Source organism: Sciurus vulgaris (genome assembly GCF_902686455.1).
Source record: "Sciurus vulgaris genome assembly, chromosome: 9".
Lineage (NCBI taxonomy): Eukaryota > Metazoa > Chordata > Mammalia > Rodentia > Sciuridae > Sciurus > Sciurus vulgaris.
This window is the reverse complement of record NC_136469.1, coordinates 93,890,916-93,963,004: the sequence shown is the minus strand read 5'-3', so window position 1 is coordinate 93,963,004 and position 72,089 is coordinate 93,890,916.

Below are 72,089 nucleotides of genomic sequence, written 5' to 3'. Positions count from 1 at the left end.
CATGGATGAGCACATTTAAGCTTGAAAAATATATCCAATATGAGGTGGGCATGTGATGTGATTTTCCCTTTTGTTCAGATCAGGAAATTTACATTTATTAAAATTAAGTAATTTGATCAAGATCACAGAGTTGCACAAGGCTAGAATAGACAACAGAGTCAATTTGGTAATTCCTTCAGTATTTTTTTTTTATTTTCATAAACATCTATAAAAGTATATGGAGAAATTATCAAGTGTTTACTTTTCAATTCACTGTACACTTTTCTGTCCATGAACCCTGATATGATGGAAATTTGATCACTGTTATGAGGCACAACTTAAGAACAGATCGATCACCACTGAGAAGCCAAATTTGAGAGTCTTTATTAAGCCAGTCAGCTGACTGTCTCACACAATGCCCCAAAAAATGGCTATTGGGAGAACAGCCCCGACCACAGGGTTGTAGGGGTTCTTATACAAAAATTACATTAATCATAAGTGTCTGTTGCTATGATTTGAAATTACACATTAACATCATGAGATCATCAACAGAGGGGGAAGTGGGTCAAAATAACCCTTACCTAGGTACAAAAAAGAATGGTTACTAACAGCCACACAATCACCGTTCACATGGTACATTGTTTAAGAGCAATAGGAATCAAAAGAGAGCAATTTTTCTTTACATAGGAATTGTCATTCTGTTTGTTAAACATGTCACACTAAGTAACTGATAATGGGTACAGAGGTGGGGTGTTCCCATGGAAGAAGCTTTTTTCCTACATAACATGGAGTCTCGGAGCAAAATGGAGTCTGTTTAGTCTTTTACCTTAGTGTCTGGCCTTTAACATTCTCATGGAGTCAGATCTGTCAGCCCATCACATTCCCCACTGGTTTTTTGTACATAATCAAATCATTGATTCATTAGTAGTGCATAGGTGATTGTAGTGAATGGTGCAACACCATTAGCTTAACAGACTGGATTCTATCTCTAATATATTTAGTTGAACACTTTATCATGTATCACCCGATTAAAAGTCTCAACATAACTAGAATGAGAGGTCCTGCCATTGTGGTTATTAGAGTAGTTAGCCAGGGGGACAAAGAGGACAGATTTTGGTACCAATTTTTTCAGGTTTTTAGCTTTTTTTTTTTCACTTTTTTGAGTCTTTTTTTTTTAAATCAAAGATAAACTATCATGAATGACACCTGAGAGGTTAAAAACAATAGGTCTCCCCTAAGGACATACATAATTTTTTTATTTTAAAAACAACAAATTTAAACCTCTTTTGTTTTGTAAAACTACCTCAGCAGGTAAATCAAGGGAATTTTTAGGTGGCTTACAGTTTTTTTTTTTTTTTTTTTTTTTTTTTTTTTTTTTTTTTTTTTTTTTTTTTTTTTTAATTTACTTATGTTTAGGTCTATTTGTCTACTTTAAGGTTTTGAAATTTTGGTTTCCTGTGATGAGTGTAGTGGTCCCTATAGCTGTGGAACTGGCTATGCTTATTTCTACTAGGAGGGGAACTAAGACAGGGTCACTCATTTATTTCAATGTGTGAGTTCCATATGTTTCCTTTTTGCCTCCCCATCATAATAGTACACCTGGGGAAAGATGTGAACAGTAACACAGAATTCATCCCATTTAGTAATCTCAAAAAGTTGAAGGGCCAAGCATGGAGTTATTCCTGACATAGTCCAAGCAAGAGAAAAAACATGATTAAAATTTTTTTCAGTCTTAATTTTAGGTGGTGGTTGGGGTCTCTGAAGCCTCTCCATTTTTCTGTTGTCTTAACTCAGATGTGAGGAGTCCATGTTGTGAGTAAGGTCCCCTCCATTTCAGCCAGCATTAGTCCATTTTGGAACCATTTGAAATAGACATAGTCTGACTGAAATGGGTGTTGGAAATCAGTGGTCTCTTGGAGCTGGTTCTCTCAAAAGTTGAACCTGTTGGAGAGACTTAACAACAGGTTAGAATAGGAGCAGGTTCTTGGTAAGGGTGGAGGAAGGGCTCTGGAAGCATTAACATTTTAATCTCTCAAAGGTCATTTGCCTCCAACTTTCTGGACCCAAACTGGTGCTTATTTTTGTGATTTAACCCAATTTACCTACCTATATTGACTGTCTTTTAAAATTTTTATTATTACCCCTCTAATTTTAGGGACTTTTTATTGCTGTAAGGAAAAAGGGCAATGACCGCTCTTTCTGCTTCGAGCTGAGAGGGGGCGATGTGGGATGGGGCAAGTAAAAAGTTCCGTTTTAGAAATTGGATCTTTGTAGGGGTAAAAGTCTTGTTCTATGAAAGAAACAAAAAACCATGAGTACAAAATAAATAGCATCTGGAACATGTCAACAAATATCATGAAGCTGATAGAAATTAATAATCTCTTACCAGGAGGTGGAAGAACTGACACGTTGTTTACATAAACAGGCCTACCAAAGTCTAACAAGGCTGGAGAGGAAAAGATCTTAATTGTAAATCTTAACACTGTCAGAGTTATCAGGAATGTAAACACAACATTTAGTTAAGTTACTTATTGTCATCTGATTTTTGTGAAATATCTTTTTATTGGCATGATCGGTTTGTTTAGTAGAGATCCCTTTATTTTTGTTACTTAGGGTCAGAGAATCATACTAGCAAACATTGATTAAGTCTATCTGTATCAGAGGTTAGAAAGATCTGTAGGCCTTAAACTGACTAAAAACTTATAATTGTGACAGTTTCTTTTGATAATTATCACGCATTTTTGTCAAGGAATCTTTTGTCACCTTTAGTTTTACTTATTTTGGGGGGACTAACACAAGTGTACATCTCAAGTTACATTAAAATAACTATTGTTTAGTTTTTAAAATGTCCAGGAATGACTGTGTTTTAGTTTTAACTGTTTTTGCTAGATGTTTAAGATCAAGCTGGTCAAATTGACCTTGTTCCTATCTGCTGTCAAGAGTCAGCTGAGTTCCCACAGGGACCACTCTTGGGGACCTTGAAAGCAGCTTCTTATCTCCTTTAGTGCCATTTCCCTGGTAGGGTCTCCTTGATGAGGTGACTTCCTTTGGAAGCATTAGGATGGCTCCCTTTTCCAAGGAGTCTCCTCTGCAGCAGGTTCACGGATTGGCTTCACATCCTTTAGTGATCTCATCAACCTTCCTGATCAGAGGGTTGTGTGACCAAAAGTTGCAAAGCTCCTTAGAGAAGTTCTCTTGTTCCTTGGGTTTAGGCTGACTTTGAGTACAAGAGTCAAATATTGATTTTCTTGGTCCCTTTATTATAATCTCAATCTTTAAGTCTTGATCTTAAACATCCAGCAAGTCAGTTTCACCAGTCATACAGTAAGAGTATTGGGCTTTAACTTTAATGTCTATGACTTTATAGTTATTTACCAACTTTTATTAAACTAGGGTCTATATTATCTGTCCTATAGGTGAATGGCTTATTATCTCAAATTAATTTAGATTGTTCTTGAAGTAGTACCTCTTTAAAACATTAATCAGTCAACAGTTGCAGAGTTTACAAGGAAAATACAAAATGGAATTAACAACAGTAAAAACATATTTAGTTGTGTAATAGCTATCTTAAATTTTGGCTGAGCTATATTTTATATCCCCTGTTTGAGATCACATTATTTTATAACAAAAAATCAATCTTTTGAATATAATATAACTTTAAATGAGCTGAAGTCTGACTTATCTTGGAGCCATTGTAATATGTAGTAAGGTAAGAAGCAGAGCCTTATCTCAGGTAAGGCGGGGCTCTTCATAAATCTTAGGTAAAGCAGTCTATTTCTGAAGCTGATCTTTATCTTTTTTTTTAAATATCATTTTATAAAGTTTACATATATTGTTTCCTAAGTCTATATAAATGTTAATTAACACAGTACAATATTACACCTAAAACATGAATCAAAGAAAGTTGAGAGAGCTTTTAACTTTCCTTTTGTGTAGTAAGGTGGCAAAATGTTTTCCTGTTTCATGATATTAACCTTTAAACAGATCAGACTCTCATTATCTGTCAGAAATACATTTACATTTTTATCCCAGTGCAGAAGGCAACATAAGGTTCAGGGCTAGTAACAGAACACTTAATGATATAGATAAATCGCCAATAAAATTTCTTATTCTGAAAAGTTTAAAATTACCATTATAACTTTAGGTTAGAGAAACACCAGCTTGATAAAATGTTCTTTTAAACCTTTAAAGACTTGTATACCTGGAAGATATGAACACATTTAATATATAAAAAAGAGTAATAGAATTACAATTGCATTGATGTTTTTATATTAACCATGTTTAACTTTTAAAGAAAATTTAGACTTTGTAATATAGTACAATACTCTAAAATAACAGTTGCTGTTTAACCAGAATTGTACAAACCCCGGTATTTAAGATTAGTTGCTTTATAGAATAAAACTTAACAGATATAATGTTAAGAGTAAATTAATATTTTAAGAATTATTGGTCATTTTAGCATATAGACTGAAAATTGGTTTATATCAGTACATTAATATTTGACCCTAGGAAAAAACCTTGAATAGTTTTAACTGTTGTGTTACTTACATATACACGTAAACCTTTTAAAATTTATCCTTAATTAACACTTTTTAATCACTTAGACACTCTTCTTGTTTACTTAGATGTATTACAGCCCTATTTTATCACATAAAGACTTTTTTATCTAGAAACATTTTTATTAAATTTATTTTTATATCTAAAACCTTATAATGTTTTAATCTGTTGATCCCCTTTTTAAAATTTATATTCTGAAACAACCCTTATAAATTTCTGAATTCAGATAAATTACTCCATTTTAATCTGATGAAATACTTTGTTACTTATAGAACTCTATTTAAATACAGTTGAAACTTTCAGACCCTTTTTATAGAATAATACCTGTTAAGACTTTTAGTAATCATGTTTTAGTTATAACATAAAGTAAATTTAAACCATTTTTATTTACCAATTTATGAAAACACCAAAAATGTTTTAAGTTTTTTACCATGTGGAATTTAAGGAGTTAAGGGTACTTGATGTTATATTTAGCAGTTAGCATTTTAAATTTTTAAACCAGATGTCTCTAACAAACACATCCATGATCAATCCCATATATGTTAAATCTAATTTAGTTATTTTTTTAAAAAAAACAAGATGTCATGGAATTTTATTGAACTGTATCGGTCATTTTTTTCCTGTTGAAGAAAAACCTAGAAACAACGGATATAAGACATTTTATAAAATTAACATTTTATTTATTTTTGACCACCTGGAAACAAAACTGTGTTAATAACTTGAAAGCCATATTTTTGTTTACCTGATTTAAAAACTTTTAAATCATGTAAATCAAAAGCATTTGGATCCATTTTTTAAAATTTTAATTTATGAGCTCACATGTCAATTTTGGTACCAAATATATGTAGAGATGACAATACGCCAGTGTAAATAAACATAAAATAAACAGATGGATAAAGACCTTATAGCTTATTTTTTAAAACCCATTAGACTGAGAGTTAACCCTTGTAAATTGGCCTTTGAATGAAACAGCATTAAGAAAAGTTTATAGTTGGATAAAATAGGTCTGATCAAAAATTAACCTAGGTGCACCAGATCAAAATTATGAACTCAAAAAGATAGAGTTTTAAGTCATTTTGTCCTCTATCCTGATGTGGTCCCTCTCATCAGAGATGAAAAGAATTAAGAGAATGTAGACAAAGGTTATGCCCTTTCCCTTCCTGAAGGAGTTTCCTGAAGAGACAGCAAGGAAGCTGCTTCCATTGGTATCCTTGGGAAAGCCTCCTCAGGTTGTGGTCTTGTTCTAAACCAGTTTTCCTGGTCTCTTGGACAGCAGCCCTCAAAATTTTAGTCTGGCATTTTAGTAGACCAACTCCAATAGTTGGAAATTCCTATTGGCAGCAGTTTACATTTTAATGTAAGCTTTAGTGAACATGGCTAAAATCCTGTTTAACCATTTTTTTTACCCAAATTTGACTATAAAACATTTGATCAGGACTTTCAGATTGCCCAAAGACAATTTGGTGGTCCCCTGAGGAGGCCATCTGACCTCAAAAGTTGGTCATTCTCTCTCACAGAATTTAGAGAGAGAAAAGACATCGCAGCGGGTTCTGTAGTCACTGGTTCCCTTCTGGAATTCCTGGAAATTAGTTAACATGGATTGGAGGGAAATACATGACTGATGTGAGGGAGATTGACCTATGCTTACACTTAAGGGCAACCAAAAAAAAAAAAAAAAAAAAAAAAAAACAGAAAAGGACAGAACAGATAAAATACCAAAGACACGGACAATTGGCCACATCAGATTCCTGACCAGAGGGACTGAGCAACCTCTTGCCAGTCCCAGACTCAGGAAGTAATGCTGCATCCAGCCTTCCTCAGAATCCCCAGATGCCGAATCCACCAGAAACAGACTTACTGGTCTCCCAGGGGTGCAGAAACAGGTGACTCTCTCTCGGAGAATTTGGTTCAGTCCTGAGGCAGGACTCCACAGACCGTGCAGCCTGGGGCTGAGGAACATCTCTAAAAGGCCTTCCCCTAGGAGAAATGTTGTGGCCTCTCCCCTCTGCAGAAGTTTCCAGGTCAGCGGTGAGCAGTGGTTGCCCACCAGGCAGCAAGGATCTCTCTGGAGCCTCCAAATGTTATGAGGCACAACTTAAGAACAGACCGATCACCACTGAGAAGCCAAATTTGAGAGTCTTTATTAAGCCAGTCAGCTGACTGTCTCACACAATGCCCCAAAAAATGGCTATTGGGAGAACAGCCCCGACCACAGGGTTGTAGGGGTTCTTATGCCAAAAATTACATTAATCATAAGTGTCTGTTGCTATGATTCGAAATTACACCTTAACATCATGAGATCATCGTCAGAGGGGGAAGTGGGTCAAAATGATCCTTATCTAGGTACAAACTAAAGAATGGTTACTAACATCCACATAATCACTGTTGACATGGTACATTGTTTAGGAGCAATAGGAATCAAAAGAGAGCAATTTTTCTTTACATAGGAATTGTCATTCTGTATTGTTAAACACGTCACACTAAGTAACTGATGATGGGTACAGAGGTGGGGTGTTCCCATGGGAGAAGCTTGTTTCCTACGTAACATGGAGTCGCGGAGCTAAATGGAGTCTGTTCAGTCATTTCCCTTAAAGTCCGGCCTATAACATTCTCATGGAGCCAAATCTGTCAGCCCATCACAATCACCACATCTACTGTAAATTTTGAATACTCATCCAAGTCATTCTTCTATAATTCTTGGTAATGGGATATGTTGATTAAGATTTCAAACTGAGATAAACACTTCCTGGATTCAAATTCCAGCTCCCATACTTACAAGAGGTATTTTAAGCAAATTTGCTAAAATTTTCTGTATTTCAATGTCTTTAATCAATGGAAATGTATAGTACCTACCTTTAGATTTGAAACACTCATTTATTAAGACTATTAGTTACATAATGATCATTTTTAAAATGTTAGCCATTACAACTTTGTATAAGAAAGAACAAAGAATATGTATTAATATTTGCTTATATGTTCATAAAAATATTTGAACAATAAAAAGTTCTCACAATATCTACTTACATATTCTGAACATTCCTCTATCCTAATTTTTGTTTTTCCCCTTTATCATGATGCAGATAAAACTTTAACAGACATATAATTTTCCAATATATTGTACCATTCTCTGGGTTTCCTTTTTTAATTTGTTGATATTGCCTATTGGTGCACAGAAGTTTTAAATTTTTATAGATTCCTGTGGGTCATTTTTTGTTGTTGCTCTTGCCTGTGGCTTTGAGGTTATACCTCAAAGCTGTGTCATAAAGCATTTGTCTATTTTCTTCCAACATTTTTATAGTTTAAGATCCTATACTAGGGTCTGTGATACATTCTGAGTTTAATTTTTGTGTCTGGTTTTAGTTTAGCATCCTACTTTATTCTTTGCATGTGAATATCCAGCTTTCCTCACACCATTTCTTGAAGTACTGTTCTTTTCCTGTGGATGAACTTCTGGTTATATACATCCCCAAATTGAAAACAGGATCTCAAAGAAATATTTATACACCAACATTCATAGCATGGAAATATGGAAAAACAAATTCAGACAACAGATAACTGGACAAGGGAAATGTTGCATATACGTACTATTGAACATAATTTATTCCCCAAAAGGGACAAAATTCAGTCATACGGCAGTGTGGATGAAACTTGAGAACATTGCACTAAGTGAAATAAGCCAGTCACTAAAAGATAAATACTGTATGATCCCATGTGTGCAAGGTACTTAGAAGAGATAAAATCATAAAGGCCGAATATAGGACAATGGTTTCCAGGGACAGGAGGAGTGATCATAAGAAGTTACAACTTAATGGGTAAAGAGTTTTAGTGTTACAAGAAGAAAAGAGACATAGAGATAGATGGTGGTGATAACTGCACAGTATTATGAGGAGATTGGAATTGGGGTGGGGCTTTGGGGTATATATGTTGTAACTGGAGAGTGGAATCTCTCTCTCTGCTTCCTGATGATGCAAGCTGCTTCCCTCTGCCACACTCTTCCACCTCGCTTCCCTGTGATCTTCTGCCTCACCTCTAGCCCCAAGGAATGAAGCCAGCCTTCTATGGACTGACTTCTGAAACCATGAACCCTCAAATAAACCTTTCCTCCTTTAAAATTGTTCTGCTCAAAAATTTTTGCCACAGGACTGAAAAAAAGCTAACTAAAACATTGTGTTTTATCACAATAAAAATTTTGAAAAAGTTTACCTATGTAGAAAATAAACATGATTTTTTACAAGCTTTTGTATGTTTTTAAGTATTCATATTTATTGCAGTCCTCAATAGTTAAATTTCCCTGATGCCACTGGATCTAATGTTTCTTTTGTTGTGCCCAGATCACCAATCCCCAAAGACCACCAGGGAGCCGTCTCCATGCAAAAGCAAATGGGTCTTTACTGCATGCTCAATCTCGGACTCATACAGCATTCACTGATGCAGCAGGTGCTAGCCGAAAGCCCAGAGTCTGGATTCAGTGAGATTTTTATGAGCTCCACAGTAGAGCGGGAAATTTGAACAAAGCAGAGTACACAATTGGCTGATCTTTTAGCATATGTGGTTTGGCATGTTTCCATTGGCATAGGGTACCCAGGTCTTAACATTTTGATGTATATGGTTTGGAATGCTAGGCATTGGCTTGTTAGCTCCTGATTGGTTGTCTGCCAAAGGCCAGTCCTAATCTAGTAGCCTTCCTGGAATCGGCTGTCTAGGCCTGAAATCTTTCATGCCCTAAATGCAGCCTGTCATGGCCACAGTTTAGCTCCCTTCTCACTTTCAGATGCTATGTTATATTTTTTCTAATCTATATAAATGCTTATGTAACCTATTAAATTTTATGTAGAAATTATTGTAATAAAAGTGTTTAATAAAATGGTAAAATGGTGAAATTATGTGATACATATTGTTCTAAATAACAAAGAATAAAGAATAGGGGAAAAAAGTCAAAATAAGATGGAAAAAGATTTGAGATTTATATTTAATTAACAGTCCTGTAACACCTAGTGAAATTTTTTTCTACTAAGAGAAAAAAAATTATAAAATCAGAAGATATTAGAAAGGAAATTTACAAGTAGGTTTGGGTAAAATAAAGTTGCTATATTCTGCTTTTAAAGGATCAAGTCTACTTTAGTATTATAATGTTTGTTTAGACCTTCTCATGAGGTTGCTTTATTTAGAGACACTCTAGGAAATCTTCAAGGGCACTGAGGAATGGCAAACTTAGTTAAAGACCATCTAATTTTTTCCATGAAGTAAGATTTTTATTTTCATGAAAGCAAGAAATCTCAATTTAATGACTAAGTGATAAACAAATAAGAGCGATAAAAGGCAAATGTCACTGAATATGAAGTAGTAAAGAGTGAAGGGATAGCTAACACCAAGGTCTACCAACTTGTTGTGGGACCATGCTTTTATTTTTTTTATCCTTGCTAAATTGCTGAGGCTGGCCTCAAATTGCAATACCCTTGCTTCAGCCTGTAGAGTCCCTGTGATTACAGACTTCCGTGCCACCACACTCATTTTAGAACTGACATTGGTCTTGAAAATCAGGATCCGGCCCAGTTCCCCTGTGTCAAAGACTGAACACCCAAGAAATACCGAGAAAAGTGCAAAAAAGTTTTGTTTATGATTGATGTGATCCTACAATAAGTACAATCAGAAAAATGAAAATTACACTCCTTTTATGTATGATTCATCAAAATATATAAATGCATTCTACTGTTATGTACAACTAATTAGAACAAATTAAGAAAATTTTTTTAAAAATAAAATGAGCTCAAAAAAAAAAACAAAACAAAAAAAAACCAGAGAAAACTTCTACCCCAGGGGCCATAGGGGATGCAGAGCTGGTATCCATGGGAGGAGTTATATCTTATCCTCTTATAGTTTCCGGGTTTCTTTTTTCTCATGCCCCCTCTTCTCATCCTTCCCGTGTAGCCAAAAGGCTAAAAAGGAGCCTTCCAGGGGGTTCCTCTCTATGTCTTTCTTATATGCTCAGAAAGATAGGAAGGGAGCTGCCCAGGGGGAATTAATTAACAACACCTTCCAGGGAGGAACAATTCCCTGGAGTTGGTCACAGGTGAAGAGGAGGGTGGAAGTGTCCTGAAGGTATTAACATTCCGTTTCCTTTGAATCAGCTTCCATTTCCCTGGACTGGATCCCATCATCTATCCACACTAACTTCCTGTCCTTTGTTCTTATTTCAGAACTAGTTCTTAATTACTGATCTCATTTTAAGTTTTACCATAATTCCTCAACCACAAATAAAATCATGCTACCCAAATTCATGGAAATCCAATCATTCTCTATTCTTTAAATCTTGCTATTCTGAGGATGTCCTTCAATATCTGCTTTTCAGCATAATTGAGTATTGTTAAAGCTCAACTTCTCTATTTTGCATCATTGCCTTTCAGATACAGCCAAGTTTTATTTTGAATGGATAATATCTTAAGTATCTAAATTCTCAATAATACATTGTTTATCAAGAATTACCAAGACCTCAAATCATGTTATATAGATTTAAAGTACATAGTATCAGTTGAGTAAAAATACTTGTGTGAGTTACAATAAACATGTAAGTTTTGGCCCAGAGTAAAATTTAAAAATATAGTAATAAACCTCCCAAACACTCTCATAGACATAAAAATCATATGTAATTTTCTATTCTCATTCTCAACAAATCAGAATTCAGCACTGAAAGTCAGTGATCTGATCATATCTATAGTTTTCTTCCATTTCTGCTTTCTCTAACTCTGCTTACTAGTAACAATTACTGGCTAAAATCATATTGCTGTTAAAACTTTTTCAGAATTCCTACTGAACAATGAAGAATTTTTTTAAAAAATTTACCCATCTCCTCTAACCTCTTATTCTCTAAAATATATGTCAAAAGTTATACTTAAAATAAATATGCCATCAAAGTAACACAAAACCTGTTAGATATGTAGCATATAATGTGGACTTTCTTTTTGAAATGTTTGACATTCTAATTTTACTTTAGACTGAAGAACAAGAAACAGAAATCAAAAAACAAAGACAGTGATAACAAAAAAGTTTCATTACTTTGTCTCAAAGCCATAATATAATATTTTTTTCTCAATTTCTGATCACAAGGAAAACTGCATTCATGAAATGTTTGCTTGTCATGAGTGTTTTTGCCAATGGTGTCCAGTCTGTCTGCCATCCTGCCACATTTTGCAGCTCCAGGAGGTGCATTTCACATTGTATTCTAAGCCATGTAGTGCATATCCTGCTTGAAAGGATACATGATTAATTTTGATAGATAATTGATTTTATTCTAAATAGCATGCTTTTGTTGTACTGACAGCACCATATGTTCTCATTAGTCAAAATTCTCAACTGCCAACAATGTAAAGGCATTAAACTTTGAAAAGCAATGCTTGGAGAACTTTTAGCCAAATGACAAACTCAGGTGATGCACACAGTGCCCTTCTGTCATTACATGAAGAAGTGTCATTAAATTATAAAGCCTAAAAAATAAAAAGAGTAATTCAAAAGAAAGAATTAATGTGTTAAAAAACAAAGAAGACCAGAATTTAAGATGAGGGTGATTTTGTAGGTCTGTATGAAGAATTTGGGCTAAGATAGGCTTTGTGATTAGGGGTCTATGTGTTTAATGCTCTCCTTAAGAGATGAAATCCACTGTTGAAATCATATGATGTGCACATTCAAAATCCAAGAAAGTACTGCTTGCCTAACTCATATTCAAACAAGTATACCACTTTCTATCAGCATGAAAAATAGGAGGTTTGAGGTATAACTAGGACTTCCAATGAAAAGTGATCTTTAAGAAATCAAATATTGTCCCCATACATAGGTTTGTGTTCCTTACTTACATGGTGTGCATTGTGATGATGGTCTATGTAAGAAGGGTTTTGGTGAAATTTGAAGTTCATAGCTAGAAGAATAGTTAAATAAGGTTGGTAAATGTGGACCATGGATCACTAACTTAGAAAGCAAAACTAGTATGCACAGAGCAACATGGATGGACATTAAAATTAAAGTCAGGAAACAAAACAAGATTTATAGCACAGTGATTTATAATTAACAAAACTATACAACTCATGAGTCTCTGTCCCATGAGTGTAGTCCTTTGGAAGGAGGGAGCCCCCACCTCTTGGCTGCTCTGGCTTACTTAGTTTAACAACAGATAACAAGAGCAGGAAGAAAAAATGTTGACATTTACTGCTCTTCCAGGAATATAGCTCTCTGGCTGGCACCTACAGTAATGAGAACCTTGTCTTTTAGCTGCACCAGTCTTTTAGCTCCCATTCTCCTCAGCTGCAGAAGTGCAGGAAAGAGTAGAACTTAGTTAAAAGAACACGAACTCTCTTTCATTAATGAATTCTGTTATATTTTCTTTAATAGATGTTTCTTCATTATTTGTATACCCTTAGGAGCATTTTCAGAGGCTTTACGTGTGTAAAGATTAAAATGTTTTTCACAATTTAAACAATTATAATTACGATTTTTGAAAGAAATAAATGATAAAGTGTTTATTTTATGAGGATGAGTTTATAGAAATGGTATGAATCAAATCTACTAAATCAGGTGCTTATGGTAAGGAATAAAGGGGGTTTGGATGTGGAATGAAAGTGTGCAATAAATATAAATGGTTCCAAATTGAGTGAGGACTTTGTATAAACCGATTATGAGACCATGCTATGATGAAGGGCAGCAAGTAACTCAACTCTATTAAACTAGTGCCTGTTGAATAATGCAATGAAACAAAACATAGACCTACATAATTTATGGGACAAGAATAAATTATATGGCAATTATAAAATATACATAATTAAACAACTGCCTTAAACAAAATGCTACAGATTGAGTGGCTTACAAAACAGGAATCTATTCTCATAATTTTGAAATCTGTGGACTATTATTTTCTAAAAAAAACATTTAAATCAAATCAATAACTAATTAGTAGCTAATAAAACTCACTCAAAGATAAGAAAGTAAATTCAAGAGATTTTTAAATAAATGTCATTAGTTACATTGAGTTGCATTAGATAAATTGACATGAATTTTTTTATCCACGGAAAGTGTTTATAGACTACTAGTTGGATTGTAAATTGGTTCTTTTGATAGAAACTTGTCAATACATGGTAAAGTTTAACATGCATATATTCAAAACTGTAGCAATTCTACACATAGGTATAAAACTCAGAAAATTCCATCCATACATGAAAAGGTATTATGCAAATGACCATTCAATACAAGAACACTTGTAAAGCAACATAGTGGAAACTTTCCATATGTCTACCAAAAAGATAGTACTTCAACAACAGTGTAATCACACAATAATCACGTAATTACATGAATCAATTTTTTTAAAAGTTAAAATTCACTAGCTCAAATAAAAATAAGAATTTAGAGATGGAAATATATGTATGTATATATATTTTTCATATTGTGTGTATTTATATATTTATAATAAAAGCATAAAAACAAGTATGAGAATGAGAAGCAAATAATATAAGATAATGACTTCCTTGGTGTTAAATGGTGTAGAATAGTAAATGGGAAAGATGCTGAAGACTCTAACCATCTCTCAAGTATTTTATTACTTAGAAAACAAATTGAGAGGGGCTGGGATGTGGCTCAGTGGTAGAGTATCTACCTAAAATGCACAAGACCACAGGTTTGAGACCCAGCATCATCACCACCAAAATAAATAAGTAAATAAATAAAGATCTGGAGAAAAATAGTCAAAAATCTAGTGAAATTCTAAAGAAGAGAAATCAGAAAGCTGATCCTAGAAGTAATTTGATAAACAGTCCTTTACTTTTTTCTATTATGTCTAACTTTCACAATGAATTTACATTTTCACAAATGTTAAGGCAATGGCCTAAGAATGAGAAATGATACAGTTTCTCTACAGTCATTGCTTAACAGAATATATTTAATAAACAGAGGCTTAAATATGAATCTGTAACACTACTAATTAAAATGAATGAATTAAAATCAAGAAAAGATGACACTTTGCTCTTGTTTACTTTCTCAATCTGTACCACTCTTACATATCTGAATAAAAAAAATGTTTTTCTTTGGAAAAAAATGGTTTCTTTTATACTTCCAGAAATACTCCAACTTGCACTTATGACACTTCCCCAAAATGAAATCCTTCACTTTTAAGTTGAACCAATATAAAAATGTAGGATTTCTTTTTATATTAACCTGCTTCCAGCTAATTTTACTGCTCTTGGAGATAGTTGGATGTGTCTATTGACTTTGACATTGTCATTTTGAGTTGTAAATATTGACAGTAGCAGAGCTTTTGCAGATCAATAAATCTCAACAGCAATTTTAAAAATGCCAATTTTGTCTGAAGATTAAAAGTATATTTTGGATAATCCCTTGCAACTTCTTCATCGATGACTATGTTCTCTTCCAAGACTTTCTCATCTGGCATATTTCCTGGAGGATAGAACAGAAATCTGGAATCCACTAAAAGATTCAAAAATTAAGAACGAGTAGAATTCACAGTACTAACTGTCAGATGGCAGAGAATGAGGTGACCATGAACACAGCTCTCTAAAGTAGGATAAAAAACAGGGAATATTTTTCTCAGAATCTGAACTCCCAAGTAGGGCCTGGGTTTAGTTTAATGTATAAGAACACTAGGATTAATTAGAGCTTTGATAGGAAAGAATGAAAGGGAAGAAAATATGAGATGATAGAAGATCTCTTTTCATGATGGGTGTGATATTATTCCTAATAGGATTAATGCTCCTCTATCTGCTCAGAACAGATGTTGATCACTGAGAAAAAGTTTACTTATCTTCATTACATTTTCTTATATTTTGTTGCATTGCATTTAGTTAGTTTAGTTAACCCAGCAAAACTAATCATTCTGACATGCTATTGTTATTTTAGAAACACTTCTAGAGTGTTTTCCTTCATTTTTATGTGAGTTGTTTTCACTACATAATATTACCTATTTATTTTAGAGAAATATTTAATGAAATAGATTCTGAACTTTAACATAGTATCATTCTCATTTCAACATACTCAGTAATCTTGTTAAAAGAGATAAAAAGAATACCCCAGACTCTTCTTCGACATGTAGTAACTTCAAAGATATCTAGTATGTTAGCAGCTCAGACCTCATAGTCCAGTCTCCAAAATTAAAAATTAGAATGCTAATTCTAATAGTTTTACTATGAATATATGTATGTTTTAATTTTACAAAATTCTCAATTACCTGGTTACATTTTATTATTGTTATTTAAGAGGCAATTTGTATTGTGTGATAATTTTATGTTCTGTTTGCAGGCTAATAAACATGACATAAATATTTCTAGCAGTTCATTACAGCTTCCCATTACTCAGTTTGACAGACATTTAATATCTTTCTCCTACTATGGTTCTCAAAATATAGTTATTGTTATTGTAATTTTTCAAAGTTTTATTGCTATTGTTTTTCTGGATGTTTGTGGAATACATATTTGTTTTTTTTTTTGGAGGGGGTCGATTACCAGGGATTGAACTCAGGGGCATTTGACCATGGAGCCATATTCCCAGTCTTATTTTGTATTTTATTTAGAGACAGTGTCTCAGTGAGTTGCTTAGCACCTCACTTTTGCTGAGGCTGGCTTTGAACTCTAGATCCTCCTGCCTCAGCCTCCCAAACTATTGGGATTACAGGCATGTGTCACTGTGCCGGGCAATTCAAAAGAATGGGCAATTGCTTAAAAGACTTAAGTCAGCTTTCTCTTTAAATTTTGTATTGTTTTTGATGTTGTTCAATTATGGTGTTTTTCAGGTACATCAATAAAAAAAATCCAAGTTAGTTTATTTTTTTCCTTTTTTTAAGAAAATAGAATTTAAATAGAAAGGTTTTTGTTCCAGTGGATAGTTATATACTGAGAAATATCACAAAAATTATTACAAGTAAAACTAGCTGGTTGGAGGGCTGACAAAATGTCTCTTATCAAAGACCTGTGATTTTCTTCCCTTGTTACTCTGCTCCTGGGAGTTTTCCAATCCTCCTGTGTGTACTGTGGTTCATAGCCTATTAGGTCTTGTTGGATATCCCATCAAGTCTTGATGGTGGATATCTAGCCCCAATACACATGGCTCTCTTTTAGTTTTATAGGTAGTGCAGACTTTCCGTTTTGGGCTGTTTTCATTTTGGAGTTAAAATAAAAGTCTGATTCAAATATCAATTATGAAATAAAATAAACTCAACCGTTGAGCACTCTACAACTGTCTCTCCAAGTGAGTCAGATGATGTTTCTAATACAAAATCAGATAGGTCTCTTCCAGTTCTTATCAAAGTTAACACCTTAGTAGTAGGTAATAGTCTCTCCTCTCTCTCTCTCTCTCTCTGAAGTAGGGGACTTCATTATATTTTACTTTTGGGGATTTTCTCTTGTCTCTCTAGCACTATATTCTAATTTTTTTTACCTTTTTTCTTAATGTTGGCAATTGTAGCCACACCCATAACTTGATTTCTCATCTATATGATGCTTCTAAAACATATACATATATTAGCAATGTAAAATACATCCATATAGACAGCACAGATGGACTTTGTATTTCAAATTGCAAACCTTACGTATTTATAGAATATATCAAAATTCAACAGTTCCAAAACTGAACTAACTCATGTTCTTATCCTGTCCCTATCTTACTCCAAAAACCTGTTCCTCTCATGTCACTCTCTGACTCTGACAATTCATCACTACCTGTCAAAATAAGGAAATGAGGATCTAGTCAAATTTTTCTCTGCCTACTATGATCATACCTGACTCCAGGTCACCAAAATCTCTTGCTCTCCTGCTTCAAACATCATCGCATTTCTCTACATGTTCTTCCATCCTCCAGTTTTCACCTATCCAATATAATTTCCACCTATAATAGTGGCTCCTCTAAAATGAAAAGTGGATTTTTTTTCAAAGTTTTCAAGTATTCTTTTTTCCTCTTCTTCTTCTCCTTCTTTTTTTTCTTTTCTCTTTCTCCTTCTCCTCCTCCTCTTCCATCATCTTTTTGTATACTGTTTGAATAATTATAATTACCTGGGCCTTTCCTGACTCTGGCCTACATCTCCAGATGCACCTCTTGTCATTTCAACTCTCCATTTGAATCTCCACCACCAATCACATTGTAATGTTTTGCATTCAACTAATTATTCTAGAAATTTGTACATGCACTATCTTTACTTGGAATATTTTCTCGTTTCTCTTCTTGACCTAGATAGTTCTTAGACATTCTTCTGGAATAATTTAATCACTTCTAGGATGCTTTCTTGAACTCCCAAACTGGAGGAGGTCCTATTGTGCTACTATTCATGTTCTATATCTTGCATTTTCCAAGTCTTGGCATTTATACTTTGTAAATTATCTTTCTTCTCAACTGAATTTTAATCTCCAAACAGTGACTATTAATTATCTTATTTACCACTAAACATCTAGTACCTAAAACTTTTGTGATCCTTAGATGATGCTTAGAAATTATTTTACTTTTTAATGAGAAAATGCACATTTAACTAAAGGAATCTGACCAGAATTCTTAGTTCTATAAGACAGATTTTTCACAAATAAGACAAAGCATATTTATTACTTATAAATAGGCAAAAAGTGTAAAGAGAAGTTCACAGTCCTCCAGGGCTCAGAAAATGTACACAGAGTGGATGAAGACTTGTCTATATAAGCCAACACCACATTTAAGGGACTCCAACAGAACACCACTCTAGACTTCATACCCTGGGTGTCACTGGGCTCACTGAACTCAAGCACTGCAGAACATCATGTTCTGGAAAAAAAAAAAAAAAATAGGGATACAGCCTGAACTGTTCTGGGCATTTGCTTCTTATCTCAGAATGTTGAATTCTTGATGTAGTCTGCCTGAGGATTGTAAACAAGAAGGGGAAGAAATGAATCAGTCAAGGTCATTCAAAGATCTACCTTCCTGCAAATACATTTAGGTATGTGTTACTACATTGTTAGGCAATAGTGAAACATTTATTTAAAATATCGCAAATGTTCAAAACAATTGGTTATACACATTTATATTTTACCTTATTCATATATTTTCATATATTATTGACAGATAAAGAAAATATTTCTCCCTGAGGCACTCCATAACTTCCATTGCTGTTGTGTTAGTGAAGTTTATATCACTATGATGATATACCTGAAAAGAACACCTTAGAGGAGGAAAAGTTTATTTTAGGTTCACGGTTATGGAGTTCCAGCTTCATTGCTCTGGGTCAAAGGCAAACAGAACATCATGGCAGAAGGGAGTGGTGAATGAGTGCTGCTCTGTTGATGGTGGCCAAAAAGCAGAGACCAGAATGGAAGGTACCCCAGGAAGGTAAACCCTTCTAGGGCATGTCGCCACTGATGAACCCCATCCTGCCATTCCCTACCTTCTTATAGTTATCACACAGTCCATTCACACTTCGATGGGCTCATTAAGGTATACTTCTCAAAAACTAATCATTTCATCTCCTGCATTAACACAGGAGCTTTTGAGGGACAGTTCTTATCCAAAACATAATATTCCACCCCTGAAATTCAAAAGCTCATATCCATTTCACAATGCATAATGCTTTAGTCCATCTCCAAGGGTTTCCATACTCTTAAAAGTTTTAGCATTGCCCCCAAAAGCAATCCAACAAGGCAAACTCTTTTCCCTATAATTTGAGCCCCTATAATGAGCAAGTTACACATATCTAATGTGTATGGAAAAGCGTCAACATTTTTATTCCAAAATGGAGCTATATGGGCATAGAAAGAAGAGATAGGAGCAAAGTAAGACTAAAACTCATTCAGGCAAATATTAGGTCCTATAATTTACATCCAGCATTTGGAACACACGGCAGTAAGATGTTGACTTCAAAGGGCTTGTGCAGTCCAACCCGTTCAGTCTTGAAGGTCAAAGTGCTTATGGCCTCTTTCTTAGACTGGATTTCTTCTCAGCCAGTAGCTTTTCTTGGTGGACTGTTTCTGCTGCTGACATCTGTTAATTCATTCCTGTGGTCTTTATTTGAGTTTCAGCATTATATTTACAATTTCATTCATTGTCCTCTCAGTGGCAGCTTGCAGGAATTCTGCCCCTGCTGCACTTTAGCTAGCATTCCAGTTCTTTCTTTGAAATTTTGGTTGCAACCTCCATGATCTCTTAAATTCAGCATCTTGAATTCATATAGAATCAATGCATGGATGACGCTAAGGTCTTCCCCAGCTTAAGCAGTAGCTGGGTCCCCTTGAACTATGACTGCAGCATCTTCTGAATGTCTGGGCTCCTGATCAGTATGAAATAAATCTAGTAAAAAAGCTTTCTAGGCAGCTTTTCTAGTGCAAATAGTATGCTCCCAAGGACACTTAAAAGATTTTTCACTTCTATATACCTGACTTTGCAGTTGCTATAATCTTGTTGATTGCTGTGTTGTCCCAAAGGCATCTTTCCTACCGCTGCTGTGCAAAGCACTTTGCTTCTCTTTAGTGATAGTAATCTCTTCAACTATCATACCTTCCTTGACCCAATATCACAGAAGGGCTACTTCTGTAACTAAATTACAAATTTTTCAAACACATTCTCTCTGCATTTTTCCTCCAAATTTTCACAGTAAACCTAGCTAAAATCTGCCAGCAACACATACAACACTGTCTGAATGTTGTGCTGCCTGGAAATTTCCTCCACCAGATTAATTAGTTTATACTTTTAAATTCAGTTTCACAGAAAGTCTCAGAACACTGATAAAATGTAGACAAGTTCTTTGACAGATGTAAATAATGGCCTCTAGTCCAATTTCCAGTAGGGTCCCACTTCCCTTCTGACACTTCATGAGCACAGTCTTTGCTGTCTGCTTTCCTTCAGCATTCTGTTCTTTGAACTTGCACGAGAATCTCCCATTAAGCTCTACTTACAACATTCTAATGCATCTATATCCTGCATCTCCAAACTTTTCCATATACTTGTACACCAGATTCAAAGGTTTCATAACTACATGGCCATATTTGTCACAGTAATGACCGCACTTCTTGGTACCAATTTCTGTGTTAGTTTTTTTTCCTCTTGTGACCAAAATATATGACCAGTGCAGCTTAGAGAAGAAAAATTATTTTGTTTTACAATTTCAGATGTCTCAGTTCGTAGTCATCTGGCTCCATTGCTCTGGACTTGAGGTGAGGCAGAACATCATGGTGGAAAGATGTGACAAAGGAGGACTGCTTTGCTCATTGTGACCGGGAAGCAAAGGAGAGGGAGAGGGAGAAATGGAAATAGGGACTGGGGAGAGAAAGAGAATAAGAATACAGGAAAAATAAAGGCTTCTGGGGCACATCTCCAATCACACTCCATCCGCCTACAGATACCACTTAGTCCATTTATACTAGGATGGTTGTTTATGTTATACTCTAATAATCTAATCATTTCACCTTCTGCATTAACACAGAAGTTTTGGGAGGCATCTTATATTCAAACCATAACAGTTGCATTTTAAAGTATCTTTAGCACAAATTTCTACTTATTCTCTGCTAGTTAGTTACTGTGGGCTTTTGGCTTTCATTCTTTTTACTGTACTAAATAAATTATATAATATCATGATGCCAAATATTTGGTAGATACGACTTTACTATTTTCCCACCTCTTGATTGTCATCAAACCTAGAATTAAGAATCATGTTTCTATGAATTTATCTTTTAATATTTCTTTCTCTCTTATTTGTATTTTTGTTATGTTATTTGTTCATTTAGATTTTCTTTGGTAAACATGCAATAGTCTGAAGTTTAAAAACATATTTAGATAAAAAGGGGGAATAAAAAATAGGAGAAAAGTCAGTGAAATAGCAAAGGGGATTGAGAGGAGGGAGGAGGGATAGGATAAGGAAAGAACAGTGTAATGAAACTGACAACTTTCCTATGTATATATATGAATACAATGCAATGAATCTCACCATCAAGTATATCCACATGACATTAATTTTAAAAAACTGAGTATAAGTAGTATGGATTAAAGAATTCCATTTACTTATATTAAATACAACTATTAGAGAATTTTATCATCATTAATTATTGATGTCATTCAAGAAGTGGGAGAAGGAGGATGCTACGTACGTGCTAGCACGGATATCATGAAATTATTTAGTAGAGAAATGAAAATGAAAACCTAAAGATGGAGGTATACAGCATAGAAGAAGTAGAAACTTGGGCTAACACTGCTTTAAAATACTATTGTATAGCTATCACAAGTTATACACCCACATAATAGGGGATCATTAAACTAAAATAATTTATTATGGCAACAACTCCATTAAGTTTTAATTAGAAAAATTTGGGGATTCTTCTGAATCTGATATTTAAGAACTAAAAATAATATCATTACAAATTTTAGAATATGTTCTGCTTTTAAAAAGATGAACAGAAATATTTTACTAAATTTCTGTATAAAAGTTATTTAAATGATATTTGAATATCTTAGAATTCAGAAAGAGTATATATTTAATGAAGCATTTATCAGTTCCAAACAACTCCTATGGTATATTTATATTGTCATAAATATTTGATTGTTGATATTTTAATTTTAAAAAATCTGTTTTATTACTAATGGTTGCATGACTTCAGCTATTAAAAAGATATTCTTTTATGAAAACAGACACAACAGTTATAAAATTTCTTAAAATGAATCTTCTAATATTCTATGTAATTGTCTAATGCCTTGTAATTGAAAGTAATTATAGATTTTTAAGTATATGATTTGTACTTTTAGCTAAGAAGTTTAAACTTTTCCTAATTATCAGTATTTTACTGTAACTAAACTTTTTATGAGATATCATAAGTGGATAATGTCTTATCATATTTTTTCCTCAATAATCTACCAAGACCAAGCACATTGCCTGACAAATAATTTGTAATAATACAAGAATATTTGCAAGTGATTTCTCTCAGAATGTATATATGATGGGAAAAAAGGACAATTTTACTCACAGTGAATAGTATTGTTGAATTTTTTTAAAGAACACAACCATAACATCCTTGTTTTAGACATTGAAAATTTGGGACTGAAGGAGATTAATATAAATAATAAGGAAGGGCAGACAAAAGACTTGAGTTCTGATATTTTCTGTTCTCCAAGTAAAATATATTTCACAAAATAATTTTTGAAAATACTTCTGTATAAAGAAAATTTTTTACAAATAGCTAATTCTTCATAGTGAGTTGATTTATAAGCAATGAAGTCTGCTACCACAATATATCTATTTGTGTAATTATATATCACTTACATAGCAGTCCCTACCAAAATCCTCAAGAGACTTGTTTGAGCCCCAGAGGTGGAAACTGCTCAGTGATGTTTATTGAACTGGTTTTCAATTTAGTCACTCCACAAGGTGGCAGTGTAGTATTATTACAAATAATATCCCTTACGCATATTAAAATATATATGTATTTTTTTCACATACATTGAGGAATTGTTTTGCTTTTTTTAATATGAGATATCTTGAAGTTGAATAAATTCTTAGTGAATGCTAGATTTCATAAATGGTATAAATATAGCAAAATGAGCTTTTACTAGATGCTTGAATGATGCAGGTTATCCAAGATTTATATTAAAAATCATTTCAATATAATAAAGGGAAATCAAACTTTACAGAAATCAGAAAGAAATGTCCTATATACATGACAATTTCTTATTATCTTATCATCTTACAAAAATACAGTGCTGAAAGTAATGATTTATCTCTATCTAACTGGTGTAAATGAAGGTTGTGCTCTGAATTTAAAATTATAATTCCAGATTTGCTCATATATTTTTAAAATTATAAATAAGAATAGTCCCTTATATTGACTGAGATATGTTAATATTAATTTATTAATATAAGTTAATACTTTTGTTTTGAAGAATAATCTTTATATAAGGATCATTAGAATTTTACAAAATCAGTAAATGGAAGAGGTGATTTTTTTCAAATTTGTTTTATTTTCGAAGCATAATTTTTAGTTACAGGACTCAACCAGACTAAATTTTCAAATAAAATTCAATATGAGAAGCCAATCTACAAATATATCCAAAGTATATCTTGTCAGCAGTCTTGTGAACTGTAATAGTTCTCACAGAGTGACCGTGGTCATGCTTGAGAGCCCATGATACTCAGAAGATTCACCATTACATAAAAATGGGGATGTAGGTAGAAACAATCTGTTTTCAATAGAGAAAGCAGTAATTTTGTCAGAAAACTTACAACATTTTATTTTTTTCATCCTTGTTTTTGCTAAGTTGAAGTGGAAATCTGTTTTCAGTCATATATGCTATAGGCAAGAACATGTCTACAGATGAAAAACTTTGTATCTTTGCAGAGCAGTCTCTGGTATAATAAATATATAGACTAATAAGAACAATTATTTTAGGTATCTTTTTTGTTTTCCTTTTATTTCTAAGTTTTATTTTCTGCCTTGATTGTTTAATGCTTACTGAAAAGAAAGGACTTTTAAAAATATGAAATATTAAGTTCTCTTGAATTAGGGCCTACCTTCCCAGAACTTTTTTCAATTTTCTCTGGTAATGGATAGTCCTTCATTCTTTGAAAATTTTGCTTTTTGTCTACTCAAAACATAATTTGGAAGGACTTCCAATAATAATGCTATGATAATCTGGTTTTAGGTTGGGCCTATACCCAGACCATGTCAATCATATCTCCCTATACTTAGGGTCAAAAAAATTAATGTAAGAGTAGACTAGTGACCTAATCTAAGTCTATTATAATCCTTCTCTGGAAGGTGATAGATTAGGATTTGAACAGTGAGAGATCAAGTTTGACTACAGTAGGAAAGAATTTAGCTAAGTGGAGAAGAGAAGAGAAAGATTAGGGAGGCATAGAGAATCTCCATTCACTTAATCAGCAAGTCCAATTGCTGGAGTCCCTGAAGTTTTGATGATTCCTACCCATCTTCTGTAAATTCTTTGATGTGCCATAGGAACTTTCTACTAGTTGTCATTTTTTGCTTCAGTTAGAGTACTTGAATTTCTACCACACACAAAAAAAATAATTCTGACTGGAATGATGTTTTTAATGATACATTTTAACATCCAACATATTTTAAACATCTGAAAATGATAGTTTTAAAAAATAATTTCCTTGATCATCTACAGAAATACAGGTAGAAAAATTGCAACATGTAATAGATATTCTATAATACCTAATAATCATACTTTAGACCCTTTGTAGATACAAGATTCGGAAGAATTACAACTCTAAAAATAAAGTGTGGTATAAAATAAATGAATATGTTGAGATACAATTTTTAATATTTTAATTTAACAAAGAGTTTTTTTTTATTTACCAAATTTTTAATAACACATTTTCATTCCCCAGGTCTCATATCCATCCGTCCACGAAAAAAGGCAAATATAGGAACAACTAGAAATAATAAAGTAAAGTAAATATGGATTTGAGTATTGTAATTAGTATGTTCTTCTTTCACTAAAGCACATTTTGATATACCATTCTTCATACATACTTTTATTTTGTTGTGTTCTTTGTTCTGTTTTGTCCAAATTATTTTTCATTTTTGTTCTAAATTATTTTTAAGTGTCATATTGCATATGCTTGATTATATTTTAGCATTATCTTAAAGTGTGGCTAACTAAATCAGCAAGTGAATAATAGAAGAAAAAGCAAAATTTAGTTCTTGATTATTTTGTGGAACAAAGAAACTATACAGTTTCTTACATTTAAAATTCTGTTAGTGTTTAAAGTTAGTTTAAAGCAAACTGAATTTAAAAAGACAGCCAAAGTGATAAACTGGACATTTTGAATAATGGAGAGCAATGAAGGGTACTTGTATATTTTGAATTAGGAAGTTGGTGCTATTGATAAGAGCTACAAAACAAAATCAATGACTATGTTTTGGTTGTTGATTTTTCAAGAGAAACTTTGGTTCAGAAAAATGTCGGAGGAAAAGGACAAAAACTTTATCTAAGAGCAGCTTTGTACTATTGTTCAATTCTGTTTTTTCACGGCTTACTGCCAATTAAAAAAAGGTGAGATAAAAATTCCATCAAACTATGGGAGATAAATTTTGCCAGCTATGTAAAAAGCATATATTTTTATTCCATATTGATGGGCATTTATAATGAGGTAAAACAATATTTGACCATTTTTCTCCAATTTATTCTTTATATTTTCATTAAACAAACATACTGAGTTAGAAAACCTACCTGATTTCTGCCTGATATATGTACTACATAATGAATTTCTATTGTAATTGTTGAAGAAAAAACTTAACTGTGTATTAGCATACCTTTTTTACTTTCAATTTGAGCCAACATCAAGTTGCCCATTCTTTATATTGTCTTTATTGAATATCAATAATAATGTTTCCTGATTCTATAGCACATACATTGTTAATATTTAATCTGGGAAAGATAAAAACCAAGCCATTATTTTATTTTACCAAAGTGATAATTTTCCTAAATGAATATGGCATCATTTTCTGCCATTTAGACAGATAGATGATAGATAGATAGATAGATAGATAGATAGATAGATAGATAGATAGATAGAAAAGGTATCTAAATCCAATAGATCCAATTGATGTAGGGAGTCATTTAAATGAACTGGTCTAATTTAGATCTTGAATGTTCTCCCAAAACACGTGTGCTAAAAGCATGGTCCTCAAGATGGCACTGTTGGGAGGTGGTAGAACCTTGGGAAAGTAGGAGCTTCCTAGATCTTCAGGTCACTGGAAACATGCCCTTGGAGAAGATTGTGGAACCCCAAGTTCTTCCTTTTCCTCTCTTTGCTCCCTGGCTTGGGTGCTAGTGATCTTTGCTCTACTATACTCTGCTACCATGATGTGATGCTTCATCATGGACCCAAATCAAGGAGCCCAACTGATCACAAACTAGAAACTACAAAAATGATCTAACATAAACTCACTTTATAAGTTAATTTTCTCAGGTGTTTTATTATAGTGACGGAAAAATGATCAACACAGGGAAATAAAATTTTCAAATACTTATTTTATTTAATTTAGACTGATTGTATGTTCCTGTTCATTAAAATGAATCTAATTAAATGAAACTTTTAGAAAATTACCAATCTTCAGAATTGTTTTAAAATAAGTTTAAATCACTACAGTAATAACAGAAAACATTCATATTGGAGGCAATGAGATTTTTTTGTTAAAAAGATATTCATAATTTAAGGTTACTCAACAATATATAATCATTTGGGCAAATGTCATAAATATGGATGAATTTAGAGTATTTGCTACAAGCATTTTCTAAAGACACCAAATATTTTCTCTGCCAATTTTACATGACTTATTTGCTAAATACCTTAGCTTTATTCTTTTTATGGCACAAAGTTTAATACTAGGCTAGCATATGATTAAATTGGAAATATTAAAACATTTAGAAATATTAGGAAATATTAAAATTGGTGCTAATGAGATTTATTATATGTACCACATCAGAAGATCTCAAAAAGTACTAATAAAAAATTTCTTAAATTCTCTACCACCAAATTAGAAAATAACACATTTGTATATTGAGAAAAATATTCCTGTGAATTCTCTTTATACAAATTTTTAAAAATAGAGGTTCAGTATTTGAATACAGATATATTTGTTTATACTATATGCAATGAAGTTCATGCACTTCTAATAGAGTCATAAATGAATATGCTATTCAATATATATTTTCAAGTTCATGTGTTTAAAAAGACAGAATTTTATTTTAGCTATGTTTCTCAGTGAGAGTCATAGAGATCATTAGGTGCTTGAAGTGCTGAAGTTCTGACTGCTAAATGTTGTGTTGCAGGTTCAAGGTGATACTTCAAACAGTAACCAGAATAGATAATGTGTGTCTCATGGATGCTATGAATGAGGCAAAGAAGGTCTACCACACAGTTTGAGCCACCTTTTTTTGAGGAAATGATGATGAATTTCTTGTGATCATGCTCAAATGGCTTAGGAAATGACTGGGAGGTAGTTGATATTCCAAGATTCAAGCATCTGGTGTTTGAAAAAGCCCAATATAACTGTGTCCTAGTTCTACAAATTTGTTATCAAAACAATTTAGGCTAAGCAGTATAGTCATATACTTATTCCAGGGCACAACAGGCCACTAATCTAATTACCGAATGGGTTCTGAGAAGAAAGAAATTAAATTAAGAAAAACTGTTTTGCATAGAAGTGATTTATAGCCTCCTTTACTCCCCAAGCTAGTGAGAAGTGTGAAATCCGAGACTTTGAGAATATAATTTTAACAGTAAAATTGGAAAAAAAATTAATAGGTAGAAGAGAAGAAAAAAAAAGACTTATCAAATCCAAGGCAGAAGCTATAATCACCTATTTTTTCTTACACTAGTATTTGAATAATAATGTTTCTTATCCTAGTAAATGAGAATTCCATTATTTTTTAAGTATTGCAGACTATTTCTGTTTCCTCTGTCGTGGAGGATAATTGTAACTTTTAGCATATGCATGCTATTTGTATATTGATGATGTATTTTCTCCTTGTCTTTATTTCCAAGTCCTGGTTATTTAAACTCTTCTCAGCCTCCTACCCTGTGAAATTAGTCCTTGGTACTTGAATCAGAATAGAATGTTTTCTCATACATCTCACCTCAATTAGATTGGGTTATCTCATCATAACACTACATGCTAAGATATACCTATATTAAATTCATAAATCAAAAAATGATTAACTATAAATTGCAACATTTTCAGGCTTAAAGCATATTAGAGAGACTGCTGGAATTAAGAGTTCTACATACTTTACACTGAATGGATTTTAAATGAAAATGTCTCACAAAATATTGGCTCAATAAGATATTTCATAATGAAGTAATTAAATTTATTTGGAAAATTATTTTTCTCATTCCATTAGAATGCAAATTTAAATTCATTCCTTCTCTCTCTCCCTTCTTCCCTCCTTTTCTATCTTCCTTCTCTCCTCTCTCTCTCCCTACCTCTCGTTCTCCATCTTTGCCTCCTTCCCTTTTTTCCTTTTCAGTCTCCAGTTCCAATCTCTAGAAATCCAAATTTCTATAAAAGGGTCATAAGATCAATTGCCTCAATCAAGTACAACACTAATTCTTAAATATAGTTTTTGAAACAAGCTATCTCTGACAATCTCATGAAAACTATCCAGACTCATCACAAAACAATTCATATGAACATTCAATTTTTTCTTACAGTTTTAGAGAACTGAAATTTTGCTCCTCTAAGGCCAAACATGAATGCCATCTTTCAAAAATTTTTTTTAAAAATGTGAGGTTGCTTATATTATTTTGAATAATTTATAGTGAACTAAAATTCTCCAGGAAAAAATGGCCTCATTATATAATAAATAAGGTGGTAGTGTAGCTGAAAATTTGGTGGAGGAGTGCTGGGGATTGAACCAGGACCTTACACATGCCAGGAAAACTACCCATGAGGCACAAACTCAGTGCCCTGAAAATGATTATAATTAGAGATATTTTCTGACTTGCAACTCACTGAATTAAATGCATGTTATGTAAATCATGAGATAGAAGAGGTGCCATCTGTTCATTCAATGATTCATCCAAAAAAATATTACCAAACTATGTATATGGCATTGTTTCATACACAAGGAGTACAATCATTAAAAAAAAAAAAGAAAAAAAAAAAAGGCAGGTGTTCTTACTGAGTTCATTTCTAGACAATGATTTCATCTCTTTTCTATGTAATTATACAACATTGTCTGTGTTGTTGATATTTAGCTCACAGAATATCCTAGTATAAAAAATAGGTTTTAGCTTTTCAGCACTATTTACCAAGCATGTTCAATTCTTTACAAGTATTGACTTTTTCAATATCGAGTATTAAATATAGGAAACATATGATAAATACATGATAAAGTAAAAAAATATATTTTCAACTTTTTTTCTTTTTTCTTTCTTTCTTTGATTTTTTTTTTTTTTTTTGTACTAGAAATTGAAACCAGGGGTGCCCTACCACTGAGCTACATCCCTAACCCTTTCTATTTTTGTTTTATTTTGAAAGAGGGTTTTGTTAAGTTGATGAGGCTGGACTTAAATTTGCAATCCTCCTGCCTCAGCCTCCTGAGATACTGAGATTACAGTTGTGCACCACTGCTACCAGCCATTTGCAAGTTTTCCACAACCAAAAACAAAATAACAACAACCACAACAATAAAAAAGCCAACTCTGATTTGAGAAATAGTAACCTGGATCTCTATCTAGATGATTTAGCCTATTGTGAGTGGAATTTAAAAAAAAAAAAAAAAATTCATGTTTTATTATAAATAATGGGAATATAGTTTTGTATTCTGTAATAAATTTAAATATAAGAATTGTATATGATGGCACATAAGCTAACTTTTTAGATAAAATATTTAAATAGAAATGACTCTTCAAAGAAATACATTACTTCCATTCCAACACTTCACAAAATCCTGGCACTTCATCAAGTACCCCAGAAGGAAATAATGGTACTTTTGAGAGATGATCAATCTGGAATTCAGAGGAATAATCCTTATTATTATTGTAACATTTAAGAATATTGGAATGTTAGTGTATAACTAAAACTAGAATATCAATATATTAGGAATATTAGCATATTAATTATAATATTAGATTTTATTGGAAGAGTTGCCTCTTCCTTCTTCCAGCTGTGCAAATGTGCACGCATGCACATCCACATTCACCACACACACACACATGCATACACACACAAATATTTTGCAATTTCATGGAATGATTCAAGATTGCAAATTGCCAGAAATAAACAGAATTAGAAAAAAGGAGGGGCAGGTAAACCACCATGGCTGAAATTCCCTACTCATTCACCATTTGCTCATCCATGAATTTTAGCCACAAACCTAATCCCATAGGCAGTAAGCCTGGGATGTATTTCATGTCTTTAGTCCCAGTCTCCAATAAGTAAATTGCTTCTGGATTTTTTTGCAGAAGTCATAGAAGAGTTTATAAGAGTAAAGGACTTAGAGACAGGAGATGCAGTATTGAATACTGATCAGGTCCTTGGTAGCAATATGAAACTTATCCCATCTATGGAAATGATTGTAGCAATACATGCGTTTGCAGATTGTCTTGAGGATTAAGTGAAATATTTAATATAAAGATATTACATTATGAGTTGCTCCATAGATATTATAGTCAGACATCTTTATCCATAGATTTCATATCTGGGAATTCTGCCTCCAAGGATTCAAGCAATCACTGATTTTGTACTTTGTACTTAGGTCTACAGTGTTTGTGTTGGTACTGAATGCATAAAGATTTTATTTGGTCATTATCCCATAAAAAGTGTAGTATAAAACTATTTACACAACATTTATACTGCATTAAGTATTATAAGTAATCTAGAGATGATTTGCAGTACATGAGAACTTGTGCACAAGTTATATATGCAAATATTACCCCATTGTATATAAAGAAGTTGTGCATTTCCAAATTTTGGCATCTTTGTGGTGGTCCTGAAACCTACTCCCCATGAATAGCCAGGGATTATTGTAATTGAAATTTTTGTTTTGTTTATACAAGTACCAAGAAATGGGCTGGGGATGTAGCTCAGTTGGTAGAGCGCTTGCCTTGCAAGCACAAGGCCCTGGGTTCAATCCCCAGCACCGCAAAAAAAAAGATAAAAAGAAAAAAGAAAAAAAATGAGAAGAAACTTATATAAAAGTTAGTGAAACACTGGTTTTCAGTCTGTAATATGCTAAAAGATCCTTCATTATCATTTACTAATCTCTTCTCATAAAACAAATTTGAAGGATGTGAGAAAAGACAGACTTTTTAAAAAAATCTAGAGGATGTGAGGAAGGACATTTTTTTAGAACACGTGCATTTACAATTATTTTATGTGTATGACAATATGTCTACACATATTAATTGTTAATGCATATGAAGTTTTTAAAAATGCCTACTTCTTTCTCTTTAGTCTCAGGGGTAAAGGAAATCTTTTCCATGGAGGATCAGGGAAATTAAAATGCACTTAAAATGATGGCACATGAGGGTTGGGTGAGAGCATATGGGGTATACTGAAAAAAAAAAAAAAAAGAAAAGAAAGGACACAGCAGCAAGTTGATTTGCATTAAAGACATTCATAGAAGATGGTGTAAGCAGTAAAAGCTGATAGCCCATTCTAGATTCCCACACCATCTGAAACACATTTACCTTTCTTCCTTTACTTTTATTGTCATCTAATTCACCCATTCACCCTTTATTTCTCCGCATATCCTGACACAAAAACTATAAGCAGTTCATGTTTTTATTTTAACCAAAGACACATTAGAAATATTCACACTTCTTTGCTCTGTGCTTATTCTAAGGTCTAGAATTTGTTTCTCAATGCTACTGGACTAAATTACCACACATCTAGTGGCTTAAAAGCACAAATTTATTTTCTTACCATTCCAAAGGTCAGAAGTCTGAAATGGCTCTCACTAGGCTAAAATCAAGATGTCCCCAAGGCTCTGTTACTTTTGGAAAGGCTAGGGAAACCTCCATTCTCTGGCTGTTTCCAGTTCCTAGTGAATACCGGCCTGCATTCTTTGGTTTGTGGGCCCTTTATCTGTCTTCAAGCCCAGCATCTTCAAATCTCTCTTTCCGATTCTGAGTACACAATTCTATTTAAACTACATTTGTCATTATATTATGTTTACTTGAATAATCCAGGAGAATCACCATGGTTTAAAATTATATAATTAGTGTCCTTACTTCTCTCTTGAAAAATAGCATAATGTATTTATAGTTTACCTGGATTAGATATTAAACTTTTTCTGGTGGTCGTCATTCTGCTTACCACAGATCCCAGTCCAAACTTCTCATATTCCTAAAATGCCAGCAATTTCTACAGTGATTTCTTACTCCATAGCAATTTCTTATTATCCAATCACGAATTGTTTCCTAGTATTATTTTCATAACTCTTTGTTTATCTTATCCTTATGGATAGCAGTCTTAATGCATTAGATTTCTGCATATTCCTTTCAGGGCTTGACACCCTGAGGAGCTAGTCCAGTATCCCAAATCTAAGGATACTTTCACTTTCTTTCAAAAATTACTTTTCAAGAAGGTTCGAATAAAGACATTAACTTTAATTACTTGAGGTGTTGTACCTCAGGAAACACAGTTGGTTATTTGATGCTTCTTAACAATACATGCATATGCTTTGATGGCTCATCAGGAATTCTTAACAAGCCAGAGGACCAGAGCTGATAACGATGGCCATGTGCAGAGATAATTTATTCTAAAGCTCCAGTTGTCAGGACTCTGTTGCAAAGCAAGACAGGTTCTTTGCATAGTACCCAGGCACTAGGAAGCAAGTGAGGAGGGGAAAAAGGCTTGCCGATACCCACTCCTATTCCTGCTGGTTCTTTTATTGCCCAAGTGCTCTCTCAGTGATTGTCCCTAATTTTAGTAGTTGAATTAAGAGGCAAACCTATGTGCACATGGAGATAGTCCATCTGGAGGAAAAATCTCAGTGTGGAACCAAACCTGTGCCAAAGTAAATGTTGCATCTAAATGGTTCTCCTCACATGACTGCCACTGCTGAGACAGGTCCAGACACACACTGAGCTAGATTGACAGAGAATGCAAATTATCCTCCTCTATTTGTTAAGAAGAAATTGAGTGCTCACATGTAGCTTACTTACATTTCCTATTTCACTTTTCCTAAAGTGTCTGTGTGATCACATATACCTAAAATTTACAGCAACAATATTTCTCAGTTTTAATGCATGATGTTTCATTTTCTAAAGGACTTAAAAGCTCATAAATATTAGACTTATTTTAGGTAGCAAATGCTATTTTTGTTTTTTTCTTTTGTCTCTTGTATGTGTTTTCTCTCCCTGGATACTTATAATATTTTGCAACTTATGACTTGAACTTTCAATTTGCTAATGTGTAGGTTATTAACCATGTATAATCTCATACATAAGATTCTAAATTTGTATTCATATCTTCGTATGTTGGTATTCACTGAATATATAAGTGTGATGCTTCTAAGTTGAGAAATAACTATAAATATGGATTCATGCTGTATGATTAATTATCTGGGAAAATATTAAGTGTGTGCTAAGCAAAATAAAGGGACAGATATGAACACTTTATTTGATCTGTATAGAAATAAACTACTAAGGGGAAGTACTGGGGAACAAAACTGACCGTTTTTTTCTATTATATTGCAACAAATTCCACTATTATGCATAATTATAATGCACTAAAAATTTTAAAAAATGACTAGTATCTTTGAGCAATTGTCTTTTGCTACCATTTCTCTTTTGTTCTAAGTGAGTAGGGACAAAAGAAACACACAAAGACCACCCACTTTTTTCCAATCTCACAGTCAGCATCAATAGGGTCCAGATTTTTAAGAATTAACATTTGGGCATATATATTTATTTTGATAAATTTAATCCTTTAGCACTGGCAGAGCAGACTTTAACTGAGGCTTGATTGACTAGCAGAGTTTACATGAAGCTGAAAATGATGGCATTAACCTCTCTACTTTTTGTAATATCATCTTTTATTTTTCTTTTATTTATGTTAGCATGCTTGTGTTTACATGTAAACATAAGGAATAAATATATCTCTCTTTTTTTAATACTGATGGTTCAGCACTTAATGTCACCTGTAAGATATTTTAGTGTGTAGGTACTCTGCTATATCAGGGGTTACAAAGGCTTAAAATATTCAGAGGCAAAACACAAGGCACTAAATATCTAAAATACTGTCATGCTACACAAAGAAGTACAAACTTAATCCCTAAAATCCCTAAAACAGTGCTTACTATACCATAGGTAGGTGTTGGATTATACTGTACATTGTGTTAGTTAAGCCTAATTTAAAAATAGGTGGCTACTGTATTAGTTTGCTCTTGCTACTATAACAAATCATCACAACTTTGGGGACTTAAAACAATGTGATTTTATTCTCTTACACTCCTGAAAGTCAGAGTTCTGAAGTCAGTGTCACTTAAATTAAACCCATGTTGTCAGCAAGCCCATCTCTTTGTGGGTGCTGTGAGGAAATAGATGATCCAGGTTCTCAGATTTTCACTTCTCCTGGCTGCCCATATTCCTTAGCATGTGACCTTTCCCTCCTTTAACTGTACCATTGCAATCTCTGTTTCTTCAGTAGCTATCCCATTGTCTTCTCATCTTCTGCAGTCAAACCTCCCTCTCTCTTATGGGCACTGGTGACCATATGTAGTGCCACAGGGATAATTCAGGATAATGTCCCATCTCAAGATGATCACTAATTCTATTTTATTTACTCACTAAAAAATCCCATCTTCAAAGTTAATTTTTCCATAAAGGGTAATGTGCGTAGCTTTGGGGGATCAAGACACATCTATCTTTGGGACTTATTTTTCAGCATAATACAAGCATTATTTCCCCCATGCTCAGATTTTTAGAGAGTATGTTTAACTTGGTCAAGTTCATATGTGTAAAAGATACAGAATTGGGACTGAATATAGTCTGATTCCAAATCTTTATTCTTAACTCTTAATAGAGCAACAGTGATTTTCCATCCATATCACCAAAAATTTCAAAGGGAAAATTATGATGAATTGTTAAGAATCTTACATGTATTTCCTTTATACTAATAAGATTCTTGACCTTATGGGTTGCAGACTTCTGGATTTAAAAAGTAATATTTGTAACTAATGATAGATAAAGGTCACAGTTTAGATGAGGAAAATTTATCTTTGATAGCTTTATCATTTATTTAATAAAGGATTTATTTCAATACTAATAAGGAATATAGAATGTGTGCTGAAGAGTTTCCTAAAAATATTTTACCTTTTGGATTTTTACTTCTATGGTTATGTCATTAGAAAGCTAGAATAAACAGGCCCATATATTCAGTAGTCTATGTTCTGTGGATAGATGAAAACAACATTAAAATACAAAATGAGTATATGACACTGTTTGTTTAGTAATAGCCAATTAAGGAGGAACAATTAAGAATGTTTTATATGTAGATCTTACATGAATATTTTAAGATTTACTAATTCTTCTTAAGAAAGTAACATTATACGCATGCAGAAACAGATTCTTGTAACAAACTTTGTTTTTATTTGCATAATAATTGATTATATTCATTGCAACAAATTGAGTTTCCTAGGGGCAAAGCCTGAAAAATGAATTTGGTGTACATGGTTTATTGTGGAAGAGATCTCAAGAAAAGGTGAGTGAAGATAGAGGAACAGAGCAAAGAACCAAAGATGTGTTCCAAAAAGACAATAGCTCTGTTACAATCTCATAGGGATCTCCAGAGCATGAACTACATCAGGGAGTTGAAATTGGTCCCTTCAGTCAACAGAATGTGACCCATTGTTAGTTTTGTCAGTCAGTCATTGACTGCAGGCTGTGTCTGAGATTGGGAAGACTCCCATTTAGTATTTAACCAAGAAACACCATTCCACCCAGCTATCCTACTCCTCGGTTTATACCCAAAGGACTTAAAATCAGCATACTACAGTGACACAGCCACATCAGGGTTTATAGCAGCTCAATTCACAATAGCTAAACTATGGAACCAACCTAGGTGCCCTTCAACAGATGAATGGATAAAGAAAATGCAGTATATATACACAATGGAGTGTTACTCAGCCTTAAAGAAGGATGAAATTGTGTCATTTGCAGGTAAATTGGATGGAGCTGGAGAATATCATGCTAAGCAAAATAAGTCAATCCCAGAGACCAAAAGACCAAATGTTTTCTCTGATATGCAGATGCTGATCCATGATATGGGGATGGGGTGCTAGGAAAGAATAGAAGAACTTTGGATAGGGAAGACGGCAGTGAGGGGAGAGGAAAGGGGTAGGTTTGGGAAGGATGGTGTAATGAATCGAACATTATTACCCTATATACATGTATATCTACTGGTGTGATTCTGCATCCTGTACAGTCAGAGGAATGAGAATTTGTGCTCCTTTTGTGCACAGTGTGTCAAAATGCATTCTGCTGACATGTGTAACTAATTAGTACAAATGAAAAAGGAAAGAAAAAAAAAAAAGAAAGAAAAGAACTGTAAGCTCTTAGAACCTGATGTTCATAGTAACTTGGCTGGGCACCCAAAATATTCCACAGACCCCCTAGTGCCACAATCCTGAAGCATCTTTTGTATTTAAAAAAAAGTATGTCTTTAGAAAGTCATTTAATTATTGTATTTTCTCTCTCTCTTCTCACACAAATATTGTAAATATTTCCAGTTTCCAGTTTCTATGACTTACAGTTATGTCTACATCATTAATTTAGCATGGCAAAAAGGGTGAAAGTAATTAATTTATTAACTAATTGAAATAATTTAACAAACTATTTGACTTTAAATTGGCAAATATCCTAAAATCAAATTCATTTGTAATTAATACTTTTATATTGAATTATAAGATACTAAATTGAAGACATGTTAACCATTTTCTGTTTTTAATGTTAATTATCACATAGTAAATAATGTTTTTTATTTCCATTATCATTCATGTAAAATATGAAAACATGACCCATTAAAACTGTTGGTCACTACAGGGACACTTCTTAAAAAAAAAAAAAGTGATTCTTCATGCTTACTCAATGAAGAAACATCTTAAATAGCTGTTACATCAGAATATGGAATTTGAAACAACATTTTTTGAATGTTTTCAAAATTTTTATTTGTACTTTTTAGATGTGCATGACAGCAGAGTATATTTTGATTTATTTTACATACATGGAATATAACTTTCCATTCTGGAGGTTGTACATGATGTGGATGAATACACTGATTGTGTATTCATATATGAACATAGGAAAGTTATGTCTGATTCATTCTACTGTCTTTCCTATTTGAAATAACTTTTACCTAAATAAGTTTGTGGAATAAATGGTAATTTTCCTACTAAGTTAATTTCTCCCTGATCCATGACCTCAAAGAAAACAGAAGTGTCACATCAAATATTTGCAATGCATCTGAAGAAAAACCATGGCAACAAGTTCACCATATTTGTAATTAGCAGTCTGAAAAAGATTGCAAAGTTGTCTTCTAAATAGAAAGCTGTGGCATCTTCAGACTTCAGGTCACATAGGACACAGGCATTTGATATATTGTTAAGAAAGATGTTTCAGACTAAAATATGCAATATAAAATTTGACTGATAAGCTGCCAGTAGGCTATGTACGGTAGGAAATGAAGAAATCAAAGAGTTGGGGTTTATTTATTTATTTTTTTTGCAGTCACAAAAATACTGCATTTTTAAGTTCCCTAGCTTCATCAGTGAAGTAGACATGACAAAATAGAGATCCTGGGGAAATCTTACAGGATCTGTAATCTTAATGTAATTTTGTGCAATGCTTTGCATATAAAATGACAAAGTCAAAGGTACCTTCCTCAATTTTTCTTTTTGCACTAATTTGAATTCCATTTTCCTTTTAAATGTATCCTTCTCCACTGTAAATTTGCAGCACATTTCCCAAATTGATGCATTTCAGTTTCCTAAAACCCTATTACTTCTTTTCATTTTCATTTTCGAGCCTAGATTTTCTAACAAAGATAAGTAGGAGGTAGAGACACAACATCATCTGGAAAACTTTTTTGAATGTTTTCAAATCAGGAAAGTACAAAGTGCTTAAAATTTAATTCCTCTCTTGACTCAACCATTCCACACCTTATGCAAAGAATGCATAATTTTTCCTATGTAATTTAAGATCATGATTATATGTATTAGTGAAGCAAATAAAATACAAACATTATATTAAAAAATGCATATAGAAGTTCATCTAAGTAAATTAAAAAATTTTCATGTTCTTTGGATTCTTATTCAAATATGATACCCAATAGAGGTCCCCAGTCTTAGTAAATCCTTCTGACACTTCCAACCCTTTAGCCATCCAACACGTACACATATGTATGTGTATACATATTTTGAACATCTAATTTTCAATTATCTTAAGTGGATCATATGTTTCCTACTGATTATTTTTAACTAGTCTCTCTTTTCTAAGTCAGAGAATAACTCTGACACCTAGATAAGTTATCTAATCTTACCCATGCTCAATATCCTTATCTATAAATGGAGAAACAATATCTAAATCTTAAGAGTTTTTATGAGGGAAGCTAGAAATGATACCTGGAAAAGATAAATCCTGGATAAAAATAATCATGCCCAATTAGAATTCACTCTGAGTATTGGCCAACAGCTAAATCAATAAAGGAATGAAAGTAACTACTATCCACGTTCTGTTAGCTTTGCCAATACTACCCTCTCCAATTTACTGCAGCTTTTTAAGAAAAATGTATTTGTTTACCATATTAAATATTTCCTCTTGCATTATCTGTTTCATATTTTAGAGGAAAAAAAATGTTGGTACCTTTCTCTTTTTAGTCCTACACCATTCCTCAGGAACAGGAATGATTAATAGGCTGTTTATGTATAGAGGACATTAATTAGATCATGATTACTAATGGGTAAGGTCCATTCTTTAAAACAGTAATTTGCTTATATGTGATTCCCTTTCTTCTCATTTCACATTTTTAATCCTCAAGAGGTAAAGAGCCTTAAATACTTGACTTTGGTATTTTTTTACAGCTCTTTATATTTGTGTATACACGTGATGTCATTGACACTTGTATTTTTTTTTAAGACTTTTTAAGGAAAAGTGTTAGGTTTACATTAAAGTAGAAAGTACAAGTGACACCTCAAATATACCTACTGTTCTCACATGTGCATAGCCTCCCCTGTGATCAACCTTCCCCACTACAGTGGTATATTTGATACAATTAATGAACTATATTGACACATCATAACCACTCCAAATCCATAGTTTATATCAAAGTTCACTCTTGATGGTGTATTATAATTTATATTATACAATTAGTTTCACTGTCCTTAAAGTTCTCTGTGCTCTGCCTATTCATGCTTCTCTTCTTCTAAATCCTGGCAAATACTCATCTTTGTACTATCTTCATAGTTTTGCCTTTTCCAGAGTGTCATATAATTGAAATGGAGCAACACACAGCCTTTTAAGATTGGATTTTGCACTCATAATATGCATTGAAGTTTTTTCCCCTGCCTTTTTTATGGTTCCATGGCTCATTACCTTTTAACACTGAATAATATTCCATTGTCTGTTGGGCCAAAATATATTTACACATTTGCCTATGAAGAACAATCTAGTTGTTCCCAAGTTTTGCAGAATAAACATCTGTATGCAGATTTTGGGGTGAGCACAAACTTCAACTCCTTTGGGTAAATACTAAGGAATACAAGTGTGAATCATAGGTTTGCATACTTTTGTAAGAAACCACCAAACTGTTTTCCACAGTGACTGTACCATTTTTTATTCCAACCTGCAATGAGTGAGAGTTCCTGTTGCTCCATGTTCCCACAAATGGTGTTGTCAGTGTTCTGCATTTTGGCCATCCTAATAAAGGGTAATAGTAGCTCATTGTTTTAATTTGCATTTCCCTAATAACATATGATTAGAGCATATTCTCATATGCTTATTTACCATCTATATATCTTCTTTGGTGAGGAGTATTTCCTTACTGTTGAGTATAAGAGTGTTTTGTATATTTTGAATATCAGTCAGTCTCTTATCAGACAAGTCTTTTAAAATATTTTGGCCAAGTCTACAGCATATGTTTTCATTCTCTTGAAATACATTTTCTTAGAGCATGGAGCCACCCAAACCATGATAGAGTGCTCAGTATTAATGTTGAGATAAATAGAAGGAAAGTCTTGTGTCTGTTACCTAAACCTCAGGCTTTTATGAGTCTTTACCCAAATTCTGCATTTAGGTTTTAGGCTTTAGCTCAGTGATGAGCTAATTGCCCATATAAATCATGTACAACTCTATTAGTAAATATCTAAAACAGGGAGACTGGGATAAAGGAGGAGATGTCAACAAGGTAAAGGTGATTGAACAAGAAGAATTTGGGCAAAATATCAGCAACATTCAACTCCAGACCCGTTCTTATTCAAATGAATGTGTATCATTTATATGCCTAGAGCTTGTAACAGTTTTAAAACAGTTTCAGGGACCAAGTTTGCTACTTAATGTGAAAGGAATTTAGTACTAAAAATTGGATTCTTATTGAGTAATTATAAAGCACAGAGAGATAGACTCCAGACTAGCTTTCATGAATGATCCCTAAAATAATTCAGAAAACAGATTCACAAGCTGTCATTTTTGCCATATTCTGGAATTTGAAAACTCTGGGAATCTCTGCTTGAACTTCTGGGTATATAACACACCATCCTTCTATATTCCAGGAATCAGGAAGTCACACTTGTAAATATTGGCCCCAGGTTGCCACTGCTTCAGTGTGGTTAGCAATCCTGTGTAGCCTAAGAGGTGTTCTGTGCTCTTTCAACAAATACAGCCTCAAGGATGAACTCTCAGCCACTACGGATAGGAAAATAAATAACACAGCATAACGAGCAATCCACTTCCTCCATGATGAAGCTTGCTAGCAAAACATTTCCCATCTTCTGACATGCATAGGATATAAATGAGTATACTCCTCGCTGCTCACTGTGCCCTCGTATTATAAAGCCATTAAATAGTTGTACCAGTATCTGGTGCCCTGGAAAGGTGAGATCATCAATGTTTCTCCAGAGTAAATTATGGAATTGAGTGAAATAGATGTTGTAGTTCTGAGGCAAAATGATGAAAGTATACTGCTTTCCTGTCAGTTGCAAATAAGGAGTTTCTGTTATGCATAAAGAAAAAACAGTGTACAGAGAAAAAAAATTCATTTGTTATTTTTATAGCCATATGTCAGATATGACCACCAATGAAAAGATCATGTCTTTCAAAGAATAGCTACTATTGGTGTTATCACCTGATCACATTTCATATAAACTTATTGTCTTCTCTATGTTCTCTTGTCTTTTGTACAAGAAACAGGTAGTTTTTGTTTTTGTTTTGGGACTGGTGAATTCATCAGAGCCACATCCCCAGCCCTATTTTGCATTTTATTTAGAGACAGGGTCTCACTGAGTGACTTAGCACCTCCACATTTGTGGAGGCTGGCTTTGAACTCATGATCCTCCTGATTCAGCCTCTGGAGCAGCTGGGATTACAGGCGTGCAGCACCATGCCCAGCTACAAATAGGTAATTTAAAGGAGGATATGACAAAGAAAAATACCCTATATCTTTCATATCTCTGATGTTAATGCTAAATTTTCTCATGGTTCTGGGGATTTTATTCTTACTTTAAACTTTAATCTTTTTATAGGGAGAAACAAACTTCATGGACTTCTTTTTGACTTCTCCTAGTAAAATAATTCTCATTCAATGTAAAAGAAAATAACGTTAGGATTCTGCTTGTACTGTGTGTGTGTGTACATGTGTGTGTATGTGTTGTGTGTGTGTCTGTGTGTGTGTATACCAACTATATACAAAAATATAGGATCCAGGATATGTTCATGAACCACTGTCCTCAATACACTATGAGAGATAAACTTAGGCCTAAATTCCATTTATCCTCTAAACTCCATAAACTGTTGGGCTACATTGGTGTTTGGGATTTCAGAGATTGAAGTCCTGTCTGAGAATTTTCCTTTTCCTACTACAAATGTCTCCTGTTTGGAAAAGGTTTAGAGGAGAATAAATGCTGTGAGTTAATTTACAGTATTTTTGCACAGGTACTCAGACTCTCCTTCATTCAAGATTTCAGATCTGTGAACTGACTAATATCTTAGAACTTGGAAAGGAGCTGTGCATATCCACTAAAAAATTACATCAAGTCTCCATTCATTTATACCAGGTGTTTTCTTTCATATCCCTCAAATTCAATCTCACAGTCTGCCCACTTAATCAAGAAGTAAAGACCCAGATCAGTTTAGCCCCTAGTGAAGATCCACGTAGATCAAGCTATAATAATAATTAACTCAGTCCAAATGCTCCTACCTGAGCAAATGTCCATTGCCATGATGGCTAAGTGCTGTAACTCGTCTGTTAAACACTTTGGATTTGAATTGCTTCCCTAGAAAATGAACTTATATTAGTATTCTAAGTTTTAGGTTAAAGATACAAGTATGTACACATACAAGTGAATATGAAAGTGAGCCTATATGGACAATAAGGACAATGAGGGTGCTTCAAGTCACAGAGAAGATACCCAAGAGACTGTGGGGGATATGTACTTCATGAAGAAAAGGAACTTCTAGAGGACCCTGACAAAATCATTCACAAGAAAGGTGTACAAGTGAATGCCAGGAATACCCCAATTATGCAATCAAATGAGATAAAACTTTAGTAACTAACAAAGCAAACCTGCACCACACTCAAGAGAGACATTTCTCAGATTAATGCTGATGGTGTGGGAAAGATGCATAGGTCTGTAGCTCAGTTTTACAGTAATTAGTTCTTATGCAGTGGTAAACAGGATGCTGATGTTTTATAAGCTGAAGTGGTGACGATGGTTTTAGGGGGAGAAATGCACATCTTGCAAGGTACAAACTTCTGAAAATTAGTCAACTGACCTCTAGTGACAGCTGTAAGATGCTGTTTAAACCTGGAAAACCTCTTTCTTCCAAAATGCACTATATTTTCAAAGTTCTATTTTAGAAACCTCAAGCACGCTGCTTGGCGTTCACTGGAGCTTGTAATTATGCTACCTTATCACCTTTACCTTGGTAGACCCTGACTTACATAACTGCTAAACAATCTCTTGTTAAAAATAGAAGGATTCTATATTTCTAAAGACAATCTGATATTATTAAAGAAAATTGGCTAAAGGGCAAAAACAGGATCCAACTTGTTTATTAAAGATAATTGTGGCAGAGTACAGCAGGGTGGAGTCCAGTAGTATACAGAAGGATTGACACATGAAGTCACCTGAAAGTTATCAGGGTTAATCTAAGTAAGAAATTAAGTCCCGAGAAACATATCTATTTGGATTGAAAAAAGGGATAGACTTGAAAAATATTTACTATATTGATTGAGCAGATGAATGCATAATTGAAATGAGGACATTCTAAAAGGGAGGAATCTAAAATGGTTACCAGTTTATCACCTTGACTAAATGGATTGATGGTGGTGAGGACTGAGGAGATTAGCAATATAATCAGTGTAAAGAGAAACATCCCTCTTTATTTTGTTGTCTCCTTGCCAGCCTCCCTCCATTGGGTGCTTGTTTCCATTCACATACATACACTGTAGTATAGTGAAGGGGAACATGGAGAGAGCTTTACTGAGGGAGAAGCTAAATGATAAGAGGAGAATAAAATGACTTTTGCCCCAAATATTGTCACTTGGAATAGTTTAGAGCCTCCTGGAGGAACAGTACAGGCCTCCCAGGGGAATGTGCAGGCTCTGAGCAGAGGAAGAGGTATTTCATGGACCCTGATAGCCCAGGGAGGCCTAATATTGGGCCAGGAAGACCCCTCTCACCACAACTCATTAGTATCTTACGTGACTAATGCCTTAATGATGAAATATATCATAGTGCTGGAGAGAACATCATAACAAATATGTTGCCAACAACAGGGGAAGGAACAACTGTGAGTTTCCAAACAACATGTAGATAGCTTCAGAGAAGCTGCCTCACAGTACCTGAAAAGGACAGTATAATTTATAGACATTTGTGAAGAATCTCTCTGCTTCCAGGGATTACTCAGATAATGGGACTGGTACTAAATGTGTAAAAATTTGAAGAAAATTAGGTTTAAGGGAAAAGATGAGGAGTTTCATTTTTATTATGTAATATTATCAATAGAGATCTGAGTTGAGACTTCTAGGAAGTGATTCTGATGAACATAGAAACAAAAGATTAATAAAATTGAGAATTGCTGAAAATATTTGAAGGATTGTTTCTTTATAAATGCCATTTAAGTTTTTTTTCTTTTATAATTTTTGTTTTATTTTTATAGACTGCATTTTGATTCATTGTACACAAATGGGATACATCATTTTGTTTCTTTGGTTGTACATGATGTAAATTCATACCATTCATGTAATCATACATGTACATAGGGTAATGATGTCTGTCTCAGTCCACCATTTTTCATACTCATCCTCATTTCCCTCTATGTAATCTAAAGTTCCTCCATTCTTCTCTCACCCCCCACCCCTCCACCCCCATTATATATCATCATCCACTTATCATGGAATACATCTGGCCTTTGGGTTTTTGGGTTTGCCTTATTTCACTTAGCATGATATTCTCCAATTCCATCCAATTATCTGCAAATGCCATAATATCATTTTTCTTGGCTGAATAATATTCCATTGTGTATGTATACCAAGTTTCTTTATCCATTCATCTGTTGAAAGGCATCTAGGTTGGTTTCACAATCTAGCTATTGTGAATTGAGCTGCTATAAATATTGATGTGGCTGTCTTAGTGTAGTATGCTAATTTTAGGCCCTTTGGGTATAAACCAAAGAGTTAGATAACTGGGTCAAAAGGTGGGTGCATTCCAAGTTTTCTGAGGATTCTCCACACTGCTTTCCAGAATGGCTGCACCAATTTGCAACTCTACCAACAATGTAAAAGTGTTCCTTTTTCCCCAAATCCACACCAACACCTATTATTGTTTGTGTTCTTGATAATAGCCATTCTAATTGGAGTAAGATGAAATCTTACAGTTGTTTTAATTTGCATTTCTCTAATTACTAGAGATGTTGAACACTTTTTTATATATTTATTAATCGCCTGTATGTCTTGTTCTGTAATAAGTTTTTAACTGCATTATGTTTCACCTTTTAATAATGTATAAAATTAGGTTGTAGCAATGCTCCCAAATATATATTAGGGATTTTTTCTGGGGACCCAGAAACCACAGATTTAGTATCTTTATAAGTGTAGGTCTGTGGAGTTTCCCATTTAAAAGAGAAATGATGTGGAATCATATAGTATAAGCTCTCTGTATCCTCATTTATTTAACTCACCCCCATTCTGACAATCGTGCATTAAACACACACACACACACACACACACACAAATGGGAGACATGACTTTCTTTCTAAAGACCACTGAATATTTAGCACTATCTGGAACACTGGGCAGATTTAAGTTATTAAAATTTGTAAATCCTGAGGAATATTTGAAGGTATTAGTTTAGCATATCTGAGGAACATTTCCAGAGATAATCTTCAATTTAAGAAAAAATTGCAATGCAGATGACCTACATTTGGGTCTCTTTTTGTGTATGGTCAAATATATATGGCAAAGTTGGAGAAGCCTTTACAAACTTTCCTTTCCAAATACAAGACTTGAAAATGACCAAAGCCTTTCCAGATCTTTCTCTTGTGACCCCACTGTGGTGAAGAACTCAGCTCTTGGAATTGGATGGATTTGGAATGAATCCTAACTTCGTCATTATTAGTAGAATTTGTTATGACTTAGTTTGTAATCTATAAAAGCAGATGAAAAATCATTAAATGTATATAGGGAAGTTTAAAGTAAATAACCAAACTCTTGGCACTTAAGAAATGTTTAATTGACAATCCCTATCATTGTTAATGGTACTTTGTTTTCTATTTTCATAATGCTATAACTTCAAAGGCCCAATCACAGGAGGCATAGCAACCATACCAGGAAGGGAATAAACAAGGGGTAAAATGTCTAGTGAGGAAAACATTAACAGAAAATGTGGGAATACATGAAAATGTGTGATTACCAAAGTAATCACTTCCTCTAATGAAAATTAGTCACATTTGGAATAATTTATAACTTTTCTAGTGGAGGATGAAAGTCAATGATGTCAAGGAACAAGTTCTTTGAAACCTGTGATCTCAAATTGGGATAATTATACTTTAAAACACCTCACTATTTTTATGTGTTAATATGAAAATAATATACTAATATATTTCTTTTTCCAAACCCGTGCCCTCTTCGTACTACTTCAACAAAGAAAAAAAGAGATATTCTTTTAAATTAACATCTTTAGCCTGATCTTAAGGCTTGCAATGAGAACTTTAAAAATAAATTAGAAAACAACTCCTGTCTTCTTTATTTTGGGGGATGTATGTTTAGTTCATTTTATATAAGAAAATTCCTCTGCAGGACATTGATAATCCAGTTTACATTTAAAGCACAAAGAAAGTTTGAAATAATTTATTTTTTAATGGCCTATGGTCTTTTGACAGTATGGTATAACCTATCTAAGAAATAGGCACCAGATAGCCTCTCTTATCAAAAGTGCATACTCTAAGGAAATGATTTATAAAGTGGTCCTGAAATAAATCCTTTGGCAGAAATTGTCATATTCTGGAAGGACTCTGGCATAGAGAAAAACTTTATATTCCACAATGCCTGTAACTTAATGCCTAGGATCTTCTATATCTATCACCATCGTTATGTTCTGTTTTCCCTTCCTGGCTGTTTACCATTCAAGTATGCCTCACGGAAAATTCTCATGCAGTTTTATTTTCTGTGGAGAGGCACTATAAAACCTTTATCTTCTGCAACTAAATTCTCTTTTCAAAAGCTTGAATTATTTCCTCTTCCTTTTCTTTTCCTGTGCTTCTTGAACACTGTCACTATAAGAGCAGTCAAACCTATCATAAAGCACTTTGTTTATGCCCGTCAAAACACACCACCTAGAAGAAGCCATAACCTTGGCGAGTCTGTTCCTTTTTGATTCTACTTTGTGTCTTCAACTCAGGATTTTATTTTTTTCTGCCAAGGAATTACTATTACTTACCTTTTATATTTTGTTTTCCTTTCTATTATTTAGAACTTGGTTTCCCAGTCTGTGCTTTTGGACCGGCAGGATGTGGATGGAATTTTGCTTGCTGTAGTTAAGTGTTCTTTTTAAGAATACCATGATGATGAATAGCTCAGTAACTTCTGCTATCTTGTACATAGTTTCTGTCCAGGTTTTCGCATTTACTTAGCACTGTTTTACTTTCAAATTTCAGGTTTTTCCTCTTAGATACCCTTCAACAGATGAATGGATAAAGAAACTCTGTGATCACTATCTTATTCCATTAACCTATCTTTGATTTTTGCCACTCTGAGAATGTTTTGTTTGTATTATTTGAAATGATGACTTATCATCATCTGCTTATACTGATTTATATTTACCCTGTCCATCACAGAGCCCCCCATTATTTGCTTGCCTTACTCCTTTGTTGTTCTAATTTAAGCGATAATGCCTTTACGACTCTTTCTTGGTACTGATTCTTTCAGTATCATTTTCAATACCCTAACTTTTCTTGAAAGAATAATTCAACAGAAAGCAAAAAAATTTAAAGCCTGCTGTTAAAATCAATTTAGTAAAAGCAAGGTCATGGTTCTAATAATGTTCTCAATATCTTGCTAATTTCTCAGCTTGCCCCTTTCACAGAAGACCCAGGAATTCATATTCTATGAAAGAGGCAACATTGTAGTGACTTTTTGAACAACGGACTCAATTTCCTTCTGCCTCTGATTTCATGTCTCCCAAATGGGATAATATCAGACTACTTAACAAATTTGTTGACATTCAAATTCAATTCTGAAAAATGTTTGGAAAAATTTCAGTGATAAATTGAGCTAATTGGTTTCTTTGATTTGAGGAGAAATTTCCAGAAACTGACCAAAGTAAACACTTCACTGAAACTTCTAATTAGATCAATATTACTTTGCTAAAAATGAAGTATTGTTTATACATCTACACTTATATACTTAAAGTAACATTTATTCTCTCAAGTTTGGTAAGAGAAAAATTATCTCATTCATCAATCAAAAAGAGCTTACTTAACTTTAATGATGATTATTATTTCCAAATACAGAAAAAATTAAGGAAATCCATAAAAAATAATTTTGCATTTCCTTGTTTTTAACTATGTAACCTCAGTAATAACATTGCATATTTATTTTATTGTAATTATAAAGTTTGATTTTAATGTATAAACTATGAAGGCAACTAAAAAGCATTTGCAACCTCACCAAATGTCACTGAATATTTATGACAGGAAATTAGAAAACACATTAATTTATCCTTCTATGCTGATTCTATCTTCAGTAATAACATGAATAATGCTCTTGAACTGAATTCTTTTATTAGCTCTTAGAATAATGACTAAAAATAAGAGGTTCAATTGGAACTTTCTATGTATCATTAAACTGAGTGTTTCTTACCTTTTTTTTCTCTCATTTACTTATTCTTCAGTCATTAACTGGACACTGATCATAAGCAACATTGAGATACAAAATGGGAGTAGAAGACATGAACATGAATCTGGGTATTAATCTTTAATCACTCATATTCTTTTGGCAGAAATAAAGATATGCAAAACTCATATTGTAATGGATGTTCAAATACGAGTAATAATAGAAACATTACACTGTATCCCCAAAAACGAGTGTGATCATGGGGAAGTTGGTGATTGTCCTTGACTTGACTAAATAGATAGAATTTTGCCAGACACGGGCTAAATTAACATCAAGGCAGTCTTAAAGCAAAGAGTAGATTTTCATGCTGTGTGCACTGGCATATACATCACACATCTCTATCAATTATGTGGAGAGGTTTAGTAGAGGATGGATATCAAAAAGACAAAAAAAAAAAACTTGAAACAATATTGTTAAGGGAATCGACAGTAGTGTTTTATAAAGTTAGAAAAGTTTTCCTGAAAAATCCATAAGATGATCAAATTCTCAGAAAAGTCTATAATGCACTGAGTACTTGGCTACCGATAGCTTCTCTAGCCAAATCATTCATTCCATCAGTAAGTAATTCACATTTTAAGCATATTTAACTGCTTTCAGTTCTCGAACTCATCTGTGACTTTCCATATCAGGACATAACTATGATTCGATCACATTTTCCTGTCTTTCTTCTTCCCTATTTTTATTAGCTAATTCATAGCCTTCAACTGTTCTTATTTATTGTTTTCCTGTTAAGTGCTTTAATAGCCTCTCCAAGATCATGATGCATTATATTTACATTTTATTACATTCTTTCAAACAATACAAAAATTGACGACAATGATTACATGATGGCTGGCTGACTAATATCAAAAATTCCCCACATAGTGGAGAAAGCTGAGTATTACCTTTCACAAATTCTCATTGCCAACCTGAGTAGTCACATGGCCTGTGGACATCACACACATCTGTTAGGATGCCCTGAGAGGGATCATCACTTCTTTCATAACCTTGCAAAAATTGAATTTCTGGTGTAATTTTGAAAATCCATCAGACAAATTCAATGAAGCAACATCCTGCAAAATAACTGATCTTCAGCAGTATCAAGATCTTGAAAGATAGGGAAAGTGAAAGGATTGTCACAGATTGGAGGAGAATACAGAGACATTACTAACATTCAATGTGAAGTCCTGGATTACACTGTGGAACAGAAAAATACAAGATGTTAGTGGAAAGATTGGCAAAATCTGAATAAAGTAGTTAATAATATTATAAGAATGATCATCTTAGTTATGATCATTACACTGTATTTATATAAGATGATAATGATTTGATTACAGGTTACAGTGGAGCTCTGCACTAATTTTGAAGCATTTTATTAAAAATAAAATTAATGAAAAATGATAGGGTAAAAACATTCATTATATAAATGAGTGACTGATAGAGACATGGTGTTTTTGGGCTAGAAATTATTATTTCCTGATCTATATTTCTAAACAGGAAAATTGAATGCACTAAGTTAGGAATTCAGAAATCTTTTAATAACAGATGGATAAAAAACACAATCTGCACTTGAATGCAGTATTATAAAAAAATCATCCAATGAAATGTACTTTAACATATTCACTATATTAAATTGACATGTAATTAATTTCCACACTCTAATTTTCCAATAAGTTTTCATATCCAGATGCTACACATGTTGTCTTACTTCAGTAATCTTTATTAATATCAAATTAATAGTGTTACACCATTCTAAGTGGCAACAAAGGAGCCAAAAGTACATGCAAAAATCTTGTTTCTCATAGAGGAAACTCTATTGCGTGGATTTTGGAGATCAAAGGATACATTTTCTCATAAATGTTAACCATGAATGTTCTCAACAAACAAAGTCAGTATAATCAAACCATTGTGTGAATAGCAAACAAAATATGTGGTTTTATTCTTCAAGACATTATTTTTTGAATAATAATCCAAATATTTTACAAGGATACAGTTTTTGAAAATAATCCTCCAGGGAGATCAAGCCAAACAATATCTGGCAATATGCAGTAAATCAAAACTTCAGATTCAAAAAGCACTTGTAAAATGTCTATAAACATTGTAAAGTTCAGATTTATTACTGATTTCCTCTTACTCTAGACTCCCTGGATATGTTTTTGCTTTGTGGCTGTAATACATGTAACACAGCTTGAGAAAGCTAAAGGTCACTCTGTGTTTTTTTGTTTTCACAGGCTTGCTGACAAATACAATATTGTACATAGATTTAAATATTCTATTAGATATGAAAGGAAAAAAAGTTAACATAAACATTTTAAAAATGAAAAAGTGGTAAAAAAAATACCCCAAAACTTTTTCTTATATGTCATAAATTGTAAAGACTGATGAATATTTTAGCTCAGTTTTGAATTCTGCTTCATTTAATGTTTTATAGTTCTCATGTTCATTTATTTTTTTAACCATACCACTCAGGTAAAATATGATATTTGTCTACAGTTTATAATCAGCTCTAATTGATGTATTTTCGTTTGTAAGAGATAGAAATTCAGGACACAGCTTTCCAGGTATGTTCACTGGGTCCCTGTATACTTTGCTACATGATTCCCTTAGAGAAAAAAAAGGGACTAGTATCTCTAGAAGTGAATTCTCAACTAAAAGACTTCACTAAGCATCCTTGCCAGCCAAACCTTCTTCACATATAAGTATTTAAGTACCATAGCTTTTCTCTCTTCAAGTATCCTTATTTCTTAGATCCCTATTTCTTATCCATTAATAGATTCAGATTTTATTACTTCTTATTGATATTTCCATGTTTCATTTTTCTAAAAGTTTTGATCTATTTTCTAAGTCAAGTTTTTGAGGCACAGCTAAAGTCTTGGTGCTACCACTAGCTTTGAAACCACCAATACCAGTCCTAGTAGTGATAGTAGTCAATAGTGATTTACATTTACGTGTAAGCGCTAAAAATTATCTTTTAACAAATAATCTTTGGAAAATAAAAACTATTATTAATACTTATGGAAAAGGTTTTATGAGGAAATAAGAACAAATTTCCATAATTAAGATATATTTCTTAAAATGCAAGATTTTGTAAAGCTCTTAGTTGACAAGAATTCTCATTCTGTGTTTTTCAAGTTGATAATAAATATCACCATCTAAACTACTTTGTAATATGCAAAAAATTGATGAGTAATTTTAAAATGAGATACATATAATCAAGATCTGAAGTACCATTATATATTTTAAATTCTTTAGTAAAAATGTGTAGTTGTGTCTTTCAACTTCCCTATGCTCATATATGAATACACAGTCAGTGTAACTCCACATCACGTAAAACCATAAGAATGGAAACTTATACTCCTTATATGTATGATATGTCAAAATACACTCAACTGTCATGCATAACTAAAAAGAACAACAATAAAAAAAAAAAAAAATTTCCAAGATCCTAACCAGCGCTCAGTCACAAACCAAATGATACTGCATCTCCAGACTACACAGACACGGGACTGACAAATTCCAAGGAACCCTTCACACATTCAACTACATGCCCAGCCACAGTTCAGCTTCCTGAGGCTGGGTCCATTTCACTGAAACCACTCTGGAAGTGGCCAGCTCAACAGACAGTGGCAGAGTCAACAAAGAGCCTTTGGAGGGGATCCACCACTCCCTGTAATGAACATAAGCCCTCCCAACCACCCCAAATATGAACAGTACTGTATTCATATGTTTAGAGATGAATGACATTTTCTCAATTGTATGCAAAGTGTGAATAAGTCATATGTGGAAATTGTCTTTATTTATCTCAATTGTGTGCTCAGTAATTTTTTTAAAAAGAATTCCTTCTCTGCAAATAAACCATTAAGACAAGTCTCTGCACTACTTCAAAAAAAAAAAAAAAAAGAATGCATAGTATGGCTTTATAATTTTTTTTCCTTTTCAAGTTATTAGTCATATGCTTTTTTTGGAATTATTATAATCAACCATGCATTTTGGAAAGAAACTAAAATCAATATGCCCCCTAATATTTTCTAATAACAAGATAGTTACCTGCTCAGCAACTTAAAAATCAAACCAAGAAAACAAAAAGCTTGCTCATATTTTTTTTTGATCAGCTTGTTTATTTTTCTACTCAAATTAAATTAAAACATCATTGAGTAAACTTTCTAAAAAATGGGCTGGGGTTGTGGGCTCAGTGGTAGAGCACTTGTCTAGCACGTGTGAGGCACTGGTTTCAATCTTCAGCACCAAATATAAATAAATAAATTAAATAAAGGTATTGGATCCATCTATAGCTAAAAATTTTTCTTAAAAAATACTAACTTTAAGTATCAAGAAACTACCTATAAAACATGATAGTAGCCAGCTAGTGTGTGTAAGATATGTAAATCTCCTTCTGTGGTATGTAAGACTTACCTAGAGTGGTAAAAAACTAAAGAAACATTAGAAACACAGAGATTTTTTTTAGTTCTGTTTCCTTCCACTCTTTTGGTTATTGGTTTCTTTCACGTGTATAAGGCTCATCATATACACAAATATGAATCCCATTTTCATAATACTCAAAAGTGTTATTGACAAACAATAGCATTACTTTTTCATAAAATATGAAAGATACCTCTATTTAACTGAGAAGAAAACTTTTGGATGTTGCAGAACTCAGGAAATCTTCGGGGTTATTCCATTCAACAGTGCTGTGTTTTACAGGCCATGTCTGTTGCAAAGTCATGAACATTTTTGGCAACAGGTTTCTGTCTTCCTGTATCTCCTGCCTAGATCTTATTTCATATCTTCTGTAGCATGCAATGGGGGCACAAAGTTGGAATCTCACCAAATCAAAAATTACCTCATTTCTAATTTTTCTAATTGTCTAATGTGAAAGCAAAGAAATGTGTGTCATTATGTGGGACTGGTTTTGATTTTCAGTAGTGAGTGAGTGTGATAAACATGAAAAGCTTACAGAAATAGAAGCTGCTAATTCTCTAAACAGAGAAAAAAAATGGGTCTGATTAAAGAAGTTCCCTAGTTCCAAAAAAAATGTTCTCAATTACAATTTTCTTTTTCTTTCCCCTCAGGCTACATTTCTGAAAATAAATGTTTTTAGTATCTACTTGATGTTTTGGAGGACATTAAAAGCTGAGAACATTGTGTTTATTTCTACTAATATACTGATATTTTTCCATATCAAAAAACCTTTTTATAAACCTTCTATTAAACTGGTAAAAACTACAAGATTACTATAGGAGCTTCAAATACAAAAAAAGTAAGAAAAATTAAAAAAGAAATCTTAAAATTGCAACTAATGAGTAAATTGTAATTTTCAGAATCAAGTTACTTTTACTTAAGGCAAATATCTATGCAAATGACCAAAGAAAACACAATTATGTAATTAATATTCTGCCTTTCCAAATTAAATTTTACAGAATATTTAGAGTTATAAAATATGTGCATTTTCTTCACTACAAAAGAGGTGATGTTGCTGGGTGTGGTGGCACAAGCCTGTAATCCCAGCAACTTTGGAGGCTGAGGCAGGAGGATCGAAAGTTCAAAGGCAACCTCAGCAATTTAGCCCTATCTCAAAATAAAAACTAAAAATGACTGGGAGTGTGGTTCAGTGGTTAAGCACTCCTGGGTTCGATCCCTGATACCAAAAAAAAAAAAAAAAAAAAAAAAACCCAGTATTTTTAGGGGTGAAATCACACACACACGCACACACACATACACAAACACACACACACACACACACACACACACACTACCGTGACTTTTAAGTTTAAAAGATTTTATATGTCTTTGTCTTGCAGTGAAGTTTGTTCTTTCTAGTTGAATGAGATAGAGATCGATGCATACCCCTCAATGTGAATGCTTTTCCCTTTCTCCCACCCTCACCCCACCCTTGGTGTTCTATGCCATGGAAGTTAAATCTTCCATGTCTGACATCTTACACACATGAAGCATTCTAACTTTCATAAAGTTTAAGAGGATAATATTGTCCAGATCCTTAACTAGGTCATGGAACATAGTGAGCTGCTGCAGGTTTTGACAGCTGTTCCTGGCTGCAGCTCTGTGGTGTGTAGAGGGAACGCACCTCTCTCCAGATGCCAACCAGCAGAGCTGCGGGGTGCTGATGGCAGTTTGTGCAGTGACAGTCAGCCAGCTTGATACATTTCCCCAGTTGGAAGGCTGCTGCCTTCAAAAGTTAGTTTTGGGTACTGCTTTCTCTTATGTTTACAAGAAAACCACAGCCAAATGCCTCGCCTGCCCATCTGTGCCATATTAGACATCTGGACACACTTGGCCTTCATATACACATCAATGGGACAGACTGCAGATTTGTTTTGTCAACTTTCACAGATCACTCAAGGTATGGTTCTCCAAGAAAAATCTGCCTACCTATATTTCTAAGGAGCCTTTTATCTTTGAACATATGACTCATAAATTGAATACATTGCAAGACCTTAAGCAGTAAGTTTATAGCAGGAACTCTGTGGAAAGTCTGTTTATCCTAAAAATTTCCTTGGTTAACTTAGTATCCTCCCATTGCTAGTACATTAATTGTTGAAAATAGTATATCATTGCCCTCATTTTCTATAGCTGTTTACAAATCACACAAAGTAATTGATACAGGAATTTTTTTAGATTAAGATTTCTGCCTTTAAGTATTTTAAGAAAGCTTACATAAATGCATTTAAAAAAGAAACTCACATAAATACATAAATATATCCACTTCAATTCTGTCTTGTCCCCTGTTTTTCTATCTAAAACTCTTTTCCCAGCTCCTACCCTACACCAGCCTCTACTACTGTTTTCACTACCTTATTGAAACTTCTCTGTTAAAAGTCAGCCATGACCTTTCATCAGCCAGAACTCATCTGATGGTAATGATGTGACAGTCAGTCATCTTAGTACATTTCTTCTTTTTTTTTTTCATTGTAAACAAATGGGGTAAAACTTGTTTCTCTGTTTGTACATAGTAGAGGCATACCATTTGTGTAATCATACATTTACATAGGGTAATGGTGTTAGATTCATTCTATTATTTTTTATCCTTTCCCCCACGCTTCCCATCCCTCTTTTCCCTCTATACAGTCCCTCCTTCCACCATTCTTGCCCCCCTCCCACCCCACATTATGTGTCCTCATCAGCTTATCAGTGAGATCATTCATCCTTTGGTTTTTTGAGATTGGCTTATCTCACTTAGCATGATATTCTCCAATATCATCCATTTGCCTGCAAATGCCATAATTTTATTATTCTTTATAGCTGAGTAATATTCCATTCTATATATATATACCACATATATATACACCATATATATACCATATATATATATATACACCATGTATATATATATACCATATATATATATATATACACCACAGTTTCTTTATCCATTCATCAATTGAAGGACATCTAGGTTGGTTCCACAATTGGCTATTGTGAATTGAGCAGTTATGAACATTGTTGTGGCTGTATCTCTGTACTATGCTGATTTTAAGTCCTTTGGGTATAGACCAAGGAGTGGGATAGAGGGGTCAAATGGTGGTTCCATTTCAAGTTTTCTAAGGAATTTCCACACTGCTTTCCAGAGTGGCTGCACTAATTTGCAGCCCCACCAGCAATGAATGAGTGTACCTTTTTCCCCACATCCTAGCCAAAAGCTATTGTTGCTTGTATTATTGATAATCACCATTGTAATTGGGGTGAGATGGAATCTTAGGGTAGTTTGGATTTGCATTTCTCTTATTACTAGAGATGTTGAACATTTTTTTTTATATATCTGTTGATTGCTTGTAGATCTTCTTCTGTGAAGTGTCTGTTCATATCCTGAGCCCATTTGTTGATTGGATTATTTGTATTCTTGATGTAGAGTTTTTTGAGTTCTTTATATATTCTGAAAATTAGTGCTGTATCTGAAGTATGAGTGGCAAAGATTTTCTCCCACGCTGTAGGCTCTTTCATCACATTGCTGATAGTATCCTTTGCTGAGACAAAACTTTTTATTTTGAATCTATCCCAGTTATTGATTCTTGCTTTTATTTCTTGTGCTATGGGAGTCATCTTAAGGAAGTCTGATCCTAAGACAACAAGTTGAAGATTTGAACCTACTTTTTCTTCTATAAGATGAAAGGTCTCTGGTCTGACTCCAAGGTCCTTGATCCATTTTGTGTTGAGTTTTGTGAAGGGTGAGAGATAGGGGTTTAGTTTCATCTATTGCATATGGATTTCCAGTTTTCCCAGCACCATTTCTTGAAGAGGCTATCTTTTCTCCATTGCATGTTTTTGACACCTTTTTCTAGGATAAGAAAACTGTATTTATTTGGGTTTGTGTCTGTGTCCTCTATTCTGTACCATTGATCTACCTGTCAATTTTGGTGCCAATACCATGCCGTTTTTGTTACTATTGCTTTGTAGTATAGTTGAAGTTCTGGTATTGTGATACCCCTGCTTCACTCTTCCTGCTAAGGATTGCTTTAGTTATTCTGGTTTTCTTATTCTTCCAGGTGAATTTCATGATTGCTTACTCTATTTCTGCGAGGTATGTTATTGGGATTTTAATTGGAATTGCATTGAATCTGTATAGCACTTTTGGTAGTATGGTAATTTTGACAATATTAGTTCTGCCTATCTAAGAACATGGGAAAACTTTTCATCTTCTAAGTTTTTCTTTAATTTCTTTCTTTAGTGTTCTGTAGTTCTCATTGTAGTGGTCTTTCACCTCTTTTGTGAGATTGATTCCCAAGTATTTTATTTTATTTTTTTTGACATTATCGTGAACAGGGTAGTTTTCCTAAATTCTCTTTCTGAGGATTCATCAATTATGAATAAAAATGTATTAGATTTATGAACATTGATCTTATATCCTGCTACTTTACTGAATTCACTTATGAGTTCTAAAAGTTTTCAGGTTCAATTTTCCAGTTCCTCTTAATATATAATCATGTCATCAGCAAATAGGGATAGTTTGAGTTCTTCTTTACCTATTCATATCCCTTTAATATCTTTGGTCTATCTAATTGCTCTGGGTAGAGTTTCAAGGACAATGTTGAATAGAAGTGGTGAAACAAGGAATCCCTGCCTTCTTCCAGTTTTTAGAGGGAATGCTTTCAGTTTTTCATCATTTAGAATGATATTGGCCATGGGCTTAGCATAGATGGCCTTTACAATGTTAAGGAGTGTTCCCACTATCTGTATTTTTTCTAGTGTTTTGAGCATGAAGGGTGCTGTGTTTTATCAAATGCTTTTTCTGCATCTATCAAAATAATCATGTGATCCTTGACTTTAAGTCCGTCGATATGGTGAATTATATTTATTGATTTCTGGATGTTGAACCACCCTTGCATCCCTGGGATAAAACCCACTTGATCATGGTGCACTATCTTTTTAATATATTTTTATATGCGATCTGCTAGAATTTTGTTAAGAATTTTTGCATAGATGTTAAAGACCATTAAGTATATTGGTCTGAAATTTTCTTTCCTCAATGTGTCTGTGTCTGATTTAGATATCAGGGTGATATTGGCTTCATAGAATGAATTTGGGAGGGATCCATCCTCTTCCATTTCATGAAATACTTTGAGGAGTATTGGAATGAGCTCTTTTTTAAAGGTTTTGTAGAACTCAGCTGAGAACACATCTGGTCACGGACTTTTCTTTGTTGGTAGGCTTTTGATGACTTCTTCAATTTTATTACTTGAAATTGATCTATTTAAATTATGTATGTTCTCCTGGTTCAGTTTAGGTAATTCATATTTCTCTAGAAACCTGTTGAGGTCTTCAAGATTTTCTATTTTTTTTGGAGTATAGATTTTCAAAATAGCTTCTAATTTTGTTTTGTATTTCAATTGTGTCTGGTTCTGATATTTCCTTGTTCATTCTGAATTTTAGTAATTTGATTTTTCTCTCTCCTTCTCTTTGTTAGTGTGGCTAAGGGTGTATCAATTTTGTTTACTTTTTCAAAGAACCAACTATTTATTTTGTCACTTTTTCCTATTGTTTCTTTTGTTTCTATTTCATTGATTTCAGCTCTAATTTTAACTGCTTCCTGTCTTCTACTACTTTTGGTGTTGCTGTGTTCTTGTTTTTCTAGGGCTTTGAGATGTAGTGTTAGGTCATTTATTTGTTGATATTTTCTTCTTTTATTGAATGTGCTCCATGGAATAAATTTTCCTCTAAGTACTGTTTTCATAGTGTCCCAGAGATTTTGATATGATGTATCTTTGTTCTTGTTTACCTCTAAGAATTTATTTATTTATCCCCTGATGTCTTTTGTTATCCATTCATCATTATATAGCATATTATTTAATCTCCAGGTGTTGGAGTAGTTTCTTTTTTTTTTATTGTTTTATTTCTAATTTTAATCCATTATGATCTGATTGAATACAAGGTAGTATCTCTATTTTCTTGTATTTGCTAACAATGGCTTTGTTGCATCATATATGGTCTATTTTAGAGAAGGATCCATGTGCTGCTGAGAAGAAAGTGTATACACTCTTTGTTGGATGGAATATTCTATATATGTTCATTAAGTCTAAATTATTGATTGTGTTGTTGAGATCTATGGTTTCTTTGTTCAATTTTTGTTTGGAAGATCTGTCCATTGATGAGAGAAGTGTGTTAAAATCACCTAGTATTATTGTGTAGTCTATTTGATTACTGGTCTATTTGATTCCTGGTATTGAGAAGGATTTGTTTGACGTACATGGATGAGCCACTGTTTGGGATATAGATATTTATGATTGTTATGACTTCCTGATTTATGCTTCCCTTAAGTAGTATGAAATGTCTTTCTTTATCCCTTCTGACTAACATTGGCTTGAAGTCCACATTATCTGATATGAGGATGGATACTTCAGCTTTTTTGCTGAGTACATGACACGGTATGTTTTTCTCCATCCTTTCACCCTTAGTCTGTGGGAATCTCATTCTATGAGATGATTTTCTTACAGGCAGCATACTGTTGGATCTTTCTTTTTAATCCTATCTGCCAGTCTATGACTTTTGATTGATGAGTTCAGGCCATTAATGTTCAGTGTTATTATTGAGATATAATTTGTAATCTCGGCTATTTACCTCATTTATTTTTTTGACACCACTTGGTTTCTCCTTTTTTTGGCTATTCCTTTTGGGTAGTCCCTTCCTTAGCTGATTTACATTTGTTGTTTTTCATCTCTTCCTCATGGAATATTTTGCTGAGAATGTTCTGTAGTGCCTGCTTTCTTTTGTAAATTCTTTTAGCTTTTGTTTATCATGGAAGGATTTTATTTTGTCATCAAATCTGAAGGTAAGTTTTGCTGGGTATAAGATTTTAGTTGGCATCCATTTTCTTTCAGAGCTTGAAAAATGTTGTTCCAGGCCCTTCTAGTTTTTAGGGTCTGGGTTGAAAAATCTATTGATATCCATATTGATTTCCCCCTGAATGTAACTTGATTTTTTTTCTTGCAGCCTTTAAAATTCTGTCTTTATTTTGTATGTTAGGTATTTTCATTATAATGTGCCTTGGTGTGGGTCTGTTGTAATTTTGTACATCTGGTGTCCTATATGGCTCTTGTACTTGATTTTCCATTTCTTTCTTCAGATTTGGAAAATTTTCTGATATTATTTTATTGAATAGATTGTTCATTTCTTTGTTTGTTTCTCTAAGCCTTCCTCAATCTCAATAATTCTTAAACTTGGCCTTTTCATGATATCCCATAATTCTTGTAGATTCTGTTCATGATTTCTTACCATCTTCTCTGTTTGGTCAACTTTGTTTTAAAGATTAAATATTTTGTCTTCAATGTCTGAGGTCCTGTCTTCCAGTGTTCTATCCTATTTGTTATGCTTTCTATGGAGCTTTTAACTTGGTTTATTGTTTCCTTCATTTCAAGGGTTTCTGTTTGTTTTTTTTTTTTTTCAATATCTCTAACTCTTTATTGAAATGATCTTTTGCTTCCTGCATTTGCTCTTTTAACTGTTGATTGGTGTGATCATTCAAAGCCTGCATTTGCTCTTTCATCTCATCATTTGCTTCTCTGATCATTTTAATTATGTACATTCTGAACTCCCTTTCTGACATTTCTTCTGCCATGCGGTCATTGGATGTTATTGATGTAGCATCTAGGTTTGTTTGGGACATATTCTTCCCTTGTTTTTCATATTGGTCAGGTATCTTCTCCTCTAGTAGTGAAACTCGGAGATATTGCAGATTTCCTCTATTGACTTATAGTGTTCCTATAGATTTCCAAATACTCACCTCCTAGCCTTTAGTAGCCTGAAGTCTTGGAGGAACTTGATAATGCAGTACTCCACAAGGAAGCTGCTTCTCTAGGGGTGGTGGCCTTCAGGTGGGGTATATTTCCTGCTAGTGGGCAGAGGCGCCTCCACTTGTTGACTGACTGTCAGCCAAAGGGGGACTAGACTGAGGGCTGGGGCTTGACTTGTCTGGGCCTGCGTCTCAGGTTCTACTCTGGTGGTGGGAAAGCCTCACCTGGTGGGGAAGACTCACCCAGTGGGGAAGTCTCTCTAGGCAGCTCTCCTCCAAGAAGTTCCCTTTGGTCCAGAATTGCCCCCTGGGCTGGGCAGCCTTCCTCTGCGACATTCCCAGGAGTCCAGACCTCCTCCTGGGCTGGGTAGCCTGGCCCTGCAAGGGACTCTCTCACTGAGCGAACTTCCTCTGTGATGTTCCCTGGGGACCAGACCTATCCCCTGGGCCAGGTGGCCTTGCCCTGCATGGAAGCCTCTCGCTGGTTGGTCTTCCTCCAAGAATCTGCCTGCAGTCCGGTCCTGCCGCCCATGTCTGGGACCCTTGCTCTTTGCTGAAGCCTCTTGCTGGGCAGTCCTCCCCTACAATGCTCCCGGTTGTCCGGGTTCAAGGCTGCAGTGGGGGCATCTCACTGGGAAACTCTACTCCATGAAGTTCCCTGTGTTCCGGGACTACTGTCTGGTCCTGGGAGCCTCACCAAGTGGGAGAGACTCACCTGGTGGCTCTGAGTTGGTTCCGAGTCTCTCAATACCTCCTCTTCTTGAATCCTGAGTCCTGTCAAAGGGTCTCCAGTCTCCTGTACGTGTCTCAGGAAAGGAGCCGCCCTTCCGATGATGATGGCCACACCCTCAGGATTAATTCAAAATTCCTGCCCCAGCCTCCAGAGAAGCTGGGGAGCCCCAGTGAGGGTGCGCTGAGTCAGCACAGAGGCAAGTGCAGTGTCCCTCAGCAGTAGCGGGGCAGGCAGGCAGGCTCAGCCATGGTGTTTGACCTCCGTGTGTCATCTTGGTACATTTCTGCAGTTGGAAAGGTGCTGCCTTCAAAAAGTGGCCCGCACCCCTTTTTTGAAAACAACTCTTTCCCCTTATAGTCTATAACACTTCAAATAGCTGGTTCTTCTATTTAAAAATCTTTCTTCGTCTATTTTGGGTCATTTTTCATCCACCTGACACTAAGAGCGTAGCATTTTTCAGTGTTCTTTCCCCATCCATTTTAGTCATTTTTTTCTCTTTCTGCATCATAAATGCATCATAACTAGCTACCTTATGGTTTAAAAATACTTTAGTCCAATACTTTGGCATATCGTGCATATTAGGTTTATTTTTAATTCTCTTAATCCCTTCTGTGTTAGTTTATGATTGGTGTGCAAATTACTTTAAATTTAATCATTTTAAATGTTATCTTTTATCTCAGTTGGTTTCATTATTTCAAAAATCCAAAAATGGATATTACTGATTTAAGTTAAGGTTTCAACAGGCTATGTTTTTTATGGAGGTTCTATGGGAGATTCTAACCTTACCTTTTCAGGTTCTAAGGGCTGTGCACACTCCTTCACCTGTGCCTCTTTCCCTTCTGCAGGGTAAACAATGGCAGGTCAAGTCCTCCTTAAGGAATATCACTCTGACTCTTCTTCTGCCTCCCTCTTTCAACTTCTAAGGACATTTATTATTACATTGGGCCTACCCAGATCATCTAGGGTAATGTCCCTACTTTAAGATCATCTAATTACCAGCCTTAATTTCATTTCAAAGTAGTTCTTTTTTGTCAAGTAACCTACAATACGTTCTGGAGACTAGAAAATGAGATGTCTTAGTGGAGGACATCATTCTGCCTTCCATATTTTCTTAATCTTCTTGCCTAGAAGAATATTTGATTTTCATATTTTCTTGTTTTATTTATTCAAAATTTAATATATTTGAAACTCCATCTCTTAATCTTAGAAATGAAGAGGTAGATTTGGGGAAAGAAAATTTCAGAGTCAGAAACAATTCTGAACCCTTGTGCTCAGGCTGTGTATCACACCGCTGCTAGTAGGGCTGCAGAATAAAGTAGCCATGGTACTGAGGGCACGTGGGCATGGCAGGCAAAGGTTATAAAATGAACTAGAAATACAGCAAGGGACCAAAAGGAAATAAAATCAAAGTTCTGAACTTCAATAGGAACTTTCATAATGGATCTTTCTTCATAGTTTTGATGCTCAGTTTAATCATCAATATATAACTTTTGGAAATAAGATATAACAGTAACATTCATTAGATTTATATATCATGTATGGGTGCAAGGAATGATTATGTTTAATTCAAAAAATGTTTGTTTAGAGTTTGCTCTACTTATAGCTTGTTTACAATTTCAAAGAATGCCAAGGCGATAATATAGAACCACTGCTTTTTCCTCCAGCCCAAAGAGGACAGAACGAGAGAACCCCAATGAGGCAAATGAGGAGAGCAAATTGTTCTACAAGGGTAACACTGACTGCTGAGTTTTCCATGAAATTCTTGGTATTGACCTCACCCAATTTTCTACCTTAATCCACTCAAATTGTTTTTATTCCTGAGTATCAGTTATCCTTGCAAGTCTTCATTCTTTTCAATAGTATTACAGTACATTATAATTTTCACTGTAGAATGCAAATTTCCTTGTTAACCAAACTCCCTTGCCTCAGATATACACATAGCACATTAAATACTGATGCACAATAGAGAATTTGTTAATAAAAATAAAAATTTCTGGGTTCATATTTCCTGCCTTTTCTCCCTATAGCATACTCTCCCTAGTTTAATTACCCATATTAGATTTATCTCTTTGCTTCTTTTAGTCATGGGGTTAATAATATCTATTGAAGAAACTACATGTGTTAGCTAGAAAATAAAACTGATTAGAAATCTAGCAGATACCCACAGATTTCACTTGCTCTTCAATTGCTTTTATATTTCTTTCCTTCCCTTCTTAAGCAAAATCCTGAAACGAATTGTTATCCTCCACTTGTTGACAATGTTTTCCTTCCTATTTGATCTGGAAACCATTTCCACCTGGGTTTAAAACCTAGCACTCCTCTAACACAGTTCTGACCACAGTCATCAGTTTTTACCACCTTCCTAAATCGAAGGGACAACTCTCAGATCTATTTTATTTCACCTATCAGCAGCATTTGGTAAGTCAGTCTCTATGTCATCCTTGAAATATTTTTCTGTTTGATTGTTAAAACCACACATTCTTGGTTCTATTATAACTCAATGGCTTGTTCCCGCTCTTGTCTTTGAATGATTCTTTCTCTTCTGCCCAACCTCTGAGCAGTGAGGCTTTGTCCTCATTTACGTAATTGCATACTATCTACAGGTCAACCGCACTGATATTGATGTTGCTTTGGTGGAACATCTTCTTAAATTCTCAGAGAATCCCATATCCATGTGTAATAGACATTTCACTTAACACATACAAACTTAGGCTATTTCTGTCCCACAGTCCTTTGCTTTAGCCTTTTAGCAGATCAGTGAATGGTATTATTTTCTTCAAAATTTCCCACACCAAAACTACTTGGAGGTACCCTTGATTATTTTCTTTTACTATCACACTGTGTCAAATGCTTCATTAAATCCTGTTGGCTGTTTCTCATCACTTCTGCTGCTATCCTCCCCATCTAGGTTATAATCTCTCATATAGATTATGGAATATCCTTTTACCTGACCTTCCCAATTCTGCCCTTTCCTTTCAGTCTATTATTTTATTTTATTTTTTATTTTTTTGGTTGGATACCTATTTAAAGTTCTATTATATTTATATTTCATGCATTCCTTGAAACTCTACGATAAAGGTTTTATTTCCTGGTCTCATATCACTACCTTCGTTTTCAAAGTGAACATATGCCGTGTTAAAATCATGTGTTTATTTGATGGACTTTCTCACAATTTTATCTGCATTTTATGGCCAAACTAGTGATTCTCCAGTCTGGGATTCTAAACCTGATTTTAGCTGTTGAATAAGATTACAAAGCCTAGCTGAGTACAGCTCTGAGATGCAGGTCATTTATATGAGGTAGTGGGTAGACAGGCCCACAGATGATTGGGTGCTTACACTTTGTGCCACACACTAGGGAATACTTAAATACAATATGGTAGCAAAGATTACATCTTGGAAAACCTCAGAACGTTCTCAGAATTTAAAAACTTGTTTGGCTGGGCACGGTGGCACTTGCCTGTGATCCCAGCCACCTGGGAGGCTGAGGCAGGAGGAAGCCAGCCTCAGCAAATTATCAAGGCCCTAAGCAATTCATTAAGACCTTGTCTCTAATAAAATGTTAAAAAGGGCTGGGGATGTGGCTTTGTGGTTAAGCACCCCCTGGGTTCAATCCCCAGTACCAAAAAAAAACAAAAACAAAAACTTGTTTGGATTGTTTATGTATTTTACTTTTGAAGCTCTTTTGAGGATAGTTGTTATTCACACATCCTTACTTAATGAGTGTGAACCAGGTCTATGCTAGTTAACAGTCTTTATCCTTAAAAGAATTTATAGTTAGATCATCCTTTAAATCAGCTTTGTTGCCCCTGTGACTAAAGGACACCAGAACAACTGTAGAGGAGGGAAAGTTTATTTAGAGGCTCACGGTTTCAGAGGTCTTAATCCATAGAAGGCCAGCTCTATTCCTAGGGGCTCCAGGTGAGGCAGAACAATGTGGCGGAAGAGTGTGGCAGAGGGAAGCAGCTCACATGGTGATCAGGAAGCAGAGACTCCACTCTCCAGATACAAAATATATACCCCATAGCCACGCCCCCAATGAACCACTTCCTCCAGTCACACCCCATCTGAATCCAGTTACCACTCAGATAATCCCGTCAGGGATCATTTCTCTGATTAAAGTTATGACTTAATCATTTCTCCTCCAAACTTTGCATTGTCTCATGTAAGTTTTGGGGGGACACTACATCTAAACTATAACGACCCTTCTCATGAGGGCAATGCCTGCCCCTCAATCAAGCCTTAAAATGTGTTAGGAATTAACGTCTCTCTACCCCTAGAATGGGGCTAGTTTGGGAAAATAACATAATGGTCCATGTAGCAAGAGGTTCTGTGTGATGAACTCAAGTGCAAAGGCAGGATTGAGAAGGGAGAAATGAAGAGAGCACACAGATGCAAAATGCTGAGGAGTTTTTGTTCAAATGAGATAAGAATGGGAAGAATTTTAAACACTTGGAGAAATAACAGTTTAGAAAAATTACTCAGACATCAGTGTGGAAGGTACATTGAAAGACATGACATTTTAGTAAACCAGGGAGACTGGGTAGGAGTTTTTTTTTTGTTGTTTTTTTTTTTTTTTCAGGAATGGGAGCTAAGACCTGATAAATGCCCATTCAAAGGCATCATTAAATGAGTGTTTTGATTATTGTGCAGCAAATCACCCTAAAATTTGGTAGCTTCAAACAGCAATCACATATTTGTTGTGTTGCCACAGATCATGGTGAGCAGGACACAGCAGAGATGGCATCTGTTCCACTTGATGTCTGGAAGGCTGGCCTTCACTCACCTGTGCCTCTGCTAGGAGGTTCCAATAGCTGGGAACTGGCTGAATCAGCTGCTCAACTGGGTCTTGTCAGAATTTCAGTTCTAGCTGTTAGTTGGGTTCCTTGGTTTTCTTCCATGTAGACTTGGGGTCTTTCTTACATGGCAGTTTAGAGCTTCCAAGAAATAAAAATGGAAGTTGCTAAATCTTTTTTTAATTTATTATATTTTTTTAATGCCCAGGATCAAACCCAGGGCTTTGCACATGCTTGGTAAGCGCTCTACTACTGATCTGTACCCTCAAGCCTTGCTAGGCTTTCTTGAGGCCTAAACTCAGAATTGGCACAATATCAGTTCTTCATTCTATTAAATTATGAATCCTACCCAGATTCATGGGCAGGATCATGCAACATTGTGAATATCAAAAAAGGTTATTCAGAGCTACCAATGTAACAGTGCCTCAAGGAAAGAGAATCAATATTTGCTGGCTTTGGCAGCACATATACAAAAATTGGAACAATACAGAGAATCAGGAATGAGAGAAACAGGAATGGAGAGGGCAAGGATGACCCAACCCTCACCCAGCTTTTTAGCTTAAATGACTGGATTGTCCATGGCTCCAGTTCACTGAGATTAAAAATGTACTTGGTGCTATAGATTTGGAGAAAAAGTGGTGGGTTACTCACATGGAGATATATGTCTAGTGGTCGGATAGATGGTTTCTGTTTTTTGTTAATATATTTATATATTTTTTGAAGTACTGGGATTGAACTCAGGGCCCCAAACATGCTAGGCAAGTTCTCCAGCATGAGCTACATCCCCAGTCCCCTTAAAAAAAAAAAAAAATGCATTTTGATATGGGGTCTTTGTAAGTTCCCAGGAGGAACTTGTGATCCTCCTGCCTTTGTCTTCCAAGGAGCTGTGATTACAGGTGTGCCCCGCAAGACCCAACTGATTTCAGATTTTCTATCAGCAGTAATTTCCCCAGTAACAAAGATAAGTGATCTTTCCAAAGACGATATTTTGACATTTTTTTGAATTTATTTTTATTGTAAACAAATGGGATACATGTTGTTTCAGTTTGTACATGAAGTAACAGCATACCATTGGCATATTCATATATTTACATAGAGTAATGATGTTTGATTCATTCTGTTATTTTTTTCCTTCCCCCCACCCCTCCCACCTCTCTTTTCCCTCTATACAGTCCCTCCTTCTTCCATTCTTGTCCCCCTCCCACCCCCCATTAAGTGTCATCATCCACTTATCAGTGAGATCATTCCTCTTTTGGATTTTTGAGATTGGCTTATGTTAACACAGTCTATTCTTAACACAGCATTCAATCTTCTTATTAAAAAGTAAGTCATATTTTTGCCATTTTGTTCATCACACCTCTTCAGTGACTTTTTTTTCATCACATGAAAAGTAGAAACCAAAACCCTAATAATGGTCTATAAGGTCTTACAGGATCTGGGTCCTGTCCACTGTCTTATCTAACACACTGGAATCTTACCTTCTCTCACTGCTTCAGCTACACCCACTTCCTGCTGCTCTTTCAAACCACTGAGACTCTCCCTGTCTAGGCCCTTTCCATTTTCTCTTTTTTCCCCAGAATTCTCTTGTACTTTCCAAAAATATCCACAAGGCTCTTTTCATCATCATTGGTCTTTATGAGCCTTACATCTAAGAAAAATAACAAAGCTTAAGCAACTAATTTTTTTTAAAATCTCTCTTCTCATATTTTCTATAATTCAACTACAAAAATGTGACTTTTATGATTTGTACTATTTTTTTATCACTCACTCCTTAGTTTTTGCATTTAGTGTGAGAAACAAAAGAACTTGGCTTGCATAGTGGTGAGGAACGTGGCTGCTGAGGTACAGGTCCCCAGGTTTGACCCCTTGATTTGTTGATTAATAGTTGTTGAGATCTTACTCATAATTTTTGCTCTCTTTACCTCAGTTTTCTCATCATAAGAATGAAGAAAGAGAATACAAACCTCATATTGAAAGAAAGAAATGATTTAATATATATACAAATAACTTATAACAATGTCTGGAAGTTAAATAGACATTAAGCATGAGTCTGTACCCGTCAACCATTTTGATTGATTGGAGGAATCATATTCATGAGTAAAACTTTAATTATGAATCAGGTTGAGGTGTATATCAAAGTGACACCAGGGTATTTTTAATTCTGCGATCCTCATTTTCCACATTTAAAAATGGACATTGCATTGACAACCATACTTACTTACCAAATTAGTTGTGAGAAACAACATTTAGAGAAAGATTTAAAAACACTTGTCCTTGATAGTAAATCATTCATTTTTCTAACTTTATGGATATATATTTTCTTACTATTATAAAAATAAAAATCACTACTGTGAAACCACATATATACTATTTCCAGTGACATGAGTCACTTGTTTATTTTCAACTAATAGAAATCATTTTTTTAATGGTGTAAGTCAAATCACATCCTTACAAAGCTTTCTTGACAATCATGGGAGAAAAATTGTCATTCCTTCCTTGGATTGCCTTCATCTAGAAGAAACTGTATTCATCAGCATTTTCCTTTATACACTGTTGCTTATGAAATGGCTCTCTTTCTCTCTGATAAAGCAGCATCACATTCATTTTCTGTATTTTTTTTTCTTGATGTCCTTTATATTTTGTCACACATCCTATGAGCAACACTGATAAGTTTTAATTACAAGAAGTTGGACATTTCAAGTTAATTCTGTTTTATTGTTACCAAGAGAAGTATCAGCAAAGGATCAAAGATTTCCAGGCCACAACTGACTGAATAAAATCAATCAGTACATCACAGAAGAAAATCAGCAGCCCAAAGTTCTTTGACAGTTCACACCACAAGCTGTACAATTTTGATTCAAATCATGATCAAAAAGCATATTGTATAATCAATCAAGCTTTCCAATATGATTATCAAAATACACATCATGTCAGAAACAAGTACAAAGTTTATCCAAATTAAATGAGACAATCTCAAATGATTACTTATGCTTTTCTTGATCTTGTATCCTTTATTTACTCCCATTTTTTCAAGTTCACAATTTAAATTTCAAATATGAGTAAACTTGTTTTGTTAAAAAACAAATAACAATCACAACCAAATTGCAATCTCTCATTAAATTTTAACTGCTTATAAAATTGAAAAACTTAGTTATTTGGGTTTATTGCTGCCTTTTTCTTCACCTAGTCACCTATAAGTTCAACTACCAAAATTTTCCTGATTGAAATCTTGACACTATTAGGAGGACATGAGCTGCAGTTCTTTCAGAAAATCACTGTTGTAAATTCTTAGAGTGTATTAATAGGAAAGACAGAAAACAGTCTTTAGGTGAAAGAGAAAACAATAGATGTCTGTCTCTTCTTATAATAGAAATTTTAATAAAGATGATGGTAATTACAAAATGATGATGATTTAAGTTCTCATTTGAGTTAGAACTGACAGTAATAATACCTAGAGAAAATAATTTTATAATGGAATTTTAAATTATTCAAATCCAGTGTCATAATACTTTTCAACATGTTATTATTTAAACAAACTGTTTACTTCCATAAAAAGGCCAATTCACATGCACTAGACAAGATATTTTTCTTTTTTTTTTTTTTGGTGCATTATAGTTACACATATTGGTGGGCTTCATTATGACATATTCATAAATACATTCAACATAGTGTTCTCCATTTCAACCCCATACTCCCTTTCCATCCTCTGTCCCCCAATCCTCCTCCTCTACCCTATTGGTTTTCCTTCTATTTCATTGTCGATATTTATAGTTATATAAATATCATATATATGATAGTTATGTATAAAATTATAGTTACATATAAAATCGGATATCTATATGTGTGTCTTTCTCCTTCCCCTAACTACCACTTCATCTTATATTTCTAATATACCGATCTCCCTTCTAAATTTGCAATATCTCTCATTTTTTAACTATTTTTTTTCTTTCTAGCTTGTACACATCAAAGAAAACATTCAATTCTTGACTTTCTGAATCTGGCTAATTCACTTAGCATGATTATCTCCAGCTCCATCCATTCACCAGCAAACAACATAACTTCATTCTTCTTTATGGCTAGCTATAACTCTATTGTGAATATGTGCCACATTTTCTTTGTTCATTTATGTATTTATGGACATCCATAAATATATAAATTGATTAATAAATATATAAATTTATTTTAGCTCTTTCGGAGAGCAAAGGACCAAGGACTGGGATAGCTAGGTCATATAGTAATTCCATTTCTATTTTTGTTGAGGAATCTCCATACTACTTTCCAAAGCAGTTGCACTGACTTGCAGTCCCATCAACAGTGTATTAGTGTACCTTTACCCCATTTGAAGTCAGCAGTTATTGTTATTTATATTTTTGATAATCGCCCTTCTGACTGGGGTAACATGAATCTCTGAGTAGTTTTGATTTGCATCTCCCTGGTTGCTAAGGATGTGGGACATTTTTTTCTTTTATTTGTTGGTCATTTGTATTTTTTCTTTTGAAAATGTCTCTTTAGATCTTTTACCCATTTATTCAGCGGGTTATTAGTTTTTACCGTTTTTTTTTTTTTTTTTTTGAGTTCTTTATTTATTCTTGTTATTAATCCCCTGTCAGAAGAGTAACCGGCAAAATTTTCCTCTCCTTCTATGGGATCTCCCTTCAGAATCTTAACTATTGCCTTTGCCAGCCAGAAGCTTTTAAAGGTAATGCTATTCCACTTATTGAATCTTGGTTTTATTTCTTGAGCTTAAGGAATCTTATTAAGGAATGTGTTTCCTGAGCCAGTATGTTGAAGTACTACCCCTGTGTCTTCCTCTTGCAATAACAGAGTTTCTGGTCAAATTTCTAGGTCTTTGACCCACTTCAAGTTGATTTTTGTGCAGGGTGAGAGATGGAAATTTAGTTTCATTCTTCTACCTGGATATTCATTTTCTCCTGCATTGCTTGTTAAGAAGGATGCACTGCACTCCCAAAGAATCAGGGTGCAATGTAAACTCCAGAATGGCTTCAAGAAACCCAGAGAATCTGATGGGAGATTCTTTCAGAGTCATTCTTAATTGAGAATAAAGTTCAGGATCTTTTAATTCTGGGTCGGTCATGGATTGTGAATTACTCTACCAAGGCCATGTGAAGGGAGGTTAACAGCTGAGTGCTGAGTTCTGGTAGCTCTCCCAGCAGCGGGGAATGTCTCCATCCTGAAGGAAACTCCAAGAAGCATATTAAGCCCTCTTCTTAATTTTGAGGACGTACTCATTTCTATTAAGTATGGGGAGAAGCTCTTCCCAAAGGACTCTGCTGGGTCTTCTTTCTCTTGGAGATACTGGTACGAAAAAGGTAGTGAGATGACCTATACCCTTGCTGATGCTACTCATCTTAGGTCCACAGTAGATACTCATTGTTCCCTCCTCTTCTTTCCATGATAGACTCCTGTGATCCTCAGTTGGCACTTCATCAGATGGTGTTAGAGGATTTCATGGTACCAGAAAACAAATCTGAGGGGATTCCTCAAATTCCTCAGAGGGAAAAGAACTTCTCTGACCATTATTACCTTTTCATGATCTTGGTACTACACTTTTCCATTTAATGTTAAAATTGGTCAAGAGAGTAAACAAAACAGACCACGTTATGTGATAGCAATACTAAATTTTCTGATGATTCAATATGTGTTTGTAGCCTTTTGTTGTTGTTGGCTTTGCCATGAAGAACCCAAAGATTATAATTAATGTAATTTTTGCTGTGCCCTCCTTTT